Here is a 72089-nt window from a genome sequence, read left to right as displayed (position 1 = left end):
AGGCAATGATACAAGATCCCATGTATCATTCTTTTTCAAAGCTGCCATTTCTTCCTCCATAGCAATCTTCCAGGATTCTGCATCATTCATACCTAATGCCTCTTCTACAGATTTTGGTTCATCCACACTAGTATTCAGAGCAAAAATACATCTCCAATCATCAGGTGAATACCTTTCAGGTGGTTGTCTATGTCTTGTAGACCTTCAAACAAGCTGAGTTGGAGGTTCTTCCTCCTCTTCTGAAGATTCAGAGCTAGACGAGCTCTCCTCAAATTCTTGCCTATCTAGGGGTCTCGATTCAACTTTTTCAGGTGTAGAAGGAAGTTGAATCACATCTTCTTTTTTAGTCTGTTCTGGCTGCAATGTAATAGAAGGAGACTTAATTTCTCTAAAAATAACACTTCTACTATGAATTACCTTTTGTGCAACAGGGTCCCAAAGCTTGTATCCTTTCACACCATAACTATACCCGATGAAGATACATTTCACAGCCTTGTTCTCCAACTTTGTTCGCTTCTCCTTTGGCACATGTGCATATGCCTCACAACCAAAAACTCTAAGATGTCTCAATGAAGGCTTGTGACCTGACCATGCTTCCATAGGCGTTTTATCAACAAGAGCTGATGTAGGAGACCTGTTAATCAGGTAGCAAGTAGTGGCAACAGCTTCAGCCCAAAACTTTTGTTCGAGACCAGCACCACTCAACATACTCCTAGCCTTCTCCATCAATGTCTTGTTCATTCTTTCTGCAACTCCATTCTGCTATGGAGAATACGGAGTTGTCTTCTGCCTGTTAATTCCACAGTCTTTACAGAATCTATCAAAATCATTAGAGAAAAACTCACCACCATTATCAGTTCTCAAACATTTTATTTTCTTTCCAGTCTGCAACTCAACCATTGCTTTAAATTCTTTAAAACGACTAAAAACTTCAGATTTACTCTTTAGAAAATATACCCATGTCCTTCTACTAAAATCATCAATAAATGAAACATAATATGTGGATTTTCCAATCGAAGAGACATCTACTGGACCAAACACATCAGAATGGATAAGATCCAAAACACCACAAGTTTTATGAGAACTCGAGTAAAACTGAACGCGGTTTTGTTTTCCATAAATGCAATGCTCACAGAAATCAAAATCAAGATTACAGTCATTCAAACCTTCAACAAGATTTTTATTTTTCAAGGTCCTTAGACCCTTTTCTCCAATGTGGCCAAGTCTCTGGTGCCATAACATAGTCTTCTCTGCAGGTAACTTTGCTTCAGACGAAAGAGCACCCTTAGGTACCCAAAAACCATTTCCATCTGCTGAAGGTGAAACCTTCAAATCTTCCAATGAAGTATCCGCAGATTTACTTTTTACAGAAGTGCTATTACACTCAACAGTGTATGCATCAAGCTTATACAAAGTGCCAAACCTGACACCTCTAGCAACTACCATAGCACCCTTAATCATCTTACATCCTATTTCAGAAAAGACTACCTGCACACCCGCATCTATCAGTTTGCTCACAGATAACAGGTTTCATTTTAAACCAGGGATATGCAGCACACCATTAATCCTTTTTATTCTACCATCAGAAAACCTGATTCTAACTTTACCTCGACCAACAATGTCTAGAGGTGAATCATCACCCAAGTACACCTTACCTCCATTAAATCCTTCATATTCAGAAAACCAATCGAAGTCATATGAAAAGATGCACCTGAGTCAATTAGCCAGGCATCATTACCTGTATGAGTCGCCAAAGCCGCAATAAATGCATCGCCATCTTCCTTGTCGGACTCAGAATCAGAATCGAACCTTTTCTTTTTCTTCTTCTTCTTTGCAGTCCTTATGGATGTGACCCGGTTTACCACAATTCCAGCAAATGACTTTGGACTTTCCAGGAGATTTTGATCTCCCTTTGGATTTGGACTTGTCGCGCTTCTCATTCTTCTTGCCTTTCTCCTTAGGACTTCCACGAACGGTTAGGGCTTCCTTTGAATTGATGGATACCTTCTTTCACATCTCTTCACCGAGTAGGGCACCCACCACGTCTTCAGATTTCAAAACAATAGAAGTACTACCGATAGCCATAACAAGAGAATCCCACGAATTAGGCAAAGAGCAAAGCAAGATCTGACATTTCTCCTCCTCGTCCATCTTAACACCGACGGATACTAATTGAGCCACCAACATATTGAATGCTTCTAGGTGGTCTGCAATTCATCCACCCTCTTCCATCTTCAAGGAATACAATTTCTTTCTTAAGAAAATTTGATTTAATAAAGATTTCACTTGATACATCTCACCAAGCTTAGTCCATAGCTTCTTTGCAGAGTTCTCTTCATGGACATTGATTAGAACAGAGTCTGCCAGGCACAGTCTGATTAGACCCTTGGCTTTTTGGTCCATAACATCATACTGAGCTGCCGCAGTAGGATCTGAGGGCCTTTGGACATTCGCATCAACAGCATCCCAAAGATCTCGATCTATTAGCAGATCTTCCATCTTCAGCTTCCACATCTAAAAATTACTTCCATTAAATTTCTCCACCTCTATTCTCCCTGACGAACTCGCCATCTGAATATTCCTGCAACAAGATCAAAAAGTGTCTTCTGCACAAGCTCCCACTCAAATCTGGATTAGTTCAAAAAACCCAACTGCCCACAATTGAAACCAAAGGTGATCAGGCTCTGATACAACTTGTAAGGAAGTTAAGTAGCGGAAACAACTTCCTACACTAACCTTGAGAGGAGGGTAATGCAAAACTTTTTCAGATCGTTACAACAGTTACAGAAAAATAGAAATAGATATAATAGCATTCATACCACAACACAGTGATTTACGTGGGGAAAACCCTTTCGGGAGAAAAACCCCACCCTCCAAAAGCAGCTCAATATTTTATTCAGCAATCAAAAATAGATTACAACATACTTGCAGAGAAAGCTCTTCGCAGGAGTACCACTAATCAGAGATTCAGAGGCAACTCAATAGCCATAGGACTCTTACACACAACCTCCATCTCACACACCTCATAAATAGGAGATACAATACAGGAAACCATCAAACGGTATTACAAAACCATGGGCTAAAACCACCCAATAAGGTGTAGCCGACCTTATCTCCCTTCTATGACATGTTAAAGCACACATCAACACGTGTCGCTCCCTTTTACAGCTCATTTATGTATCCGATACAAATTATTTTTTCCTATTTCAGGAGTACAAACTTCCGGAAGCCATAACTTGAGAACCGGGTGTCCGATTGACGAACCGTTTGAAGCACCGGAAAGCTCGCGAAGTGCTCTATCACCTTGTAACCGGCTGCGCCGGTTACAGCCACTTTTCAGGGCATTTCGGAGCCTCTAAAGCCCCCAAAATTAAGTTTAAACATTTTATTGCACCCCTCCAAGACAAAAACTTTAATATCTTCAAAACTAGCTGTGACCTTGCGACGCAACTTTACTGGAATGCTTATCTAGCCAACCAGAAGCTTCAGGGAGAGTTTCACACCATTTTGTGCTCAAATGAAAAATTACTATAAATAGTAACCTCACATAAATGCAAGGTTGAGACACCATTTTTCCCAACATTGGGTAGCTCCACAATTGAGATTGCATTAGGTACAAAGACTAAAGGTAATATCTTTCACTTAAATAGTTCCAGTAAAAGATGTTTGATATGTCAAATTGATGAAACTTGGTTATGGCATAGGAGAATGTGTCATGTGAATTTTTATAACATTGTTAAGATAAGTTCTTTCTCATGTTGTGAGAGATCTTCCTAAGTTGATGAAACCTGCCCACCCTATGTGCAAAGAATGTCGATTACAGAAACAAACCAAAATTTAATTCAAGAGTAAGAAGCATTTTTCAAATGGATTATTGGATATTGTGCATATTGATTTGTGTAGGCCTTCTAAAGTTATAAGCTTGCAAGGAGACAAATATTTCATGTTGTTGATTGATGACTATTCAAGACTGATGTGAGTTAATTTCTTAAGCGAGAAGTCTAAAGCTCTAGAGAAGTTCAAGATTTTCAAAGCTATGGTTGAGACTGAAATAGGTTTGAAGCTAAGTGCCTCAGAGTTGATAGATGTGGCGAATTCACTTTTGATGAGTTTAATGTAATATGTGAAGAACATGGGATTATAAGACAATTGTCTACTCCGATAACCCTTCAGTAAAATGGAGTTATGGAAAAGAAGAAGAAAACCATTCAAGAAGTTTCTAGAACCATGATGTTGGAAGGAAATGTTCCACATGTTTATTGGAGAGAAGCTATGAGTATTTTTGTTTACACTCTTAATCAAGCGCATATCAAAGGTGATACCAGCAAGATTCCTTATGAGTTATGGTTTGGTCATGCTCCTACTATTAAATATTTTAGAAGTTTTGGAAGTAAATGTTATATCAAGTGGGATGAAGATCAAGGAAAGTTTGATGCTAGATGTGATGAAGGAATATTTCTTGGTTATTCTACTAAAACCATGGCCTATTTGTGTTATAGCAAGTGCATGAGGAAGATAGTTGAGAGTGCAAATGTCAGGGTTGATGAAAGAAATGAGAGATAGTAAAGATCTTAGAGATATGATTTGGATGAACAGAATGATAATGCAAACAAATAAAATCAACCTCAATGTCAGAATCAAGTTCAAATAATTCTGGTGAATCTAGTAACTCAAAGAGAAGGAACAATTGGAAGCATAGAAGAAAGAAATCAAGAGCATGAAATTTAAGAAAATCCTAAGACTCACAGGTATGTAAGATTGAACCATTCTCAAAATTATATCATAGGAGATAGAAATAAGGGTGTTCAAACAAGAAGAAGAATTATTGAAGATTAGGTTGAGTATTATTTGATTTCTATGACTGAATCTAAGGATGTAAATGAAGCATGTAAAGATGAACATTGGGAAAAATAAATGGAAGAAGAATTGAGTTAGATAAACAAGAACATTACATGAGTTCTTGTTTCCAGATCTAAAAATAAAAATGTAATTAGAACCAAATGGGTCTTCCGAAATAAATTGAATGAGAAAGGTGAATTTGTTAGGAAAAAAGCTAGACTTGATTGTAAGAGATAATCACAAATGGAAGGATTTGATTTTGAAGAGACTTTTGCTCCAGTCACAAGAATTGAAGTTGTAAGATTGTTTTTGTCTTGTGCTTCTTATAATAGTTTTAAAGTCTATAAGATGGATATCAAGTAACCATTTCTAAATGGTGAATTGGAAGAAGACATGTACATAGAGAAACCAAATGGATTTAAACTGATTGATCAAGGAGATATGGTTTTTCAGTTGAAGAAAGCACCAAGAGAATGGTATGCCAGATTGGATAAGTATTTGCTAAAGCTAGGATTCAACAAAGGTACTTCTGATAGTAATTTGTATTTCAAAATTGATCATGATAACATTCTAATTGTTGAAGTTTTTGTTGACGATATTATCTTTGGAAGGAATGATAGTTTGTGCAAAGAGTTTGCTAATGAAATGCATAATGAATTTGAGATGTCTATAACTGGACAAATGAAATATTTTTTATCTTAGAAAAAAGGAATTTTTATATCTCTGTCGATGTATGTGAAAGAGTTATTTGAAGAAATTTGGTTTGGATGATACAAAGCTAGTTGGAACTCCTATGGTGATCAGATGTAAGTTGACTAAAGATGTTGATTCCCCTAAAGAAAATCAAACAAGATACAGATCTATGATTTATGGATTAGTTTATTTGACTTAGACAAGACCTAATATCATGAATGTCATTTGTCTTGTTGCTATATTCCAAGCTGATCCAAAGGAATCTCATGTTGTAGTTGTTAAAATAATTTTTTAGATATTTGAAGGGAACTGCTGATTTTGGTTTATGGTATCCTAAAGATGATAATTTTACTTTGAGTGCTTTTAGTGATGTTAACTAGGTAGGAGATGTGGATGATAAGAAGAGTACTAGTGGTGGTGCATTTTTATCATGAAAGAGATTGGTTTAATGGTTTAGTAAAAAGAAAAATTATATCTCAATCTACTGCAGAAGAAGAGTGTATTGTTGTTGCTAACAATTGTACTTAGGTGGTATGGATGAAGCAAACTTTGAAAGATGTCAGAGTAGTGTATGATGTACCTATTTCTATCTATTTTGAAAATTCAAGTGTAATTAACATTTCTAAGAACCCAGCGTTGCATTGAAAGACTAAGCATATATCAATCGAGTTTCACTTTTTGAGAGATAAGTTTAATGAGAAGGATGTCATATTAGAGTATGTGCCTACAAAGGAATAGATTGTAGACATTTTAATGAAGCCTTTTCCTAAGGATAGTTTTGAGTATCTCAAAGGAAAGGTAGGGTTGATTGTGTAATGCCCCGCCAGGAAACCCCGAAGGGATTAAGCCATAACTCAAGAATAGAGTGCAATAATTTTTTTTTTTTAAAGTTACACCACATAAGATACAACAAGATAACAAAGATTCAGATTACATAGCGGAAGACATCAACTAACACCTAAAGAGTTTCCCAACGAGATTACTTAAATTTCACAATTCACTTAACTCACACAATTAATCCAATAAGCTGCTAATCTAACAACGAGATAATTCTTAATCAGGATAATTTCTTTCAAAGGATGGAAATGTAAATCACAAGCAAGGATTCATCATTAAGATCCATTCATAATCCTCATTCAAGCTTTTCATTTAAAATTACAAGCCATACATATAATATTCTAACACACTAGGATTTCATCATAAACATAAGAGATCTTTTTCAAGCATACTTAATTTCCTTAACAACGACAGAATATATTCCATTACTCTAAGATACATTCTTTCATATTCCAACTTATTGCATTTCAAAAGACGATTGCATACTAGCAACTACGATAAATCTCATCTAAACCACTTACGCATTCGATCAACATGGCATTCAAGAAGGAACCGCATATAAAAATTTAAAGTTAATTCCATTTATCCACTTAACCATTCTAACATAAGCTAATCATACATGATAAAGCTGAATAAAGGAAACATAAGAGAATACATCACATAACACCATAATGATCTCGGAGTTCACCCCTAAAGGGCTACATCTCCGGGTCTGCTCAACTGCAAGACCCCTCTGATAAATAATAAAGTTAAGAATACAAGAGGTTACACCATTACAATCCAGCCATCAAGGCGAAATACAATCAATATACAAGCGACCGCATCGGTCAATTAATACATAAACGATCCCTGAAAAGAACAGGATCCAGCTGAACTTAATCAAGCTAATACAAAGGTCCAGAAGAGCATCCAAAAAAACTGAGTCATCACCACCCAAGGTCTAGCATGAAACTGACACTCACAAGGGCATAAACAAAAGGACGACCCACAAAGGTACTCTTAACAGGACAAAACGACTACACACTAGCGAACGTAGGGACAAGTGTCATCACACAACCTAGTATGGTTACCATGGCAAGTCTTCATAGGTCCCGGTCCCATACACTGGGTCACCCTGGCAACCCAATCCGAGCTTCCGGCCCATCCAAGCCTCATGTGGACCCACACATCCTCTCGTGATGGCAAGGATGATGGTTTTCCATTTCAGGCCTTCTCACAGCATGTCAAGTCTATGATAGCACTCGTCCCATGTGTGAGGCACAATTATCTTACTTAGAGATTACATTCTAATCTACTGATAGGTTATGACTTATTAGACTCACTTTTGATGGATTACCCAGCAGCCACTTTGGGCGCAGCCCCCAATCGAAAGCCACTTTCCCATACGACACTAGACTAAACTCAGACGAACTCAGAACCAGGGAATAGGCATGGTCAGACGAACAGAGTTCAAGAAGGGAGAAACAAACATATGGTCAGACACGACTCAAAGATGCACACTTACTAACATACTCTAACTAGAGATTTGACCAACAACGGTCAACCACAAATCATCATTCGACTCACACAAAGAGGATATGATCAAAATGACACTACCACAATACAATAGTCAACTCAGAATCGAGGACTGAAACAGGTACCCCAAGTCAATCCATATGACAGGGACCTATCAAACAAAGCACTCTTGCCACTTCATAATTAAAGGCGAATACAACAATTAAACTCGCAAGGCAATAAACAGAAAAGACAATATTCAACAGATGCAATCCTTCCGAATTGATCTAAACCTTAAACGTCGATCAAGTTTTCTACAAGATCTAAATCAGATTACAGTTATCTACCTCAACTAGGGATAAGTTGTTATTGGTTTTCTAACTCTCTAAGGTTCAAAGCATCGAACAGACATATTAAGACATAATGAGTTTTTAAACCAAATTCATATTAGTAAAATTCAGACATCCATTAATCAATCAAATAAGATATTTAATCTCTAGTGAAAACGTCATTGACATATTGGTTCGAAACCAACCTCTACAGTTTCATATTTTTCAAACCCAGATGCCTAGTACGGATCACGGAATATAATTATAAAAAGAGAATCTAATGAAGCTAATCATCTCCAAAAACACATCGTTTAAATTCAAATACCCAACGATAAATATTTCACTACTTCTCAATTACTCAAATGATATGCTCTGGAATAATATTTAACATCATCAATTAGTAATTATAACATATTTCAACAGTTTTCCAATAACATAATATTCTATTTTGTTTTTAAACAATAATACCTCAATTAGCCAAATGTTCTAATCAGCTAGAAGGTAAGATATAAATATATTAATCCAAGATCAATCAGAATGTAATCAATGATATTCAGTTGCGAAATTAACAATTTTAGAACTTAATTAGAAAGGAAACATAAGTCATGAAATGAGATTAAATAATGATTAACCTATAAACTCCATTATAAAATTAATCAATATCAAATTAACGTTTATCATGCTTATGCCCCTTAATCATAATTAAGCAACTAATTAAAGCTTAACATTAAAATAATATTTAAAAATATTATATGCATTTTTTTTTTGAATAATAAAAAAAATACATTAAAAAAAAACTTTTTTAGAAAAAACTAATTTAAAATAGCATTTTAGAAAGGGGCTAGGGAATGGCCCACCTCCCAACGGGGATGGCTGGGCGCCCAAACCCTAGCCGAGGGCGAATATACTTGCGGGCGGCGCCACGACGGATATGCACGGGCGGCGCCACGGTGGTGCCCGCAGGTCCCGCGGCGCCCTGCGGCCACCGCGGTCCCTGCGGCCACCACCGTGAGCCGCAGTCACTGGTGGACGCGAGCAGAGGTAAGGGGGCGAGCGGGGGAGGGGAGGAGGAGTGGGTGGAGCTCCGCTCCCCGCCCTCCAAACCCCAACCCACAGTCTAAAAAAAACATACGCACAGTTTGAAACAATTTAAAAAAACGCCCAGTACGAAATATTGATAACTTCGATTTAAAACGCACAGTTTGATTAATATGCGTTTAACACAGCGCTATTTAATTTAAAACACAGTTCGAAATTCCTCCTATTTTTTTTTTTGAAACAACAACGAAATTTATTTATAAATTTCGGTTTATAATAAAATCCGGTTTCAACGAAATTTGTTTTGGTATCAAGTTTCTGCTGATGGTATTCATCCATTCCAAACACAAAAAGGGGTTTCAAACACCCAAAAACAAATGAGGATTAACAACACCTCAAATACATTTCCAGCCAAACTAACTAATTTACAATATCGGTTCATAACCTTGGCATTCAATGGAGAATCTGAAACCATGATAGCATGAAAACATTCAAACCCCCATTTCCATTTTAAACAACAACTAAAATTGAGAATTAGATCCTACCTGATCTCGCGTTCCTAGCAAGATCTGCTGAAGAGTCCCAACCTCCAGCTACCAAAACCCCCAAATTTCATCTCCAAAATCTTTTCCAACCAAAAATTTTCCAAAAATTATCCATCCCCAAAATTTTCCCAAATTTTAGGTTATATGGAAGAGTTGACCAAAATTCCATTTTTGGAATTAAAATTCTTATTTACAAATAATTCTCAACATTTAATCCTTTTCTAACTATTGCAACAAATTAACTTGCTTTTCAAATCCAAAATCGATTTCCTCATTTAATTAAATTTATCCTTTCAAATTTCAAAAGCCAACAGAATACTATTAACTCTATTGCGATAAAATACATAACTTTCTTTTCAATAGCATATCTAAAATGCATTTAATATTCCAAATCAGTCATTTAATCGAACTTACTCCCAATTTAAAATAAGCAATTCATTAACAACGAAAATCGCATAACGAATTCCCGATTAATTTAGTCCATTAATCTTCAATGCACAACCACATATATAATCGAAATAATTACTAAGGACTAATTAATCAATTTAACCATGCACACCAAGCACGCAAACCGAGAAGGTCAACCAAACAGACAACTCGCAAACCCAAACAAAAAGGGAATACCGACGACGACTGGCGATGCTCACTTGAGCACGACTAAGGTCAACTAGGGTCTTACGACCACCTAATCCAACTCTAAGGATTAAAGAGTACACTCAAACCTGCAAATCCAGGTGAAGACGAACCTCGCACTCATGCGGCATTGTACCTGAAATCTCCTGCAACCAAGAGTCATACATGCATACATATATAAAATTTAATGAAAGCGTTAGCCCAATATTAATACCATGAAATAGGTACAATGAATAACTTGCATACAACTAGTGTGAAAACCACATCAACAGCTATGCTTTAAATCAAACATCTGACTTTAACATTATATTAAGATAAACTAATCAAGATTAAACCAAGATTAGAGATTGATTAGGGTAGGGGTACTACATTCTTCCCCCCTAGGTTCCGACTTACTCCTGGAAGTCGTAAGGCTAGATGGAGAACATGTCGTATGCATCAGCCCTGAAACTCATTCAACAAAGATCAAATTGCACATAGAAATCTTTCCATAAATAAATGAAATATTATTGCAAAATATTTTACCAACGCCGAAATCCATTGGCAAGATACATCTAAACCCATACATTCCTTAGAATATTCTAGAAATTATCCACAATCATAGCAGAGAAACAAGAATTTTCTTCCTTTCATTACACCAAATTAAAACATAACAAGAAGGTAAACAACAATTACCATAATCATCTACCAAAAATGACAAGAAAACATGCCATCAAGATCAATTTCCTTTACCAATCCATCTTTTTCGTAAACTTTATAACATAGAACTAGCTTAAATATCAATTTCTATAGCCAAATTAACTTTCAATAATTAAGAGCAACAAAATATAACTCAATTGTTTACACTTGCCAGGCATAAGAAAACCTTTCCAAAGACTATGTCCCATAACATAGTGACAAGTTAACACAATTTACTCCATGATACAATTAATAACCATCCACATAACTGGAATACATAACAGAAAAGGCCACATGTGAGCATGTCTAATGCTCAGTCAAAGATAACATGCATGATCAGCATCTCTATGCCTGACCTCAGAACAACAATATGATAATAAATATCCAATATCTCACTCAAGGGCTCGATGGTGCTAGGCACACCATAGCGGTGCTACCTTCCATACAAGGCTTTTGTGAATATCCCTTGTTGAGCAAGGTGGTTAGCCTCCAAGAGATAGTCACCACACAAAGGTAGGTAGTGGGTACTAGCTGCATCACAGCCTCACATACCCCCATCCTCACGGTTCCCTACAACAACTTCCTCGCACACACTCTACCAAATCCGTATGATACGTCCTTGGAGAGGAATTTCACATCTCGACACAAGATCAGCATCCGAAAACAATAAGGATAAACCAGTTTAGCCACCAAAGTATAGATGAATAAAGATAATAAATCCTCAATTCCAACAGTAAGGCAAGAAAATAATCCAGAATTGCAACACCAAGTCAAAAGTGCAAAAGATCACAAGATCGTGGCTAAACCTTCAAAGTCAAAATAAAATAAATTGTTGATCCCCAAAGAAATAATAAGAATATCACAACTGCACATAACATCACTATATGACTAACATCTAGCCACCAATGAGGAAGGAAGGAACAACTGAATAGCTATTGCAGTAGCTCATCATGTGGTGCGACATAGTCACACTACCCACATGGCATGGCGGTGTGCACCTCGACATCACCCCGCATCATGTCATCACGCGGCATGGCAATACCCCAAGTGGAGAAAACACACAATGGGCGTATCCCTCATGGTAGTGTACCTTGCAGAACAAGCACGCGCAGGTCACATCCCGCATAGCGACGTATCTAGAAGGATACTCGCCATAAGTCAGAGGTATACATGACTAGGGTCCACCCACATGCCCACCAACACATATTAACTGGCAGCACATGTGAATAAACCTACCTTTCATGAAGACAAGGCAAAGGATCCTCCAAATCACACCATCACTATACACAAGAATCACCATCCAAATGCTCAAATAAGGGAGAGGAATAGGCTAACACACATAAACCTATAGATAGATTCATCAAAAGGGAAAGTATTGAGTACACCTTGATACAGTTTAGTAGTACAACTATATCATTCCTCGAAGTAGAGAAGCTAACGTCGCTTCGCGCTGACATTACTCGTATGCCAATCCATACTATTCAAGGAACGGTTACTTCGAATACTACCCCTTAACATACTGAGTTACCCACAACCCGAGGTTTGGTTCTCAGCAGGGAAACAAATAAGCAACAACACATAAGCAGTATGGTTTCCCATACTCATAAACAACATATCCTCCATGGTTGATTACTTCACCAATCCATGGGCACAATTAATAAGCACTGGTTTCTTACAATACACACAAATACACCAGTACTAGTTTAGTCACATTTACGGGGAGTACTTTTCAGTACGCTAACATCTATCCAAGGAAGATTTCAATTATGCTTTCTATATAAATAACTGAATCAAGTTTACTCTAGATTCAAGTACTGAAATTATTAACAATTCACAATTATATAAGGAAATAACATCATTCCTATATCTTTCTCAAATTTCACTAAGCATTCAAAACCAAATTACTAACTAAGCAAATTCTTTTCCAAAGCTTAAGACTTTCATCTATCACTATGAAGCCAAAAAGCAAACACACAATTTCACATGTTTTATAAACATTCTATTTAAATCAATGCACTCCTTAATATCATTTCTAAAAATCTTATGATTAGGCAAAGAGAAGGGAAAGAGAGTTTGATAACCAAACTATTTCTTACAAAGACACAAGATCAATCAAGATCACTATAAGCCTATCATTTAATTACACGGTTTTCATTTCGCTACCATTAGAAGGATGACAATCAGCCTAACAAAAACATTTCCAATAATTATGGTTGCAACAGGAGGTTCTAGTTTTCCAAACAAAGCAGAGATCAAGAGAGGCAATCTTTTCGGTAATGCAAGACCTCTTAAGAACACTCACATATAATAATACAATATAGACACATGTCATAATTTGCAACCTATTAGAGAAGATCACATTATGATCAAAGATAAGCAAAGAGCTATTACCCAAATAAAACATATTAATGCATGCACATCAAACAAGCTTTTCATTTGCACTTTCTAACCACATTAAGGTAATTACATATACCCAAAAGCGAGTTCAATGGAGCATTTGCTAAAATAAATCTTCAATCAAACTAGTTTAATGAAACACATAAGACAATCTTTCGGAAAACACATAAAACAATCTTTCAGGGAGCACATTAATACTCTCTCGAAGCTACAGTAACATGCTCCTTTTAACACTTCCTCTACAAACCCAGCAGTTTCACATAATTCCACTATTCGCATAGTAATGCACCTTACTAAAATAGAATTTAGTCATGCTACTCCTACAACATACACCTGGAGAATTCTTTAAACGTACACATACAGTTTTCTCCCAATCACCAAAATACATTTTTAAACCCATAGCCCCTTAATAATCTAAAAACATAAGCGTCATAAGGCTCACACAAGGGTTCAAGAAGTCACACCCTTTTCTCTTGCAAACAAGAAACTCAAATCAAAGATGATTACACATATCCAATCATTTTAATTTCCAGAAGGAGGGAGAGGAATGGTGATCATCATTTAATTTTCTACAAAATAAGCATTCAATAATTGCCATACAAGTCCTTCAAGTGGACAACACTAAGCTAGATCAAAATCTTAAACAAACACAATTCGCACTTTCAGATTCAAGACAAGCACGGACCAACCCAAATGGATTAGTCTAAAGAGCACAACACTCAATAAGGAAAGGTACATACGACTCTCTTTCAGAATAAGAGTAATCGTAGACACAGACATCAATAAGCACACAATGCACATATAAACACTCAAACACCAACATCAAGAAGGCAAAAACAAGGTGTGAACACATATACGTTACACACAAGCTAAGGTCTGCTCAATCACTCACATGCAAAAGGAGGACAAGCATACATAAGGTCGATACACCTCACACAAATAGAGGGCACACGCGACACCAGAGATCCCAATGTTTGCAACTTGGGCTCTGATACCAAATGTAATGCCCCGCCAGGAAACCCCGAAGGGATTAAGCCATAACTCAAGAATAGAGTGCAATAATTTTTTTTTTTTAAAGTTACACCACATAAGATACAACAAGATAACAAAGATTCAGATTACATAGCGGAAGACATCAACTACCACCTAAAGAGTTTCCCAACGAGATTACTTAAATTTCACAATTCACTTAACTCACACAATTAATCCAATAAGCTGTTAATCTAACAACGAGATAATTCTTAATCACGATAATTTCTTTCAAAGGACGGAAATGTAAATCACAAGCAACGATTCATCATTAAGATCCATTCATAATCCTCATTCAAGCTTTTCATTTAAAATTACAAGCCATACATCTAATATTCTAACACACTAGGATTTCATCATAAACATAAGAGATCTTTTTCAAGCATACTTAATTTCCTTAACAACGACAGAATATATTCCATTACTCTAAGATACATTCTTTCATATTCCAACTTATTGCATTTCAAAACACGATTGCATACTAGCATCTACGATAAATCTCATCTAAACCACTTACGCATTCGATCAACATGGCATTCAAGAAGGAACCGCATATAAACATTTAAAGTTAATTCCATTTATCCACTTAACCATTCTAAAATAAGCTAATCATACATGATAAAGCTGAATAAAGGAAACATAAGAGAATACATCACATAACACCATAATGATCTCAGAGTTCACCCCTAAAGGGCTACATCTCCGGGTCTGCTCAACTGCAAGACCCCTCTGATAAATAATAAAGTTAAGAATACAAGAGGTTACACCATTACAATCCGGGCATCAAGGCGAAATACAATCAATATACAAGCGACCGCATCGGTCAATTAATACATAAACGATCCCTGAAAAGAACAGGATCCAGCTGAACTTAATCAAGCTAATACAAAGGTCCAGAAGAGCATCCAAAAAAACTAAGTCATCAACACCCAAGGTGTAGCATGAAACTGACACTCACAAGGGCATAAACAAAAGGATGACCCACAAAGGTACTCTTAACAGGACAAAACGACCACACACTAGCGAACGTAGGGACAAGTGTCATCACACAACCTAGTATGGTTACCATGGCAAGTCTTCATAGGTCCCGGTCCCATACACTGGGTCACCCTGGCAACCCAATCCGAGCTTCCGGCCCATCCAAGCCTCATGTGGACCCACACATCCTCTCATGATGGCAAGGATGATGGTTTGCCATTTCAGGCCTTCTCACAGCATGTCGAGTCTATGATAGCACTCGTCCCATGTGTGAGGCACAATTATCTTACTTAGAGATTACATTCTAATCTACTGATAGGTTATCACTTATTAGACTCACTTTCGACAGGTTACCCAGCAGCCACTTTGGGCACGGCCCCCAATCGAAAGCCACTTTCCCATATGACACTAGACTAAACTCAGACGAACTCAGAACCAGGGAATAGGCATGGTCAGACGAATAGAGTTCAAGAAGGGAGAAGCAAACATCTGGTCAGACACGACTCAAAGATGCACACTTACTAACGTACTCTAACTAGAGATCTGACTAACAACGGTCAACCACAAATCATCATTCGACTCACACAAAGAGGATATGATCAAAACGACACTACCACAATACAACAGTCAACTCGGAATCAAGGACTGAAACAGGTACCCCAAGTCAATCCATACGACAGGGACCTATCAAACAAAGCACTCTTGCCACTTCATAATTAAAGGCAAATACAGCAATTAAACTCGCAAGGCAATAAACAGAAAAGACAATATTCAACAGATGCAATCCTTCCGAATTGATCTAAACCTTAAACGTCGATCAAGTTTTCTACAAGATCTAAATCAGATTACAGTTATCTACCTCAACTAGGGATAAGTTGTTCTTGGTTTTCTAACTCTCTAAGGTTCAAAGCATCGAACAGACATATTAAGCCATAATGAGTTTTTAAACCAAATTCATATTAGTAAAATTCAGACATCCATTAATCAATCAAATAAGATATTTAATCTCCAGTGAAAACATCATTGACATACTGGTTCGAAACCAACCTCTACAGTTTCATATTTTTCAAACCCAGATGCGTAGTACGGATCACGGAATATAACTATAAAAAGAGAATCTAATGAAGCTAATCATCTCCAAAAACACATCGTTTAAATTCAAATACCCAACGATAAATATTTCACTACTTCTCAATTACTCAAATGATATGCTCTGGAATAATATTTAACATCATCAATTAGTAATTATAACATATTTCAACAGTTTTCCAATAACATAATATTCTATTTGTTTTTAAACAATAATACCTCAATTAGCCAAATGCTCTAATCAGCTAGAAGGTAAGATATAAACATATTAATCCAAGATCAATCAGAATGTAATCAATGATATTCGGTTGCGAAATTAACAATTTTAGAACTTAATTAGAAAGGAAACATAAGTCATGAAATGAGATTAAATAATGATTAACCTATAAACTCCATTATAAAATTAATCAATATCAAATTAACGTTTATCATGCTTATGCCCCTTAATCATAATTAAGCAACTAATTAAAGCTTGAAATTAAAATAATATTTAAAAATATTATATGCATTTTTTTTTGAATAATAAAAAAAATACATTAAAAAAAAACATTTTTAAAAAAAACTAATTTAAAATAGCATTTTAGAAAGGGGCTAGGGCGGGGCCCACCTCCCAACGGGGATGGCTGGGCACCCAAACCCTAGCCAAGGGTGAATATACTTGCGGGCGGCGCCACGGCGGATATGCATGGGTGGCGCCACGGTGGTGCCCGCAGGTCCCGCGGCGCCCTGCGACCACCGCGGTCCCTGCGGCCACCACCGTGAGCTGCAATCACTGGTGGACGCGAGCAGAGGTAAGGGGGTGAGCGGGGGAGGGGAGGAGGAGTAGGTGGAGCTCCGCTCCCCGCCCTCCAAACCCCAACCCACAGTCTAAAAAAAACATACGCACAGTTTGAAACAATAAAAAAAAACGCCCAGTACGAAATATTGATAACTTTGATTTAAAATGCACAGTTTGATTAATATGCATTTAACACAGCGCTATTTAATTTAAAACACAGTTCGAAATTCCTCCTATTTTTTTTTGAAACAACAACGAAATTTGTTTATAAATTTCGGTTTATAATAAAATCCGGTTTCAACGAAATTTGTTTTGGTATCAAGTTTCTGCTGATGGTATTCATCCATTCCAAACACAAAAAGGGGTTTCAAACACCCAAAAACAAATGAGGATTAACAACACCTCAAATACATTTCCAGCCAAACTAACTAATTTACAATATCGGTTCATAACCTTGGCATTCAATGGAGAATATGAAACCATGATAGCATGAAAACATTCAAACCCCCATTTCCATTTTAAACAACAACTAAAATTGAGAATTAGATCCTACCTGATCTCACATTCCTGGCAAGATCTGCTGAAGAGTCCCAACCTCCAGCTACCAAAACCCCCAAATTTCATCTCCAAAATCTTTTCCAACCAAAAATTTTCCAAAAATTATCCATCCCCAAAATTTTCCCAAATTTTAGGTTATATGGAAGAGTTGACCAAAATTCCATTTTTGGAATTAAAATTCTTATTTACAAATAATTCTCAACATTTAATCCTTTTCTAACTATTGCAACAAATTAACTTGCTTTTCAAATCCAAAATCGATTTCCTCATTTAATTAAATTTAGCCTTTCAAATTTCAAAAGCCAACAGAATACTATTAACTCTATTGCGTTAAAATACATAACTTTCTTTTCAATAGCATATCTAAAATGCATTTAATATTCCAAATCAGTCATTTAATCGAACTTACTCCCAATTTAAAATAAGCAATTCATTAACAACGAAAATCGCATAACGAATTCCCGATTAATTTAGTCCATTGATCTTCAATGCACAACCACATATATAATCGAAATAATTACTAAGGACTTATTAATCAATTTAACCATGCACACCAAGCATGCAAACTGAGAAGGTCAACCAAATAGACAACTCGCAAACCCAAACAAAAAGGGAATACCGACGACGACTGGCGATTCTCACTTGAGCACGACTAAGGTCAACTAGGGTCTTATGACCACCTAATCCAACTCTAAGGATTAAAGAGTACACTCAAACCTACAAATCCAGGTGAAGGCGAACCTCGCACTCATGCGGCGTTGTACCTGAAATCTCCTGCAACCAAGAGTCATACATGCATACATATATAAAATTTAATGAAAGCGTTAGCCCGATATTAATACCACGAAATAGGTACACTGAATAACTTGCATACAACTAGTGTGAAAACCACATCAAAAGCTATGCGTTAAATCAAACATCTGACTTTAACATTATATTAAAATAAACTAATCAAGATTAAACCAAGATTAGAGATTGATTAGGGTAGGGGTACTACAGATTGCCCCTCCTAGTCAGAACTAAGATGCATTGGTATGCATCATTCCAATGCATTTCATAATCATATCTTGTGATCCAGATTGATGAGTGGAGGTTGTCACTTAGGCATAGTAGTCAGTAAGTTAGTTTTTTCATTTGATTGCAAATATGTGGCTTTAGCATTGATGTCAAAGGGGGAGAGATTCATGTGAAAAACTTGTAGAAAAGACTTCAGGGGGAGAGAGTCATAAGAGATTTGGAAGAGAGATTTAATTTTCTTTTTCTATGTCATCGATTATTTTTTACATCATATGTTACCATCAATGCCAAAGGGGGGGATTGTTGGATGTTTGGGGAATTTGTTGGAGATTGTTGGAAGTATGCTGTAAATATGTGCTTGAGATATATCCGAGAGATGTGTTGTCATTGATGTCAACCTATTTATTTGTCTCTAATAGTGATGTAGTTAAGTTCAACAAGTTAGTTTGTTTAGTATGGTGATGATCAAAGTTTGTTGATTAAAGGGATTGTAGAGGGTTGTGTATAGATGATTTAGTGCAATTCTCAGAGGTTCATGTGAATATTTGAGTAAGTTATAGATATATGTGATGTGGTTTGTTTTTCAATTATTTAGTGATGTTAATGTTCAGCATTTTGATCTACATTACTCAACATTATAATATCTTGATCTACCAATTTTGAGAAATGTTTGGAACATTGATGTGTATCTTCAACTCAAGTGGTTCATAGTTTGGAGCTCTTCAAGTTATTTTTCAAGGTGGACAATCATTACAGTTAGCATTTTTTAGGTTTGGTATAATGATGATGTGATTCTAGTAATTTGTGTTTGTGCAGATGTTTTTATGGTAATTCATGGTGCTTATGGATGTTTCTACATCATGTTCCTTTTGTGTTGGTGGTTTGGATTAATCATTGAGCTTGTGATTCATGATCTCTCTCTGTTGCATTAGTGTTATTCATAATTTTGGCTAACAAGATGATTGTAGCATGTTGTGGATGTTCGAAGCATAATTTTTTGAGGTTTAGCATGTTCAAGGTGATAATTTAGGTCCATGTTATGTCTTAGCCAACATTGTTTTGGTTTGCATCTAATAATTTGTATTTGATCAATAGGTATATCATTCTAACTATTTTATGTGTGTTGATCCAACCTTGTTGATATTTCTAAGGTTTATGTCATGTATAAATAAATTTAATATCTTTGTAATTGAGTGTGGTTGCAGATGGGATTGAGTGAATATTGTATTAATCTTTTGGAAAAAAGGAAAAAGTGTGAAGAAGAGAAATTTTTTATGTGCTTAACCAGAACTATAACCACAAATTAACGAGATGCTATTTTCTAGTTCATTACTTCCAGATCTGAGCATAATCTATTTGTAAGGGATTGAATCTTCATTGGGTTGTAGCCCTTATTGTTTTTTAATAGTGAGATCTAGGAAGTGTTCCAGAATGCATATGGATTCTGCATTGTAATACTTCTATACTTCTAACAAATTATAATCATATTGTGGGTAGGTTCCCACCATAGATTTTCCCTTGACTAGGTTTTCCATGTTAAAATTCTTTATGTTATGTGTTTTCTTCTTATGTTGCTGATTCATTTTTTCATGCTAATTATCATATCTAAGATTAAGTTCAAGTTGTGTAGGTTTTTAAGACAACTGATTCACCACCCCTTCTCAATTGTTTTCCCTATTTCAAGATCCATTTCATCATTTCCCATATTAAATTCCTTGATATTATTTTGCTGAAATCAAAAATGTAATTCCATCATTGTCTCCATGTTTTATTCTCAGGAGTTTGATCCATTTATGATCCTTGTTATTATATAATTTCCAAACTAGTTTTTCTCCCATTGCTAGATTCGCTAGAATTCACTGCCTAATAACTATCTCATTAACTACCTTTGGTGTACATATTTTTTTCCAAGCAATAAGTAGAACTTTATTTTTATCCACAGTGCCATTCCCAAAAAAATCATCTCATTGTATTGTTCAATTCTTCCTCAACTATTTCAAAATTCTTAAACATGACATCTATGAATAAATAGGCAATGCTGATAAAAGAGATTTCATCATTAATAAATTACCAACAAATGACAACCATTTCTCTTTCCATGATCCCATCTTGTTTGCATACCTATTTATTAAATTTTCCTAGTATATTTTTTATTTATGCCATCAAAAGGTGGCATACATAAAAATTTCCCAAGAAAAATGGCCACATTTAGATTTAAGATTCTAGCTAAATCTCTTTGAAAACTAGGTTGCATGTTAAGGAACAAAAAATTAGATTTATTCCAATTGATTTTTTGACAGGAAGTAGCAAAGTATCTATTGAGGAGGATTTTTATTGTCCCAGCTTCTCTTCTACATGATTATCCAAAGAAAGTTATATCTCTACAAATTGTGGATACATTATAGGATCCATCCCTACAGATACTTTTCTTCCATTCCATATTCCCACACCTCTTATCTTACTAATAAGTATCCCTAAATTTTCTACCATTATAATAAAAATAAAGGGGGAGAATGGGTCACCTTGCTTGATTCCTCTTCATGTGTTAAATAATCCATGAGTAGATCCATTCATGAGTACAAAAACTTTTGGGGAAGAAATGCAACTATTGATCCACTATATCCAATCTGTATTAAACCCAAATTTCATCAGACCTTCTTTTAAAAAATCTTCGGCCACCAAATCATATGCCTTCAAGATATCTAATTTAAGAATCATATCTATATGTCTCATCTTCCTAGCTAAATGTACTACTTCATAAGCGATTATTATACCTTCCACAACTGATATCCCACCTGGGAAAAATAATGCTATTCTTCCAAAACAATTAAATTTAAGAGTACTTTAAATCTATTTGGAATGATTTTAGAGATGATTTCTTATGTTGTATTACATAGATAAATTAACCTAAAGTTACTCATTGTTTGGACTTCTTTATTTTAGAGAATCAAGGCTAAAAATGTATGATTAATTTCCCCAAGGATGGTCTTCTTCTTTCTTGATTCCTCAGTTGCCTTAAAGATATCATCTCCTACTATTTCCCAAAAAAATTTAAAAAAACCGCCTAAGAATTCATTAGGACCTAGAGCCTTATCAAGCTTCATTTGAAAGATTGATGTCCTAACTTCCTCCTTGGTGATATTTTTGAAGAGCTCTTTGTTCTATTCTTTTATTACAATTCTATGAATCACTCCTAAGAATTCCTCTCTAGCATCCTTGTTCAAAAGAACATCTTTATTTAGAATTTCATCAAAAAATCTAGCTACTTATGAATTTACTTCCTCCAAAGATTGCACTTCTGATCCATCTTCCCTATAGATGTATGTGAATGTACTTCTTTTCTTGTTTTTCATTGAGATTTTATGAAAAAAATTGTATTTTTATCTCCTTCTTGAAGCCATACCTAGTGATATTTTTGTCTCCAATAAAATTCTTCCCTTGAAATAACTTCATATAATTATTCCTTTAGTGACTTTTAGTTTTAATATTCCTTTATTCCCATACCTTTTCCAATGATTATCTTAATAAGTATTTGTAAGCTCCATTTCTATTCTTACTCTTTCTTGAAATATGTTCTTGAACTGAATTTTATTCGTTTCTTTAATTTGACCTTTATATACTTTAATTTCTTATTGAGTTGATACATATGTGTTTGATCTCTTTTTTTTATCTCATTCCACCATTTAACAATCAGATCCTCCAAGATTGAGTCCCTTAACGACATATTTTCAAACTTAAATGGAATATCTACTGTTTGATTATTTTGGTCTGACACTAACTAAATAGGTTAATAATCTGAACTAGTAAAGGGGAGCACAACCAGTTAATAGAATTGCATTTGACTATCCCAACAACCCACACACAAAAAAATATCTAACATTTCTACTATATTGGTAAAACCTTTCCTATGGTTAGTCCACATAAAGATGTCATTCCTCGCTTGTAGATCCTTAAGATTATTATTGTCAATGAAATTTTGGAAGTCTTATTGTACCATATAAATTTTCCTTCGCCCACCGAATTTTTCATGAATTTTCTGAATAGTATTAAAATCATTTTCTATCAGCCTCCTCTCACCTCTAAGATCTTCAATTCTATCAATTAATAATGACCATAACTCCCTTTTTTGCATTGTTTGGGTTGGACCATATACATTTAAAATATAGAAGTTATAATTTGTTTGTAACAACGTGTATTTTCATATAATCTACCATCCATTTTCTTCCAACACAATTCCATCCACCTCAGTGGGATTACAAATAATACCTAAACCTCCTAATGCTCCATCTGAACTATAAAAGTGTTCCCTCCATTGTTTCTTCTTATTAAGTCTCTTCTCACTTTCCTCTTTTTTTTAGCTTGGTTTCTTGAAGGACACATATATCTACATTTTTTTGGTCGATTTGGTGCTTAATCATGTGGCATTTGTTAGAGGCATTAATGCCCCTAACATTCCATGTTATGATCTTCATTAGGACTAGGGAAGGTTGAGTTCCTTCCCAAAGCTTGTAGTTATTTTCCCCTTCTCTCTATGGTTTGCTAAAGAAGCTATATACATTTTAGTGTTGTTTGCACTTTTCCTTCTATTATTTTTCTCCATAACTTTAAGACCCTTAGTCCTTGAATGAATTTGTTCCAAAATTCTTTCTTCTATCCTCACCACTTCTTCACACTATGATTCTTTGATCTCCTCATTTGTATCTTCTATGTAGGAGTCTTCCATAACCATATATTTCCCTTTATTACCATTATCTACTTGCATCATATTTCCATTATATTTAATGATATTCTCTTTTGTCACTTGATTGAATTTTCCATTTTTTTCTCCATCCAAGTCTCTCAAATTTCATTGGCCTTCTAAAGGATCAGTGCCTTGAGAATTTCTAATGATCCTTAAACTCTTTACATCTTGATTTACCACCCAAGATTTCATAACTTATTCTCTTCTCATAATTTTGTTAATCTCCTAGAAGTTTAGGACTACCATACTACTAACACCAGATTTTTATCTAACTTTCTCTAGATGTTGAAAAATAGACTCTCTCAAATCTTTTGTGTCCTTAAGGAGACCCACTAGTTCTAATCCTTTGTCTCTATTTTTTGTAGGAGGGTTTATCGATTCCACTCTTCTTGGTACATTCTCTTTCATCCTACCTTTTGTTGTTGTTATTTAGGAAGCTTGTTTTGTCTTCTTGGAAAGGTTTTCTTTAGGATCCTTTTTGTTCAATATCTCATCCTTAATCCCTATTTCTTTTGAAACTAAGGGAATCAAATTTATTTGTAAATGATTATTGAAAAATTGGCAAGAGTTATCCATCTCCTTTGTTATAGCTATTCGAGGGCCCTCAACAAACTCTAAGGAATTTAAAGATCTTGCTTGCATTTTTTATCTTACTAAATAATGTTATGGATGATTACCTTGTAAGGAACTCATCTTCTTCTTCCATCTACCCCCATTTGAAATATTCTCCAACTCTTTATATACCCCTACATCCATATCAATTTCTACGCATATGTTAGCAACATCCCCAGTTTCACTATTCAGGAAATCATCATCCACTCCTATGAAAGAGCCTATCATAACTCCTATTTTAATAATTGCATCCCCACACCATTAATAATCCACTGATAATCTCACCAAGCTCAAATATTTCACCAATTTATTCATTATTTAGTTCATGGGGTCAAATTTGGGGTCCAGTTTACCTTGCTAAAACAATAACCTTTAAAAGAAAATAAGGAATCCATATAAAATTTCATGTCTACACATTCTAGTAGGAAGAAATTATTCTAAAGAGGACACATACTTACCTTTCCTAGGTACATTTTTCTCCATCAATCCCTAATCATGTTAACATATTCTCCCTGTCCACCCCATTTAACAAATAATGCTAGTTCCTTTAATTTCCTTACTTTCGAGGACATGAGATATAATGGAAAAATAAACAACTTACTACCTAGGTTTTCTTTCTCCAAACTTCCTCCCAATTCCAATTTAAGGCCCTAGAACATGTCATCTAACTCTCTATCTTTCCTCCATTTGTGTAGGTTTCACCTTTGGATCTAATTGTGAAAATATTTGGGCCTCTCCCATATTCTCTTAGGGTTTTCTAACATTCTGTGATGGGTTATTTTCCCCTTTTGGAGATATTTGCTCAGTGACTTTGAGTGCATCTAGAATATCTATTTATTTACCTATACCTTCCCACCTAAGAGAATTTTTTTTATTCCCATTACCAGACAAGGTTTCATTCCATTAGTTTCCCTATCCTGAAATGCATTTTATTGATCTTCATCTTTTTTTATTTCCATCATTTTCTCTATCCATTTCCTACTATAGAAACCCTAATAATGGGTTTGCCTTGATCAGGGTGTCAGCCAATTTCTTCCAAACCATGCTCCTCTATTTTCTCTTGGATTTCCACCATGGGAAAAACCTTCACTTCTTCAATTTTCTTCCCACGTATAGTCTTCTAGGTGTGATATATGGAACCTAGGTAGCCTCCTTCTCCTTTGTTGCCATTTTAGACCATCATTTTCTAACCAAAGGACACTAGATTTCAAGCCATCCTTCCTCTGCATGATGGAAATCCATGAGATTCATGACTATACATGTCTTCTCTTCAATTTATTATAGCAGTTTCATATCCCTGAACTAACTCTCAATTCAAGTGAATTCAACGACTTACATAAAAAAAAATTATTATCTCCTCTCATATTGAAGGCCTCATTAATACACTATTAGCAATGTGTTAAATTATCAATAGTCCAAGGAGTTGAGCTTAATTGGTTAAAACATTGGGTTCTCATTGTAGAAACCCATGTTTAATTCCCTATAGGGATATCTAAAGTGGAATTATTAGTTGTGACCTTTAGTATTCCATAGGAGGCTCTTTCTAAATAAAAGTGGATTTCTATGTAGTGACTCATGGTCTTCCATAGGAGTTTTCTATTTTATTTTCTCTTAAGGAAATTGTATTGGTTTGATGTTGATGGTCATATGAGAAAGATATTTGTAATTATTATTCAATTTTATAAATATTGACATGTCATTACTTAAAATTTTTAGTATGTTAAATTATCAATAGACGAGAACTCAAATTAACACATCAAATGCATCATAGATTAATATTTGCATAAACAAAGTCAAGAAAGCAATTGTAAAAATCATGACACTCAAGACATACATCATTGAAATTACTGTAATAGAATTAATTATTTTCAATCAATATGCTTTTAGTCTAGTTGCATTGATTTTAAATAATTTAATATCTTATATATGAAATTACTCTAATAGCATTAATTGTTTTCAATCAATATGCTTGTAGTCTAGTTGCATTGATTCCTCTACCTAGTAATTTTGATAAAAAGGGGGAGGGAAGTTCCAAAATTTCCAATAATCCTTTTGGATGATGAAATGGAATATTAGGAATACAAGGAGAAAGCAATTCAAAGCCTACATTTTCTTCTGAATTGGAAAAACATTGTTGTCAATCCAACATCAGATTAGATTTTGAAATTCATCTAGATGGGAGGCCTTGAGGAGAAAACTCAAAGAGTCAACATGGAAAGAGAAGCCCTATGGACAATGGAGAAATGGAGTGTGATTTTGAAGTTTTGACATATTTTTCTTACTTAGTTTTAGTAGAATATGTATTCCTGACATGAAGTTTTGATATATGGAAGTGATCTAGAATGGATGCAAAATAATAGATAGGTTTTGAATTTATAGAAATCTAAATGCCTGGAGCTAGGACCTATCAGGGCCTTAGGAAAAAATTGAAATTTATCAAAATGGTTATATGTAGAAGTATACAATTTTTAGATCACTACTCTAAATGACCATAATTAGAACTACCTGTAGTGTAGGAAAATAATGCATTTTCAATTGGAACTCTATGATCATGATGTATATTTTATCTTAATCAGAATGAAGGGGGATGACCCTATCTAGTATTTTAATTATCATATGTATATATATATATATATATAAAACTACAAAATTACTATAAATATAATATAATATAATATAATATTAATTTTCGGACACTAACCCTAACCTTAATTAATAATATTATATTTATATTAGTGTGTATTATATTACAATAGTTTTATTTTTAAATATACTATTCTAGATTATGTTTAAACTAATTAAGAAATTATATCATATTCTATTTGATTATTAAAATTAATTAAATTTGATTATATATATGCTTTTATCATATTTTAATTTACTTTATGGAAATACTAAGTAATTATATTTATAAAATAAAAATATAAAATTATTCTAAGATAAATTATTCAATATTATTTCCATTACATATATATGTGTTTAAAATTATTTTTATTACATTGAGATTAAAAATAAACAAAAGTACATAAATTTTTAAATAAATATAAAAAAACTAATTGTGTTCAATGTAACTAAAAATAAATAATAATATGGGTTATTTTCTAGTGGTGATGGATATATATATATTTATTATATCACTTGATTCTTTAGCATACATCAAATTTTCCCTTTCATTTGTTTGTCTTGTATGTATTTTAAAAAGGATATTTTTCATTTAAAATAAATATATCAAAAAAACCTTAGAAAAAGACATACAATTTGATTAGTGGCACAAATCACGGTAACTCAAAAAATATTTCCATTGTGCTGGCTATGAAAATATTTGCCATGAAATACTATTGTAATGGGTTGTAGCTGTGATGAAATATTGTACGATTGTTTTGTTGATGTTGGCCTTGGTAGTCTTGTTGTCACGTTATCATTATAACTATTTTGTTGATGCTATTACTTTGACCTTTTAATTTGATTCTTAATCAAAAGAAAAAATTATGACAAGTAAATCTGTTTAATAATACTTAAAAGTAGTGAACAATTTTCTATGAGTCACTTTTTCCAAGGTTATTTCATTGTCCACTAAATTTTTACAATAGATATTTAAAATTAAAATAAAAGAATATCAAATATTTGACATGATAATATATCATGTATGAAATATAAGAATTCGGATGGATAGTTTCCCACCATGAATAGCCCATTGAAATGAAAAAGCACCCCAAGTGGTTTAAACAATAAACTTAGTTTACACCCACAACAGACTAAAATTAGTAAACATGACTATTGGATAATCTACATCATGATAGAGACCACTAGCTTGACAATAGAATTTGGACATTTATTAACTTGTGTACTTACCTAACAAGCAAATATATTAAGCCGCAAACAAATGACACTAATTGACATTGGGAATCCGTGGTTATTCTTAAATACAAGTCAAGTTTATATCTTAGACTTGTTTGAATACTCTATGATTCAAATCAACAATATAAATTTCTACATGGCTGTAAATTACAGATTATTGGTGTTGTGCTGGTTTGTTTGGTCATTGGATCCTCATCCCCACAGTAAGTAGATAAAAATAGTGATTTATATTACAATTTTCATTTCTTTTCTTTTCTTTCAAATGGATATCATAGGAAAGCTTATGTCTTGATCATTGGTCAACAAAGCTAGGTTGAAGGGAAAATGGGTTGTAATCTCATACTGAGTGCTAAAAAATGGTCATTGGTGTCCCCTACAAAGAGGAAAACAATTCGTTATAGATTTATTATGTGTTTCTCCCATTGTAAGACAATTATTGAAAATTATAGTAATTTTAGAAAAGTGGCATTATAGATTGCATTATGTATTTCTATGAGGGTAGTTGGATGGACTATCAATCTAAAATTGTTGTGCTACTTAAGCAAGTTTTCCTAGACAATTAGAAAATGGTGGAAGTGGTCATTGATAGGGTTTCATGTTTGGTGAATTTTCTCCATATGCTACAAAATTATCTAAAATCAAGCACCCAAATATCCATTGCCTAGATAGACACTGATGAAAAATGTTTTCTCCCTATAATTATTTATGATAGGATGGGTGATAGGAATTGCACTTCAAATGAAGGTTTTGAGAATGAAAATTTTATAGTTACTAACAGAGATCCAAAATTTGTCCAACCGGAGCTAGGTTCTAGTGATTGTGATGCATCTAACTTTGAATGGGCCACTTCTACTAGAGTTTGCATTACAAATGAGGCTTTTGAGGGTGTGAGAGATAATTTTATCAAGTTAGATGATGATAAGGGGGATTTGGCAGATGTGAGAAACAAGTTTTTGTTTGGTCTTAGAATTCTAGCAACTTTTACACGCATTATCAGAATTTATTGAAACTCGTATCATAGTGTTGTGGGGCAATCCCAATTGCATTATTTTTAGGAGTACATGGATAAGATTACCAGAAAAATGATGTCAATGCAAACGTCTAGTGTACCTGGTATGAAACATTGAGGGATGACATTTGTGGAATAATAAAACATGTTTTGTGTAGCCTATGACCCCAAAGTATGGTGTAGTTTTTTGGTAAGGAAGTCTAACATTTACCTAAAATTAGATTAAGTATGCCTTCTATAGGTGTGATAGTATCATGGATAAGTTGCTCCTCTGATTTATGTAAGGTGAAATTTGCATTAACAACACTAGACACATAAGGTTCTATATGATCTTTAGTAATTGGATTTGAATTTATGGTCACTTTGGTGCCACATCTAGTTCTTAAAAACATATGTGACCAATTAGATGATAGATATCCCCCTAACTTGGCAGTCAAATCCCTAGAAAGGAATAGGGAAAAGTATGGTGGTAATTATATAACATAAACATCCTATGTGATGGAAAAATTTGGACAAGCATATAAGGCAAAACTCAAAGTTTTTGTTATCCTAACTATATTTACAAATGTACTATCTAGTTGTACTACTTCATTTGAGAGAGGCGCATATGATAAATCCAATTTGTATGTTATCTTATTTGGCATCATGAAGTTGCTTGGTCCTTAATTAATCATACAATTATGTACTAAATATTGACCAATGATTAAAGTCACATAGAATAGAGGGGGTTTTATTTCCTTGCTTTACTGTTCATTTTGACCTTCGGGGTTATTTGTAAGTACAACCTTGGGTTAATCCTTAGAGGTTTCACTAGACAAAGACATATTAGATAAAGCATTTTTCAACAAATCTTTTTCTCTGGAAAGAGATAAGGAATCCCACATTGGCATACTAACATTATCCCTTTTCATGTGCTCTATAATATTTAATAGAATTGTACTAACCTTTTGTTGTACTTTTGGAACAATTGCATCTTCTTGTGCTTGTATTGGTTGTAGTTGGACTTTTTGCTAGTATTTTATTACTATAGCCTAACCTCTTGACAAAATCTAAATATTTTAAGTAGGTTGAGGCCCCTTGTTGTCTTCTTAGCTTGTAGAAGCATGATTTTTACCCTTGTTGGATTTTTTTTTCCCTTATCAATTTGCTTTCAAATGTCTATAGCCTCTTATTTGACCTTGTGTTGGTTGATATATGGTCATAGGACTAATTTTGTCCTTGTGGGTGATTAACTCAATAAAATTATTCATCTTGGTAGTTCATCGATGCAAAATCAAGAACAACTTGCTCAGACTGAGTACCTTGCTACTCATTAGTCATGGGTGTCACATCTTGAGAATATATAGAACTATTTTTATCTATAAGAGCCTAATTTAGCATTCCACTTGATCAAGTAATCTTATTATAGGGTTGGTTGCATGGAAAAGACCACTCATAATCTTGTTTCATGTTAGTTTGTATAGGTATAAGCTCTCTTGAAGAGCTAATAGCATTAGGATCGTAAGTCTAAAAAATATTTGCATTGTAGTTCTTTCTTTGATTATAAAGATAAGATTGATAAGGAGGGTTGTTAGGATTATATGAGACTTGTTATGGCCTAACATTTTGGCCTTTTTGATCCTTAAGGTTCACTAACTCATTGTCAAAGGTCTATAATAAGTCATTTATGTCCTAAAGCTCCTGAGATAGGATTAAAAAATATTTCTCTTGGGGAAAAAATGATAGCTTAATGTTGGAACAATAGGGATAACAACTATAATAGGTATTTGAGCTAGTATAGGTGGTTGCACTTTTGGATAAATATGCATTGCAGACCTTGGTGCTTTCTTACCATCTTGAATAGGGCTATTTTATTCTCTAGTGGGAATATTAAAAGCTTGTGGTAAGGTTGTACCACCCATAGATTGAATCATAACTTAGATCATATTGTTTCTAAGAGCTTTGATATAATACATGAAAGTATTATTAACAGAAGAGCTTACCACAACTGGTATTCTATTCCAGCTCTTCTAGAAGCATAAGCTAAAATCTATCATGAGTTTAAGTGGAGCCCTTTTTATTGTGTTGAGATATTCTACCAATCATAGATGGTCTAGAATTTGTCTTCAAAATGTTTGCAAAGGACATAACCTAGCTAATCCCAACTAGAAATATAATCCACCAGTAAGCTTCTGAACCATTGAAGCACTTTTTCATTGAAGGACACTACAAGCAACTTGACAACACAATTATCTTGTGTGATATAGTAAACTCCACAATATGAGGCTTCATATATTATGTGTTCAATAGGTGTGGTTTCACCTTCTCTAGTGAAAAGGGAAAGCTTTTAAGGGATACTATAGGTATATAATCATTTTGAGATAGATTTAGATGTATACCTTGTTTAAATGGTACAAAAGGTTAAATTATTGAAGCACTATGAGATATTGGACTTTTTGGTAATGTGTTTGGTGGTATTGTCTTTGTAGCTTACATTGAAGTTTTATAATTAGGAGGTGTAGATTGTGTCATCCCTTATAAATAAGGATCAAGATCTCTTCTTGCTACTATCCCTTTCCTTTTAAGTGGTGACAACTATAAATGCTTAAGAGGAGTTAAAATTTGTCTCATTTATATCCTTCTCATAAGTTATGCACTATGTCTACCTCAAAACCAAAAGAATAGAGTTGCTAGGTATGAAATTTCTCACCTCAATTTGACTAAAATTTTTACTACTTAGACCAGAAAAATAACAAGTGTTAGGCTTTTATGAGCTAAATTAGCTCACTTGTCCCACTGACCATGCCAAAAGTTGTTATCATGAAGGATTCACCCAAATGCCAAGTTCTAAAAACTAAACAATCATGTGTAACATGGGATCACTCCTAGACCTATGCGTTGCCTAAAATTAGAATGAAACTTTATAATATTGCATATTTCCCTTTAAAAACCTCCTAAAAACTACTAAAACTAATGGAAAAAGGGATTGAAGTATTTCTTAGAATGAAACTCTATTACTAATTGGAGGTGATACACCATTAATGTAGGTCTGAAACTATTGATTTGAGTCGTACAATCTGATGTGCAAAATCTTATATTTGATCACAACTCAATTTGTATCATAAAGTACATGCATGCTTCATATGAAATTTTTCTTTTTCAGCTTTTACTTGATGAAAACAATGTTTAACAATGTCAACTCATTGAGAAAATGGTTGAGCATAACATTCACTCAATCCTACTAATGAAGATTCTTATTTCAATATGTCAAGAATGAGACAATATTAAAGGATTTAAGAGAAAATCATATAATTAAATCAAATCATTGATCAATAACAAGAAAATAAGAAAATTTTTTGCAAGAACCATTTCTTTCATATAATTTGATAGAAGTCTATTTGGTCTTACAAAATGCTTTGAATAAATTTGAGTTACAATGCTTTGGCCTTGTATGCAAGCTAAAAGAAAGAACTAGAAAAGAAAAGAAGGCTTTATAGAATAGAAGCCTCTTTCTTGATTGAAGATGGAATTGGTGATGATATTATTCCCTTGAATTGATGATAACCTTCAACTGATGGTCATTTATCTCTATTTATCCTCCAATTTGCATGATGAACTTCTTGGGTCATACAAGATCAAAATTTATGCCAAAAATTGGGTCAAGATTGTTGGTAACTAGTAGCTTGTGGGAACAAAATTTACCTTAAATGGTTTATTACCCATGTGGGGTCCTTTACTAGCCATAAACTACCCCATTCACCTCTAAAACACTATCTTCTTAGGCCTCAAACTAAATTTTTCATAATGAAATAGTTCAATTAACAGAAATTGCTACCTCTTGCCCTTGAGTTGCTTGATGAGGAATTAATTGCTTGCATTCTCTGATATGAACCAAAGGGGGTTAGATGTAGGATTTTTCATTTAAAAGGACCCTCATAAATATTTCAAAACTGACCTATTTTGGCTCTAAACTACTACTCAAACATGCATCAACCCATAAGGTGTCCTTGACTTATGTTGAAATGCCTTTTGAGACTATTAAACTGCTCTTTATTACTCACTTTATTCCTCTTTTATCTACACCTTTCTTTTCAAATTTGCTCTTTCCTCTTGATCTAAATCTATCACTCTATCATTATAATTCCTAATTGTATATTATTTGAATTGACCTGACTATCTGAGTGAATCATGACTTTTTCACTATCTTATGAACTTTTAAAACCCTATCACAACCTATCGTTGATCATATTTATTTGGTGTTTAATGGGAATGGTTTCAACTATGGTGTTCATTGGTATTTGGTACCTATGCGATCCTCTTGATAGATATCTACCTTCTTGTGTTTATGCATGTTTTTCATGATTATATCATAAACTTCAATCTTCCTTTATCACTCATTTTGACATAAATGATTTTCTTTAGCTAATGTATGATATGATTGATCTATTCTTTGTTTAGGTTCTAGACCCTAACTCTATCTAGTTTTTTATTTATCTGCTTATTATGGTTTGCATATTTGACATAAAGAACTATCATATTGGCTTGTGCTTGATGTTCACTCTTTAATCCTGTTCTCCATAGATCTCATTTTTTTAACTCTTTCCTTATGCTAACTTGAGGAATTGACTAAACATACTGATTTTAACAATAATGACTATCTTTAATGACCTATTGCCTTTATGCTTTGATTTTACTTTTGAGTATTATCAACTTTATATTAACTCTATACTCATGATCTTTCTACTCTTTCATGTGACTATTACTCATTAATCTATTTTTTATTGCAACTTCACTTAAGGAACCCTAGTTTCCATGTAAAGACCAAGACATAAATTAAGGTTTCTTGCAAGACCTGAGAGAAAACCTTAATCTTGCAATGTGAGGTTTAATATTGTAAACTATTATTCACCTCTAAAACTTTCAGAAAGTGTAAAATAGAAACTTCTATCTTTTCTTATTTTTAATTGTTCCTTTTGAATGAATAAAAGGCAAAAAAAGCCTTTTAAACATAACTTTGGATATAATAAAATCATAGAACCATATAGAACATGATAAACAACATGAGGACTTGACCTCCTTTAAAAAAGATTAAAAAATGGTCTTTACATGAAAGGTAAAGACCATAAGAAATTACTAAACTATTACACACACTACTTTCTTCCTTTTAGACCATGCATAAATAAAAAATATTGAAGACTTCTTAATAGTACTAATGAAAGACACAAGGTCTAAAGTAGCTAATAATAACATAATATAGTATTAATATTGCAAACTAACCCTAACCCTAAATAATATTATTAGTATATTATATTATACTAAAGTATATTAATAATATACCTATGTTAATGTGTATGTATGTATGTATGTATGTATGTATGTATGTATGTATGTATGAACTATTTGTGAAATTGTTTTATATTTTATTGTATTGCAAATAAGATTTCATTATTATTATATTATATATTATCTATGATCTATTATTATCATAATTAAATTAAATTTATAAAAATAATTTATGTTCAATGGAATTAAAAATAAACAATAATATAGGTTCTTCTTAGGTAGTGGTGGTGTTATTGTTGTGAGCCTCAACATTGTTATGTTAGGAGGAGATCCCCAATTTGTGACCTCACCAGCTTATAATCCTAATTAATAATTCTTCAATTTTAAAAATTAAATTATTTTAAAATTTTAAAATAATTATTATCTAAAATTAAAATTATAATAGAGTTTAGTAAAGTATTTATAATTATTTAATTATAATAAATAATAAATTATATTTTTTATTTTCTATTTTTCAATGCTAAAATTTTATAGTTATTTAATTAAAATAATCTTATATAATTTTAATTATAATTCTAAATCTCACCCCGATTAAATAAACATATTCTAATTAATTACAACGTGAAACATAATTTAAATTACTTATTATTATTTTAAAAAATTATATATTAATTCTAATTAATCTTATCCTTAGACTTAATTAATTTAAATTGTAGTTAAATCATTTTTAAAAACATAATAAGAATTAAAAAAAGGAAAACCTAAATAATAACATAAGACATAAAACTAAAATTTTAAAAAATTTATAGACTATTTTAAATTTATATTCCTTGATTATTTCGATACATCAAATTTTCTTTTTAATTTTTACATGTTATGTATTTAAAAAGGATATTTTTTTGTATAAAATAAATAATATCAGAAACACCCTAAAGAAACAAACAATCTATTCATTGGCACACATCCGGCTAACTCAAAAAATATTTTCATTGTGCTTGCTTTGAAAGCAACTATGATAAAATAATGTTGTAATGGGCAACAATTGTGCTAAAAAAAATTGTTTTAATGCATGTTGTAATGGACTAGAGCTATGATGAAAACTTGTGTAATGCCTGTTGTAATGTGATACAATTGTTTTGTTGATGTTGGTCTTGGTATTGTTGTTGTCATGATATTGTTACAGTTGTTTGGTTGATGTTATTACTTTCAATTTATAATTTTTTATATATCCAACAAAAATAATTAATTTTATGACAAGCAAATGTGTTTTATTTATACAAAAAAGTACCACACAATTTTCTATGAGTCACTTTTTACAAGATTATTAAATTTTCCATTGAATTTTTAAAATAGAAATTGAAAATTAAAATAAAAGAACATCAAAATCTTTGACATGATAAATATATCATGTATGAGATATAAGAATTCCCGTAGAAATTTCCCACCACGAGTAGCCTATCAAATTAAAAAGAACCCCAAGTAGTTTATAGAAGAAACCAGGTTCACACCTACAAAAGAATAAAAATGGTAAATTTGACCATTGCTTAAAAGTGAGAGCACCAGATGGATGATAAAAGTAGGACATTCATTAACTTTAGTACTTCCTTGGAAAGAAAATGTATTAAATGACCAGGAAAATGACCCCGAGTTACTTGGGTATCCGTGGTTATTTTTAAATATAGGTCAGGCTTATATTTCAGACTTGTTTGAATGCTTTGCAATTTGATTTAATAGTGTAAATTTCTATATGGATGTAAAACACTTAGTACCTTTTTATGCCGGTTTTTTTGGGCATTGGAGCCTCATCCCTGCAGTAAGTAGATATAAATAGCAATTTATATTTCACTTTCCATTTCTTTGCTTTTCTTTAAAATAGATGTTAGGGAAACGTTTTTGTATCAATCATTGATGAGCAAAGCTAAATTGAAGTGAAAATATGTTGTAACCTCATATATGAATGCTAAAAAGTGGTCATTGGTACCCCCTACAAAGAGGGTGAGAATCATCTATGTATTTGTTAAGTCTTGCTCCCACAATAAGGTGATTGTGGAGAATTATAGTAATCTTAGAAAAAGCCACATTTTGGCCTGTGTTATATATATTTGTGAGGGTGGCTAGATAGATTTCTAATCTAAAATTGTTGTGCTCCTCAAGCACATTCCAACATAGTAAGACAATGGTTGAAGTGGCCATTGATGGGGTTTCATACCTAGTGGATTATCTCCATATACTATCGATTCATCTAAAATCTAGCATCAAGAGATCCATTTCCTAGATAGTCGTTGATGGGAAAAAAAATTTCCCCATAATTCTCTACAATGGTATGGGTGATAGGAATTGTTCTTCAAATGAGGCTTTTGAGCATTAAAATTGTAAACTAGTTACTGATAGAGATTGGAAATATGTTCAACTGAAGCTGGGTTCTAGTGATTACAATTCATCTAACTCTAAATGTCCCACTTATACTATGGTTTTCATTGTAAATGAAGATTTTGAGTGCGCAGGGGATAATTTTATTAAGTTGGGTGAAGATGAGAAGGAGTTTGCAAATGTGAGAAACAAGTTTTCTGCCAGACTTATAATGCTAGTGACTTTTACAAGAATGGTGCAGGAGCACATAATAGGTCTTCATGCCTTAATGAGGCCATGATGAAATATCCTAAGGATTTTGAGTTAATTTTATGTAATAATGTCAATAATTATCATTCTTTATGTAATAAGTGTCTTTGAGGTCATTAGATAGGGTTTTGAGTCATAATGAGGTCATATTGACAAGATTGTCAAAAGTTGTCATTATGTTGATAATATGTGTCAATGAGTCATGTAAGGTATTTTATGATGTATAAGGGTATTTTTGTTATATTTGGACCTATTTTAATCACTATGGAGTCATGGAAGTCATAGATTAGGTCTATGTTCATTTTGGAGCAAAATTGTCAAAGTTGATAAAGCAACTTTTTGCATTATGAGGGTAATTAGGAGTGAGTTTGTTAAAAACAAGTTGAAAGGGTGGTTGTAAGCTTTTTAAAATATTGGAGGACATTATAAATTTTTTTCCTCATTCAATGTAAGGTTGGTTGTCATGTATTAAGAAATAATATCAATAAAAGTTGAGATTTCCTGCACTTTCTTCTGTGTTTCAGAAAAAATGGTCTTATATCAATTGTTTTTCTTATTGAAAACTTATTTATTTGCAATGGAAATTTTTTTAGGATGATAGACAGGTGAATCCCCAGTAGTCTAATCTTTGTTTCATTTCTTTCCATCAACTTTTGTGATAGATCTAACAAATTTTGTAAAACACTTTCAAAACCCTACTAGGGTAAATAGTGAGTATAAAATGTTCATCCATTCCAAGTTTATCAAAGGCCAGATCTTGATGGAATCGAGGGAAGTGAGTATAACTTGTCTATGTATATATATACATACATACATACATACATATATATATATATATATACATATATATATATATATATATGTATGTATGTATATAAATATATATGTATATATATATATATATATATATATGTATGTATGTATGTATATAAATACATATATATTTATATACATACATACATATATATATATATATATACATATATATTTATATACATACATACATATATATATATATATACATATACATATATATTTATATACATACATACATATATATATATACATATATATATATATATATATATGTATGTATATCTATGTATGTATATGTATGTATGTATATATATGTATGTATATGTATATATGTATATGTATGTATATATATATATGTATATATATATATATATATATATGTATATATATATATATATATATGTATATATATATATATATATATATATATGTATATATATATATATATATATATATATATGTATATATATATATATATATATATATATATATATATATATATATATTACTTTCATGGATCCATGTTCACTTTTGCACATGCAAAATAATGACAAATTGTTGATTGACAGTACCATAGTCTGGAAATACAATGATTTCAATAGTTTTGAGTGGTGTAAATGAAACAAAGGTGTTTGAATGGTCTTTTAAATTAAAATAGGGATGTGTTATGGATCCCTTGGCATGATCCAAGTGTTAAGTGACCAAGGAAGTCAATCCATTCATAAGGATTTATGATTGTCCAAAAATGTGCTTTGTGATTGTCATAGTTTGATAGTATACAAGAACTTGTTTTGTATGGATGAGTGTGGGTTAGTTTTGTAATTGGATTTTTATGAGTGTTTAAGGAGACCCTAAGAGTCAATAGAAGCCTTTGGATGCATTGATAAGTGGGAAGGAAGCCTAAGTTAATGACTGTCCTAAAACATACTAGGACTGCTACATATAATAGTGTGACAAGATTTGTTGTTGAACAAGAGTTGGATGAAGGTAGGTGTTGAGTTGAGAGTAAGGAAGGAATGAGAATAATTTACCACCTTTGTGATGAGAATTTGGAGTGTTTTTAGTTAGAGAGTAATCCTTGTAGACATGAGTGTCCCTACATGGGGTTTGACTGTCCTAAAGACAGTAAACCTAGAATAAATGTTGTTGAATCCCTTACGGCAGATGTGGCGGTGTAGAAAGGTGATTTGGTCAAGAAATAGGAGTCTTAAAGGGTTCCTTGAAGTAATTGGTTTGGGATGCTTATTGCATATTATGAGTTGGCACTGGTGGAAGATTGGAAGTCCTAATAGGGGATAGTCTAGGTTGAGTGACCATAAAGGGGTTTGAAGATATTTGAATGCTTTAGAGAATGGATGTGGGTTCAAGATAGTTGAATATGTATGGAGGAACATGCCTGAGTGGTTAGATAAGAGTTTGAAGAGGATTGGATGTGCTTGGGCTATTGTAGCCTTGTGAGTGGATTAGGAGCCTAGTGAGGAATTTGTGAAGTTATGGAAGGATTAGACCTATTGAATAGGTAAGTTGGGAGAAAGAAACCTCCCTAATATAGCTTTGGTGTGGATGCTCTATATCAAAGAGGTATCAAAGGTAGCAAGTAGATCAAGTGAAGATTGAGAGGTTGAAGGATTTGATGCCATCATATAGGAGATTTAAGAAATGAGAGATAGGTATGCCAAGTTGAAGGAGATGACTTAGAGACAATCCATATTCAGGACAAATTGGAAATGCCAAGGCAAGATATGTAAGATGATTATTGATAATGGTTCATTTGATACTATAGTTTCAGTGGAAATGGTTGAAAAGTTGAATTTGACAAGAAAACCTCATGAAACACCGCATAGAGCATATTGGGTGAATGATGATCAATAAGATGATGTTAGAGAACAAAAATTTATGGATTTAAATATTGATTCATATCATGATATTGCACTTTGTGATGTTATTCCTTTGAAGGATTTCCATTTGATCTTGGATAAACTTTGGCACTTTGATAGATTTGCATTACATGATGGTAGGAAGAATACATATACCATTAACAAAGGTGGGAAAAAGTTTGTGTTGAATGCAATGTATGATGTTGAGGCATCAATGAAGGTGGAAAGGATACAGTTGATTCGAAGAAGACAGTTCCTAATGCATGAAGAACATGAAGATTAAGATGAGGCAGAGGTAGGATTTTGATCAATGAAGGATGATGGCACTAGTACATTTGGAGCAGGTTTTCCAACAAGAATTTCTGATGAGCTATGGGATTTCTTTTGTTTTGTTAGATTTTTTTTTTTTCAAAAACTACCCCGTGTACGTCATAATTTTGATGTGTTAATATTTCATATCAGAATTCAGATGAAAAGCCGGCCAACATTTCTGACTAGCTATGGGATTTATTTTGCTTTGTTAGATTATTTTTTTATTTTTTTAAAAGTATACCTCATGTTCATCGAAATTCAAAATTGTTGAAATTTCACGTCGGCATCCCAACAAACATCAATTTTACCTGTTGATTGGCATATGTTGGTCTAATTATTTTCATTGCCTCTTGATTTCTTATTACTCATTGGGATAACGTAAGCCGATGACCTCTCTTCTTGCTGATTGGTGAGAGTTATCCCACTAGTCTCATCAGGCATTAGGATAGCTTAAAATGCATTTAGGCGATGGTCATAATTTCCCCAATGTGTTTTCCCTCGGTGTAGCTCCTCCTGATACGTTATGTCTCCTTAGCATAAGATTTGACCCTTTATCATCATAACCTTTTCGTATGCGTTTTACTTTTTCTAGTGTCCAGTGGGATAATTCTTACTGATAGCATCATTGGCTATCGGCAATACAAGATTTCTCCATTGCCACTTGTTTGTGTTCTGCCAATTTATCAGTGTATTCTATCTCAATCACATGCTTCTACTTGTGTGTTACCATCGAGTTGAATTATGCTGATAGTGTAGATTTCATATTTCACATCGAATTCCAATGAACACGTGGTATTTTAAAAATAAAAAGTAATTATGTGCCATCATTATATGCAGGCTCAGGGTGCAAAAATTGGGAGGGAGTGGGTACAATTGATACAGATAGATGCTCTGTAGGAATTGTACAAGAAGTTGGTCCTTTTGTTCTTGTCATCAAGATTTTTTGGCAAGATCCCTTGCGTTCCTTATATTCTCTTGTTCACTTTGTTTAATGGTATTGGCTTTGGCAAAATATGGATCCTCAACCTCCTTAACCTCTCCATTCTATAGCTGCTAGTTATAAAGACAAGCCACTAGACATACCAATCTCCCTAGTTATGATTCACTACATTTCTATCATCAAAATATTTAGGTCTTAAAAATATATAATATCATCTGAGAGTGAACTGTCACAAGGAAATGCATACATCCAATAAATTGTCTTTACTAATCACTCCTCAAATTTGATATAATTTGATCTTGTGTAACGAGAATCCTAAACAAAAGTCCATAGTTGACCATGTTTCTCCTCCGCTAGGTTGTTTCTGACATAAAGCCTCAATTCCTTGGGCAACATACCCCTACCACGGCCATAGAATAAGATTAAATCTATCAATAATGAGTAAAACTTAAAATTAGGGAAATTATTACAGCACAATTGATGCATATAGATGCTTGGCAACAACTATACAAGAGGTAGATCCTTTCATTCTTGTCATAATTTTTTTTTGCAAGTTCCTTTGCTTTCCTTGCATTTTCTTGTTCACTTTGATTAATGGTATCCACTTTGGAAAAATATGTATCCTCAACCTCCTTAACCTCTCCATTCTGCGGCTATGAGTTATAAAGAGAAGTCACTTCATAGCTTCTATAAGGATCAACAATTCTCTATTATTGTAAACCATATCAACCCTCAAAATAGCCCTTTGTATGGAAGCAATTTTTCTAGGTTCAAGGTCATCTACCAATTGTAGAGGAGAAAGCATCCATTCATGTGATGATTCTAGGTTTATGTCAACACCAACTTGGTTGGTTGTTGTAACCATTACCTGTTTGACAACTTCATACTTGTCATGAGGACTAAGGAAATGTTCTAGTGAATGAAGCTTCAATGATAATATCTCTTTGCCAGGACCACATAATGGTGCAACCATGGCCAATGGATTCAGAAGATTCTGACCAAGAGCCACATCACAACTCACAATCCCATAAAAATTTCCCTACACATTGAATTCATCATCATAAAACACATGGTGAAATGAGTCCTAATGGATATTTGTTCTATCATGCAAAATCATTTTGAGTTGGAGGCTTGAAGTATGAATAATTTATCTCATTTTATTTGTTAGTTGCATATTTTGTTATGGGTTGATAGAAATCTGGGTATTGTATATAAATTTAAAAGAAAGTTCTATACAAGAGGTTGGTCCTTTCCTTCTGGTCATCAAGATTTTTTTGCAAGTTCCTTTTATTTCCTTGATTATCTTGTTCATTTTGTTTAATGGTATCCGCTTTGGAAAAATATGGATCCTCAACCTCCTTAACCTCTCCACTCTATGACTGCTAGTTATAAAGACAAGTTGCTTCATAGCTTCTAGAGGGGTCAATAGTTCTCTGTGACTATAAACCCTTCCAACCCTCAAAATAGCCCTTTGTATGGAAGAAAATCTTCTAGGTCCAAGTCCAGCTACAAATTGTAGAGGAGAAAACATTCATTCATGTGATGCTGCTAGGTTTATGTCAACATCAACTTCATTGCTTACTATAACCATTATCTATTTGATAGCTTCATACTTGTCATCTGGACTAAGAAAACTAAGGAAATGTTATAGTGAATCAAGATTCAATGATAATATCTCTTTGCCAGGACAACATAATGTTGCAACCATGGCCAATGGATTTAGAAGATACCGACAAAGACCCACAACATGCCTCACAATCCCATAAATTTTTCCCTACACATTGAATTCATCATCATAAAACACAAGGTGAAACGATTCCTAATGGATATTGGTTCTATAATGCAGAGTCTTTTTGAGTTGGAGACTTCAAATATGAATAATTTATCTCATTTTGTTTATGAGCTGCATATTTTGTTATGGGTTAATAGAAATTTGGGTATTGGATAGAACTTTAAAACAAATTTCTATACAAGAGGTTGGTCCTTGTGTTCTTGTCATCAATATTTTATTGTAAGTTCCTTTGTTTTCCTTGCATTCTCTTGTTCACTTTGTTTAATGGTATCCAGTTTGGAAAAATATAGATCCTCATCCTCCTTAACCTCTCCATTTTGTGGCTGTTAGTTATAAAGACAAGTCGCTTCATAGCTTCTAGAGGGGTTAACAATTATTGGCTACTATAAACCCTTCTAGCCCTCAAAATAGCCCTTTCTCTGGAAGCATTTTTTCTAGGTCTAAGGCTAGCTACAAATTACAGAGGAGAAAACATACATTCATTTGATGATGCTAGGTTTATGTCAACACCAACTTGGTTGTTTAGTGTAACCATTACCTATTCGACAACTTCATACTTTTCATCTGGACTAAGGAAATGTTTCAATCAATGAAGCTTTAATAATAATATCTCTTTGTCAGGACCACATAATGTTGCAACCATGGCCAATGGATTCAAAAAATAGCGACCAAGAGCCATAGTATGCCTCACAATTCTATAAATGTTTCCCTACACATTGAATTCATCATCAAAAAATACAAGGTGAAACGAGTCCTAATGGACATTAGTTCTATCATGTAGAACCATTTTGAGTTGGAGGCTTGAAACATGAATAATTTATCTCATTTTATTTGTTATTTTTGTATTTTTTTATGGGTTAATAGAAATTAGGGTATTGTATAGAACTTTATAAGAAAGTTCTATACAAGAGGTTGGTCATTTCGTTCTTGTCATCAAGATTTTTTTGCAAGATCTTTTGCTTTCCTTGTGTTGTTCACCAAAAGTGATAACCCAAGAACACCTGCAAATCTATCTATGAGATAGCCAATCTCAATCAATGAAACACCTCAGGGCTTGGACAACATAACATAGGATCCTAATGAACCTCCTGCACTTCAGGTTCTGCTAGACCTAGGAGGGGACACCCTTTTGATGCATTGAATACAACAATCACAAACATAAGATTGCATCAACAATGAGCAAACAAACCATTCCACAAGCTCACCAAATTAGGTAATATGTATAGATGGGCTGGATCTTATACAAATAATAGGTGAAATAGAGCTTTGGAAGGATAGAACATTAACCCCTAAACATAAAGGGAAATAGATTTTCTTTTAAAATGTATATCTGATACGATCCCCAAATCTGTCAAAGACCAATGCCTTGTTCATTGGGCAACAGAGTCACACATAGGACTACAAAATGCCAATCACAATTGCAAATTTGTTCTCCTTACAAAATATCCCTGCATTAATACCTTATACTAATGCATTACTCAATCCATTCACAAAATTATCAGATCTGGGACACATTCCATTGTTTATGACTGATTATAGAATTTAAACTCTTAATTAAAAATGCCTACAAACAATCACACAATCTCCTTGAGATGACAAATTATAAGCCTCCTTGAGGATTCAATTCATAACAATGAAATACATACACAGAGACAATATCATGGGAAACTTACACTTGCCTGACACAAGTAAGACCTGCAACTAGAAAACAATTTGTCATCCTACAATGTAGCCTCTATACCCTGAACAGATCCATAGAACTTTACAAGTTTGGGTAAAGAAATTCAGAAAATGGAAGCCATGAAAGCTGGAGCACTTTCTCCAAAATTCTGGAACCCTTACAAAATGAAAAGAATTGGGAATAAGGAGAGGGAAGAAAATCAAATCTGCAACTAAAATTTCCAAGTATCTCCTCTCTAACTGAATTTCACTCCCATGGAAACTTCTCTCAAAATATCCAACATTTTTCAAAATTAACTGCCTAACCAGATTCCTCATTCCGAGAGCTTTTTGGCGATATATAACACTTCATATTTTGAGCAAAAATGAGACCCTGATCGAATTAATCCTCAACATGTGCACATCATTTAAATATTTTGAATTTCAATATAGTTTAAACTATATCATTAATCTGTATTTAATTTTAATTTTTTCTCCCTTTGGTCCTGACGCCTTGCCACATGGCAGGACCTGATTGGTTCGTCTACTGGGCGCCACCTGGGATGACACCTTGTCACTCTGCCACGTGTTCACTTGCTTATCATCCACCTAGGTGCCACCTCTATGCCATATCATCGCCACCTCACTGGGGCCCACCTGTTGGACTACTGACTTGACCTGCCACCTCATCAGGACCCGAACTACAATCTTCCTTTCACCATTTCATGGCCTTTATCCAGCATGCATCTCCACTCCATGAAATCGCACGAGTCCTCGATCTTCATCAAACCTGCATGTTCTTTAACCTCACATTTTCGCCCTGGGCTTTTCACCATTTTGCAAGGCTTAACTTGTGAGCAACTTTCCTTCGCAAAACAGTGTGGACCGTCTGATCTCCCAAAACATGCACGATCTTTACCTCTTTTCGCTGTTTCACAGGGTGTAAATCACGTGCTTCTTTGGCCCGCAAAATCAAGCGCTTCGTCGGATCCTCTGCAACCTGCTCACTGGTTAAGCTAACCCTTCTTAGCAAAATTCTCCTATTTGCCTCAAGAAGTGTGTCTACGTGGGGTCCACCTGGTTGCCGCTCAGTCACCTCCTCTATCCCCTCGGGATCCATGCCCGCACATGGGCCCACCTTGGGTGCCCATAGGCACCATCCGCCAAAAGCCCAGATGGCTTTGACATATTAGATGTGTGTGTTCTTTGTTATAAACACCAAAATAAACCATTTCCCAGTGAGTGTGGGATAATGTGTTTGCCTAGGAATGCACTTTTTTGAAGCAATCGCTGAGACTTTAATGGTGATTTTAGACATTTGCATGAAGTTTGATTGACTTAACCTTCCCTTTTAATGCCACGCAGGAAGAATTGGGCAAAGGTTGTGGATTTAATACTTTACACCTGCCATTTGCATTTGCTATAAGTGTTTTCCATGCCTTTACAATTCCACATTGCTCACACCACAACCATGCTCCATGTTACACAGAGGAAGGGGAGTGCTACCAATCTCCATTTGATTTCAATGCTACTCTCTACAAAATACCGACAAATGCATTTGTAGAAACACCTTAGCTATACCATGCACACCATCTACCATGTGACCATTGGAAGCTTCTTGCAGTTCCTTATACAATCTCCACACCTTCTCTAATACCATGTTGCAGCAGGGAAAGAGGATATGGCATTAATTTGTAGTTGCTCGATGTTTATGAAATAAAATGCCCACTCCACATTCCAAACACCATGCCTGTTGCCTGCCAAAAACCACGCAAAGGGTAGAATGGATGCTGGTGGTCATTTTTCTGCCTATATGCATTTGCTTGAATGTTTTGATTCCTTAAAGAAACCACGTAGAGGAGGAGGATGGACTGGTTTTTAATCACACTGCTAGAGCTCCTAACACCATGCTACACTTGCATTTTGCATTTGATTTCAAAATTCCCCCTTTCACCAGTCACGTGGGGATTACTGAAGTCTTCTACAACTTCATTTCAACCACCACATGGGATATGGGGGCACATTAGGGAGGAATCCACTGTAGTTACCTTGCTTTGCAAACTTTCTGCAGCCTTTGCCAAAGCCACGATGGGGAATTTTGACTGGCATTTGTTTATTAAAACTGCTAATGCCTTCCTACCAACACCACGTGAAGCTTGTGCCCATTGCATTGTTCCATGTTTCACTTGCTTTTGCCCATATTCTATTTCCATAAATTTGAAAACTTCAACATGATCTTGTTTGCATTTGCTGAAAGGTTCTACAACCCCCTGAACCACGTGACTTTGCTTTGAAAGTTTTAAAAATTGCCTGAACTCTACTCCACATAGCAGGGAGGAAGCAAATGATTTGTCGACACTTTGGATTTACATTAGCCAATTTGTAGCCTTGATATACTGGTTATACACTTCACAAAGCATTTTACTGGTTAGCATTGTCCCAATTAAAAGGTATACTTGAACTTTCATTCACAGCAGAAATTGACATTGACTAAGAATTGTCCAATGAATCTTCCAATCACTCAGGCACCTTAGACTTCAACTGCATCTTGATCCATTCAGTACCCTCTCTTCTGATATATTTAGCTACATTGTGTGGCCAACAATGTTCACAAGATGATCAATCAATAAATTTGATAATTTCCCTTTGTTCATTGCTAGTATTGCTATTTTAGTGAGCTTTTGTTTGGCAAGTGCAAGCAATCGTCTTTTTGCTCCTGTTGATGACCAATCTTTCTCTTGAATGTTTATCATAGTTGGGTACAATTCTACAACACTCTTTTCCAACTCTTAGATATCACTATCATTCTAGAATTGCTCAAAGGGCTAAGTCGTCAGTAAAATTCTTGCACAGGCATTTATCCAGGTCCGGCCCCAAAGTGGGTCCGACTAAAAAAGAATTTGTTTTCATGCAACTAAGCTCTGAAATGCTTTACAGACCTTACACATACCTCTAGAAATGATCGGCATCATTTTCGGATCATCGGACTGAATTTTGCAACTTTCAGGCAATTACGCCACATTTTCGCATTTAATCGTGAAGACGTAATTTTCAATGTGGTCAAAACACCTTTCTGGATCTCGCCATCTAATAGGTGTGTACTCTGATATGCAAGAATGAAATCTACCAAACGGTTTCTCAAGACGAGTACCAAGAAAAGAGATATTAATTTTTGAAAATGCCCAACTGGCTTTGTTGACACTGCGGACCTGATGAAGTCAATGTCTCGCAACACATGATGCCTTTCTCAAAAATACCAAACGACCTCAGTAGACCCTCAAATTTGAAAAATAGGTACCTTGAAGTACATATTAAATCTTTGGATTCTTAGTTTGACCAAAATTCTAACAGGATGCAAATGGTGCGCTCATGAAAATGGCTACGTTAACTAATATAACACTGAAAATGCAAAAGACTGAAAATGATAGCTAAATGAACCCTTCTGAAAATTGATCAAACAGATTGACTAAGGCTTGAAAATTGAAACATAGCTCATCACTTATACCAGCATTAACCTGGAAGAAACATTTTGGCATGATGCTCACTGAGGCAACTTTTACACTTATGTGAAATAGGGCTCCGACTAGCTGTCGAAACAGGGACTAGTCAAACCACACAAACTGCAAACGGATTGATCTTCAAAAACTAAGAAAATGGATTTGTTAAGGCTTGAAATTTTGCAGACTGACTCACATTTATGCATAGAATGGAATCCATTTCAAAATTCTCCATGACGATCAACAGGGCAAAAGATGTAATCGCTCAAAGTAGGCTACTCAATAAAATCTGCATTTGTGCCTAAAATGCACTTTCAGCTCACCCCTCAAAATGGGTGCCTCATAAACTTCTCCAAACTGAATTCTGAAAGTTGCACATCACTGAATAGGCCAAATGAAAGGTGTAGGACATGAATCCCGAGCCTTACCCTCTGAAAATCAACTGGCTCCATTTTACCCCCTTGCTAACTAGGCCATTCAAACTAACTTATTTGGAAATGCAAAGTAAAATTTTGAAATGGGCCTCTAAACTTGACTCAATTTTAATTAGTCCCAACACCTTGCATTCTCTTGTTCACTTTTTTTAATGGTATCCACTTTGGCAAAATATGTATCCTCAACCTCCTTAACCTCTACATTCTACGACTGATAGTTATAAAGACAAGTCACTTCATAGCTTCTAGAGGAGTCAACAATTCTCAGCGATTGTAAACCCTTCCAGCCCTCAAAATAGCCCTTTGTATGGAAGAAACTTTCCTAGGTCCAAGGCCAGCTACAAATCATAGAGGAGAAAACAACCATTCAAGTGATGCTTCTAGGTTTACATGAATACTAACTTGGTTGTTTATTGTAATGATTACCAATTTGACAGCTTCATACTTGTCATATGGACTAAGGAAATGTTCCAGTGAATGAAGCTTCAATGATAATATCTCTTTGTCTGGACCACAGAAAGTTGGAACCCTGGCCAATGGATTCAGAAGATACCAACCAAGAGCCACAACACACTTGACAATCCCATAAATTTTTCCCTACACATTAAATTCATCAAAATAAAACATCAGGTGAAATGAGTCCTAATAGATAATGGTTCTATCATGCATAACCATTTTGAGTTGGAGGCTTCAAATATGAATAATTTGTCTCATTTTATTTGTTAGTTGCATATTTTTTTATGGGTTAATAGAAATATGGGTATTATATAGAACTTTAAAATAAAGTAGAATCTAATACAACACTATATTTCATTTGATGTTATCAAGAATTTTGACTAGTTTTCTCCATAATGTGTATCTTGTATAATTTATCTTAATATTATATTTCTTGTATCCTATAGCAGTTTCAAAGAATTATCATATTTCATTTGAACCATTGGATCTTCCTATAAATTGGAGGATAAGTCTGTAACAATGATATCAGGAAACTGACTAGGGTGATTGGCTTCATTAAAGGTAAGGGCAGCCTTTGTCATGTTTGTCTTCCTCAAATTATGGTTGGTGTCTATCAAGTTGTTGTCTTTTAAGGATTTTTTTAAGATTGAGAAGAGACTTTTGATGGGTATTAATCCCATTGTTGTCAAGTATGCCTGATTGGAATTGAATGTTTCCAAGGTTTATGTGCATTAGAGGGAAAATTATTCCTGAGATTGTCACTTCAATTAAATAATTACTAAAAACTTTGAATTTATTTCTTTTAAATGATTGTTTTAAATAAAAGGTTACTTTATTATAAGTATGATTTCTTAATTGACATTACTCTGAAAACACCTGACTAAATTATCTTCAAACAATAGTAGACCAATTCCTTCACCCCTGACATAATGTTCCAATTAGTCTTACTGAATTTAACTTTTCTCTAAAAGACCAATATGACTGAATGAAGCTTGACATCCAATCCTTCAAACTGATAATCAAACTGAAACTTAACCCAAACTATAATAACATAGGATAGCACATTGATGCAATCTAAATGAATAGATTTATCATAGGAAACTAATCAAACAATCAAAAAGATAAATACCATCAGAGATGAAAAAAACTTGATCTTTGCATTGAAATAAACATAAGATAATCAACTAATTACATATAGCACAATATCTTTTCACCAGTTTGGAATTTCCAGAATATAACCATGGAGACAGTCTTATTAAAATTTCTCTTTAAAACAAGACCATCACTTCAAAGGCATCTACATGAATTATTCAAACTGAAACCTAATTAAAATTATAATAACATGAGATAGCACATTGAAACAATCTAACTGAATAGATTTATCATAGGGAACTAATCAAACAATTGAAAAGATAGATACCATCAGATATGTAGAACATGTGATCTTTATATTGAAATAAGAATAAGATAATCAACTAGCTTCAGTATAGCATAATGTTTTTTGCCAGTTTTGACATATATGGAAAACAAACTTCAAAAGGACTTGCATAAAATACATCTTGAACAAAATGATCATGAATGTCATCTCATCAAAAGGATCCCCTATAAATAGATAAGGATTCAGTTCCAAAATGAAAGGGCATACCCCTTCTTTTGGAATTAAAATAACTAAGACTTAAAATCCTAACTAAAAACTAACTGACTAAAACAAACTTAACTACTAGACATATTACATAAAATAATTGAACATAACATTTTGAAATTTTGAAAACAATTTCAATCCCCAAGTATCTTGCCACATTTCTGAATATGCTCTTAGTACTTTTCTAATTTGTAGGTGCCTGCAACATGGATCAGGTCCCTAACAACGATCTCCCATGTGACACATTGTTCCATATGTGTAATTGATTCCTTCAAATCAATTCCATCTGATCAGGCAGCATTAGGGGCAGCATCGAGTACATTTTGGAACTCTAAAATCCACTTGTCTTTATCCTTGATTTCTCCCCTCTGATCAGTTAGCACTAGGATACCATGCTGGACTATGTCTTTACATTCATCATATTCATTTTGTAACTCTGCATCAAATTTCTCATGTTTTGCAAGCAAAATTTTGATCTTCTCCCAAACCTTTAGTTCCAACTAAGTCTCATACGGACCCTACCAACCTTTCACGAAGACAAGGTGGTTGGTTTGCCATTCCAGGCCTTCTCACTATATTATGAGCCTCAATACAAGCACTCACCTATGTGCAAGGTACAATATCTTTATGAATGTTTGAGAACTACCCACATAATCAATGAATTACATTATCACTTATTATCTAACTTTTGCTAGGTCGTAATGCCTACCACTTTGGGTGCAACCCCCAAGAAAAAGCCACTCTCTCAAAGGACGCTAAACAAACATGGTCACTCCCCGAGGACCGTATGGCGAAACAAATAGCCATAACACTACTTTTAAAAACAAGTGGTCAAACAAGGACATACTCACTCTTGGTTAACCATAAGGCAAAACCACTACATGGTTAAGACAACAAAGTCATCATATATCACTTGGTCAAAGGTACCAAATATGTCACCACAAGACTACTAAACCACAAACCAAACATAACACAATATAACTCTTACAAGGATAACTAATTTCACTAAGTCCATACTTAGACAATCTTTGAAAAAATCAGCATAATAAGCACTTGCAACATCATTGATTGAAAATTAAATAAAACACTCTTTTACAATTCACATCCCTTCAATTTCCAAATCAATATTCCATCAAGGATAAAATTCACATCAAATATGCAACCGAATAAAAACATGAATTCCCAACAACAATTTAATTCATTTCCAAAATATATCTAGATTAACCAATTTGCATTACCAATTCATGCATTTATTTCCATTGATAAATTTATTGAACTACATAATAAAAATCACATGAAAAATCACCATTTCATTTAACACTAAAATCACTTTAAAATATATTCCATTTTATAACAATTAACTTCATTGTTTATAGGAATTTGTATTGCTAAGGGTACAAGGCTACGTAGGGGTCGAGACAAACCTGTGGCAATGTCATTCTTGAGGCCATAGGCACTACTTGTCGGTAGTATTGTTGCCGACCAGTAGAGGGCCTACCAATCGGTAACGCTGCTGTCAACCGGTAGCAGATGCTACCGTCTAGTAGCACTACTACCAACCGGTAGCAGTCCTACCGACCGGTAGTACTGCTACCGAATGGTAACAGTCCTATCGACCAGTAGTAGTACTACCAACCGGTAGTACTACTACCTGCGGCCAGCAAACACTACCGACCCACGTGGTGGGACTAGTCAGCCACGGGGTAATGTAGAGTCCACGATAAGAGAATAAAACGCCAGCCTCCTAAAGCAATAAAATCAATACTCCACCAAATCATTTAAATATGAAAACGATTCATTCCTGGATCATTTCATGGGCACAAACATACACAGTGCCAAACTCAAATTTCAAATGGATATTTACCAATAAGGAAAATGGTGAAATAAAACCCCACAAGAACCCCAAATCTCGGGCAACAAGATACTAAAAAGCACACAACAAGCTAAATCTAGTTCATTCTTTCCAAATAGAAGAGGTATTTCTAGAAGTTGATCTCCATGAACAAATAAAAAACAACAAATAAAGAAATGAACCATTTCTTTCCTAAATGCAGACATATGATATAATTTCACAAAACCAACAATAATAGACACTCTTTCTTCCATTCCAAACATTCAACAAGAATATACAAGAAGATTTGCATAATTTCAACACACAGGAAGCAAATTGAAAAATTCAAATTAAATTTAAACCAAGAAGAGATTATCCAACCTTGAAGCAAACTAACAAGCAAAATGATGGAAGAATCCCAATCCTTGCAACACAAATCCAATTCCAGCTCCTCCTTCTAGAATGATTTACCAAATTTCTCTCCAGAAATTCTTGCCCTCTCTTCTCGCGAATCTCCAGGTATATATGGAAAAAGAAAAAAATTCTAACCTAAACTTTCTAGGTTGAAACTTATTCCATCCAATTAGATTTAAATAGTTTAAAAGTAAAAAGCAATCAGAATTACTTTTTTCCAAAAACAATTCTTTTCCAAAAATTAAAATGAAAAAGGTAAATGGAAAGGTAAAAGGAAAAGCTTTTTATTTTATTTCCTATTTCCAAAAATACTTTCTTTCAACATAATAATTTATCATTTAAATGGCTAGGCAATTATTTATTTCCTTTGACAATATCTATTAATGCACTATACACAATGAAATAAACCATTTAACCATTTAATCTAGAAAATCAATAATCTCGAAGCATAATAATTAACTAATTATGCCAACATAAGATAGCATCATCCATTCAATTAAATAACCATATAGATGAACAAAAACACGCAAAACAAAGAATGATCAAATGACGACTCACAGATGACCAAACCAAAGCACTATGACTCGCATACCAGCCAAATAGGAAAGACAACCGACGGACAACACTCACATGAGTGTAACTACGAGTTAGGGTAGGGTCCAACAACTATCTCCTCCACTCCCATCAAGCATATAAGACATTCTCAGACCTATGAAACCAGGTGGAGTTGATACCTTGTACCTACTTGGTACTTGTACCCACAATGTCCCGCACCAAACAACCACACATGCATATAGACAAATATATATATACACACACGCCACGCACACTGATGAAGGAGAGGCATGACATTCCTTGTCTCACCGGAGTGAGTGAAGGAAAATCATCCCCTTGCATCCCATACACATGCTAACATGAAACATATAAAGAACACATCACACATGTAAGTTAAAAGTGTCAGTCCATGATAATGATCCATAAAATAACATTAACCATAAGCATTGAGATACTACATAAAATCATACACCACAAATCCAAATAAAGCATGAAATAACATCACATATCATCTGAATCAATATACAATAATGTTCCACTGAACTACATAAAAAATATACAAAAAGAGTTTGAACAAGGAGGGGTAATACATCCTCCCCCCAAGCCTAGGCTTACTCCTGGAAGCCTAAAATAGATAAGAATAAAGCTCTCTCATCTTCACTACATGTTCCCATGTCACTGAGATCTCATCACTTGGATCCCATAGGACCCTTACCTACTCGATGGTATGACCCCAGAGGGTAAAATTCTGATGCTAAAGAATGCGCATGGGTTCCATGGAAAGTTGCCCATCCTTGACCTACAAAGCATTCCAATCAATAACATGGGTCACATCAAGATGATAAGTTCGAAGAATAGAAACATGAAAGACATCATGGATGTGGGATAGACTTAGCGGCAAGGCAAGACGGTAGGCAACAAGTCCTATCCTCTCAAGGATCTCAAAAGGGCCTACAAAATGTGGTGCCAACCTAGAACCCTTTCCATAACAGATCAGACTCTTTCACGGATGCACTCTCAAAAGAACATGGTCACCAATTGGAAACTAGCGATCGACTCTATGAGCATCGACATACTTATTCTGCCTATCCTGAGTAGAAACCAAATTCCCATGAATTTGCTCAATCTGTTGCTCCATCTCATGAAGCAAATCTGGGCCTGAACACACCCTATCCTCCAACTGATCCCAACTCAAAGGAGTACGGCAAGGATGACCATAAAAATCCTGGAAGGGAGATATGCCTATAGAGTTGTCATATCTGTTGTTATAAGAAAACTTCACAAGGCAAAGATATTCTTCCGAGTGCAACTATTGGTCCATAACATACATGTGAAGCATGTCCTCTAAAACTTGATTCACACGCTCAGTCTGAGCGTCGGTCTCTAGGTGATATGTTGAACTAAAGTTCAACAGGGTTCCCAAAGCATGCTGAAGTGAGGTCCACAAGGCTGAAGCAAATATTGGCTCTCTATTAGAAATGATCTGCCTTGGGATCCCATGCAACCTCAACACATCTTCCAACAAGAGTCGTTCCACCACTATTGCTATATAAGAAGAGCAAATACTAACCAAATGAGCAACTTTGGTCAATCTATCAACAATGACCATGATGGCATCATGATGATGTGAAGAAACAAGAAACCCCATAATGAAATCCATGGAAATGATATCCCATTTCCAATCCGGTATCAAATTAGGCTGTAAAATCCCTATAGGGTGTTGATTCTCTGCCTTCACTCACTGACATTCTAAGAACTTTGACACAAAATTAGAAACATCACATTTTATACCAGCCCAATGATATATCTGTCTAAGATCTACGTGCATCTTCTTATACCAGGGTGTGCCAAATAAGGTGCACGATGGGCCTCAGTCATGATCAAAACACGAAGACCCTCCAAAGAAGGTACATAGATCCATCCAAGATGTCAAAGAAGACCACCTGACTCAAGAGTATATCTAGAATATCTACCCTCTAATGGTCTTCCAGACTCCACCACGGTTCTAACATCCTAATACCAGGTGTCTTGAGGAAGAACTCCAAGAATTCTCTCACTCATGTCCACACCAAGGGACAATACTGCAACCTCATGCTGCTTACGACTCAAAGCATTTACTACTACATTCTCTTTCCCCTAAATATAATGAAGCTCAAAATCATACTCACAGAGGAATTCCATCCATCTTTGCTATCGAGCATTCAAGTTTGTCTACGTGAAAATATATTGAAAACTGCGGTGATCACTATGCAGCTCAAACCAACACCGCAATAGGAAATGTCTCCATCTAACCAATGGATGCACTACAACTACCAACTCCAGGTCATGAATTGGATAGTTCAACTCCTAATCCTTGAGTTTGTGAGACTCGTAGGCAACCACACACCCATCCTGCATAAGCACTACACCTATACCTTCCAAAGAGGCATCTGTGCATACCATGAAATCTCTGGATGGGTTAGGGACTGCCAAAATTGGATCACTAACAAGGAGTTCCTTGAAGGTACGAAAAGAAATTTTGCATTTCTCTGACCAAATGAACTTCTTCCCTTTCCTCTAAAGAGAAGTAATTAGGTGGCCTATCCAAGAAAATCTCTACACAAAGTGAGGGTAATATCCAACCAAACCCATGAAACTCCGAACCTCAAAAACATTGGTTGGCACTGGCCAATCAACAATGGCTTGGATCTTAGAAGGATCCATGGATACACCTTCTCCCGAAACTATATGACCAAGATAGCTCACTTCTGACTGGAAGAAATCACACTTCGTTAAATTCACAAATAGTTGATTCTCCCTCAAGAACTATAGTACCTAATGCAAGTGGCCCTCATTCTCTTCCATGGATCTAGAATAAATCAATATGTCATCCAAGAACACAAGGATAAAGTGGTCAAGGTAGGTGCAAAAAACCCATTCATAAGACTCATGAATACTGATGGCGCATTCGTCAACTCAAATGGCACCATTGTGAACTCATAGTGACCATAATGAGTACGAAATACCATCCTATGAATGTCTGCATCATGAATGTACAACTGATGATACCCAGGTTTCAGATCTATCTTAGAGAACACCTTAGCTCCCTTTACGTGATCAAAAATATCATCAATCCAAGGCAATGGATATCAATTCCAGATGATTACCTTATTCAAATATCGATAATCAATGCATAACCAAAGAGAACCATCCTTCTTCTTAATGAAGATAACAAGCGCACCCCAAGGAGAAACACTAGGATGAATGAACCCATTGGCCAACAACTCCTCAACTTGCAACTTCAACTCACTCAACTCTTGAGTAGTCATCCGATATGGTGCTCTCAAAATAGGTTCCACACCAAGAACCAAGTCAATGCAAACATCTATGTCTCACTTAAGAGACATACCGGGAATATCCAAAGGAAACACATCAGCATACTCTCAAAGAATAGGGTGACCATCAAGAGAGATTTCTTGACTCTCTTCTTCATCCACATCCTCAAGAGAAACTGCAAAAAGCTGATAGCCTTGATGCATGCACTTCCTAAGTTGCATAGCGGAAATCATACGTAAGGATATCAATCACTGAACTCCAACGATACCCACTCTCCTGCCATGGTCATCTAAACACTCTACTATCTTCAGATGATAGTCTACACAAGCACTGTGAGATGATAACCAATCCATCCCCAACACAACTCCATAGGACCCCAAAGGAATGACTCAATGGTCAGCTGCAGTGACAAAGGGTATTAGGTCGAACTCACAACTGGAAATGAGGGCATCTACAAACACTCGCACACTGGTAGCCAACTCTACTTGCCACCTATCTGCATGCTTAGTAGACACGAGACCACACCGCTCCATAAGGGATGAAGAAATAAAAGAATCTAAAGCACCAAAATCAATAAGTATAGAGATAGGAATACCACACAACACACCTGTGGTCTCAATCACGGTACTCTGATGCTCAGCCTGGCAGTCATCCACTACAGCAAATACTCTGTGGGATCTACCTACATCCCCCACTATTGGCTTTGATGCGGTTGGCCTCTGGTTACTCATCTGGTGAGGATACTTAGGTAACTGAGTGACTTTGTGGCTAAACTTACCACAAGAGAAGGAAAATCCTCTAACATGTCCTCTACTACCAAACGACCCACTAGACTAGTGAAAGCTCTCCCCACTAGGGGCCTGAGATGCACCATAAGAGGACTACCTTGGAAAAGTCTGCCTGCTCTCTGGCCAGTTCCTGCTCTTCCAAAATTGAGAGTTGCCACCCTACTGGCCCTAGGACTACTTTGGTCTCGATGGCTACTGCTGCTGCTAACCACCCTTAGCAGGTGCTTGAGGACCCCTAAAAGGTGTAGTAGTTTGAGACTGATTCCCTCTCCCTCTAGACCCACTAAAAGGATCACTCCCAATCTGAACTCCAGATTGGTCACCATGAGCATGGCTAAGGTTTTTCTCCACTAGCCTAGCTTTTTCCATGGCTACCTCTGCTGAAGAAGGCTCATAAACTCTCACTCCTCCATAGATGTGGTCATTAAGACCCCTCAAGAAGTGTTGAACAAGAATAGCCTCATCATTGCCGATCTTGGAATACTATTTGAGCTCATAGAACCTATGCTCAAACTGATCTACTAACAACCTAAACTGGCATAGAGCATAGAACTCATCTACGCGTGACTACCTCCACTGGGGTGAGAGAAATCGTGCCTTGAATCTCTCTAGAAAGATCTCCCATGACATGGTGTTAATGCACACACCAATCCTCTCCTTCTCTAACCTCCACCAGATAGAAGCAAAAATCTTGAGATGCATGATAGTGCATCTCTCCTTGGTGTTGTGACCATATGGATACATGGCAAAACACCAATCTAAACTGATAAGCTAGGTCTCTACCTCAAGACCAGTACCTTTAATGTCAAAGAAAGGAGGATTGGACCTCATCAAGTCCCTCATGTGCCCCATGTTAGCTGGATCCTAGTCCAGTAGGATGTCTCTCCCTCTAGGAGATCTCTCTCTCTCTCTCTCTCTAGAATATGTTGATGGGACTCCACTACCTAGGCATGGATGGGATGATCCACCTAAAGTGTGGGGCCTAGTCTAGCTAGCACCTCTTTAAACATCTATTGTAGCTCTTCCCTTTCAGGAATCTACTCTTTTGAATGTGGTCCCTCCTAATGAACTGACTGATCTCTATCCACACTCTCATGAGTGGGTGGTGGTGAAGGACTATGGCAGTCAGAACCATGACCCCGTCCTCCTCCTCTGCCTCTAGTGCGGCCACCAACATGGCCACCTCCCTTGGCTTTCCTAGCCATGACCTAACACTACACAAGAGAGAATTTTGGATCAAAGGCAAGGAAAGAAACAAGGAAGTCACATGACAAGACCTACACAAAAGCTAAAGGCAAATGGGCTCACTACAAACTGAGAGTACCTAGTGTTGAAACATGGGCTATAATACCAAATGTAATGCCTCGCAAGGAACCCCAAAGGAAAACCCAAAACAAAGGTGAGACAATTTTATTTTTTTGAAGTATAAACATAATAAGTGCATAAACACAACATGCATGATAACACAAGAGGAATACTTACACCATGATTCCTTAAGGGTTTCCAACGAAGAATTAAAAACCAGAACATAAATTCCATAATTAAGGTTAATCCAATAATCCATCATTAACTCAATGATCTCAAGAAGCCATATGCAATAAAAAATTACACCATTGAAAGAATGAAAGCATACAATATAAATTCTCTTCAATAAGCATGCACACATGACATAAAGGAAACTGATAAATAACATCCCAATCATAGGATTACATTGTTCTTCCAATACATAGCTTCTCAATATACACATAAAGATACAACTTAACCAATTACACAGTTACAAAAGATCATGATACAATGACCACATAGGTCTGCAAATACCAATAAACTCCAAACCATGAGATAAGCATGAGCCACAAACCACAGAAAACACCTATGAAGCCAATCCTCACATGAGAGTACAAATAAGAACATCTAATGGGAAGTGGCACTACCACATGACCATGTAATTCCCAAAATGGAATCACCCCACCGTGCTGGGAGATAGTTGAGGACCCTCAAGCAAGAAAAAGCATGACATGTTCGACAAAACAATATGACACCATGATAGCACAAAAAGACTCCACATTAATCCAGGTGACTCAACATCACAAATACACAAGTGACTCAATAACACAAACATGAGTGAACTGACATCACACACACAAGTGAGCCTAAAGAGAGAGTGTCATCGCATAGCTTAAGATGGATACCATGGTACAACCTCTATAGGTTCCAGCTCACTATCCTGGTAACCTCTCCTGAACCTCTGATTCCAACTAAGCCTCATGCAGACCCTACCAGCCTTTCGCGAAGACAAGGTGGTAAGTTTTCCATTCCAAGCCTTCTCACTACATTATGAGCCTCAATACAAGCACTCACCTATGCACGAGGTATAATATCTTTATTAATGTTTGATAACTACCCACCTAATCAATTAATTCGATTATCACTTATTATCTGACTTTCGCTGGGTCGTAATGCCTACCACTTTGGGTGTAACCCCCAAGCGAAAGCCACTCTCTCAAAGGACACTGAACAAACATGGTCACTCCCCAAGGGCCCTATGGTGAAGAAGACAGCCATTACACCACTTTCAGAAACAAGTGGTCAAACAAGGACATACTGACTCTTGGTTAACCATAAGGCAAAGACACTACATGGTTAAGACAACAAAGTCATCATATATAACTTGGTCAAAGGTACCAAATACACTACCATAGGATGATTGAACCATAGACCAAACATAACACAATATAACTCCTGCAAGGAAAACTAATTTCACTAAGTCCATACTAAGACAATCTTTGAGAAAATCAGCATCATAAGCACTTGCAACATCATTGATTGAAAATTAAATAAAAAACTATTTTACCATTCGCATCCCTTCAATTTCCAAATTAATATTACTCCAAGGATAAAATTCACGTCAAATACTCAACCGAATAAAAACATGAATTCCCAACAGCCATTTAATTCATTTCCAGAATATATCCAAATTAAGCAATTTGCATTACCAATTCATGCCTTGATTTCCATTTATAAATTTATTAAACTACATAATAAAAATCACATAAAAAATCACCATTTCATTTAACACTAAAGCCACTTTAAAATATATTCCATTTGATAAAAATTTACATCATTGTTTATAGGAATTTGTACCACTAAGGGTACAAGGTTACACGGGGGTCGAGACCAACCCGTAGCAATGCCGCTGCCGAGGCCACATGGACTACTTGCCGGTAGTACTATTGTCGACCGGTAGTAGCCTACTGACTAGTAGCAGAACCACACCAAAGAACCACACATGCATATAGACAAATATATATATACAGAAACGATATGCACACCAATGGAGAGTCGTGACGTTCCCTGTCTCACTAGAGTGAGTGAAGGAAAATCATCCCCTTGCATCCCATACACATGCAAACATGCAACATATAGATAACACGTGACACATATAAGGTAAAAGTGTCAGTCCATGATAATGATCCATAAAATAACATTAACCATAAGCACTGAGATATTGGATATAATCATACATTATAAATCTAGATAAAGCATGAAATAACATCGCATATCATCTGAATCAATATACAATAATGTTCCACTGAAGTCAATAAAAAATATACAAAAAGTCTAAACAAGGAGGGGTACTACATATCATTAGCACAGATTGTCCACTTCTTCTTATGGTTTCCTCATACAATCCTTTGGATTGATCTCTTTCCCTTTCTGTTCTAATTATTTATCCACATCAATAATTTTAGGCCTTTTATTCAGAGGATACAATGCCCATAGCAGTTAGGCTTCCTCATCTTGGGCAAACCTGGATCCAATAAACACATCATTTACTCCTTGAATGTCCAATTTGAAATCCTTATTGTCAGAGTGTAATAGATTGCCAAAAATAAAAGATGCACTTAAATCCCATCCTGGAAACAAAATTACTTTGACTTCTACAAGTAATTGCCTCCCTTTTTGGGGATTCATTGTAACCAACTATGCTTCTATATCCTCATTTAACCTTTTAAACAACTCTACCTCATTTTTTGGTGCTATATGTGGGATAGATTCCCTCAACCTTTTGCCTTTGAAATTATAGAGAAAATATTTAAATTCTTTAAATTTCACAAATAAATCATCTCTACAAAAGCATAATGTTCTTCTAACCTTGAATCTGCATTAATCTCCATCTTAGTCACAATTTTCTCTTTTTCATTTGGTTCTTCTTCTTGTTCCTTTGTCCAATATCTAGAAACAACTTCATGGTCATCTAGTTCACTTTCTGACATATCTTCTTTTGTCTCCATTTCCATCAACCTTTGTTTCTTTTCTTCCAACTCTCTTTTCAAATTATCAATTACCTCTTGTGCTTCTGCATCTTCCATATTTTTGAAAATGTCTTCTGATTCCAAACTCAAGTAGAAATAGCCTCCTAGATTTTATATTTTCTTATAGGAGTGGACACACCCATCTAGATCATAGTTTTTTCTTGCAATATGTTCAAAAAAATTATACTCCTTCATTACCTTTCTGTCAATTTTTTCATATGCCTTTTTAGAAACAATAGTGAAATCTCCAAAACTAAGAGTTCCAGGCAAGAAAGCCTGCTTATGTTGTTCTCCAAAGTGTTTAGCATTTGAGACACTTAATTGTCTTACAATCTCCAAATATGCTATTCTATCAGGAACACATTTTGGTAACATGTATGGGCTTCCTTAAAATCCATAGATCCTAAAACAAGTAAAGTTGTGGTGCACATACCAATCTCCCCAGTTATGATTCACAATTTGCCTATCATCAATATCTTTAGACCTAAAAAATACCTTAATCTCATTTGAAATTGATCCATCACAAGGAACTCTATACATCTTTATAATGGTTTCACTGTCCACTCTTCAAATTTTATGTAGTTTGATCTCACATAATGAGAGTCCCAAATAGAAGTCCATAATTGAACCAATTGTTCCTCCCATTCCCTTTTTTTGGTATTAAGCACTAACTCCTCCATCCACATACCCTTGAAACGTCCATAAAACAATACTAAATGCATCAATAATGAATAAAACTTGAAATTAGGGCTTTTTTTATCACTAAGGTTCAATAAATCATCATGTAATTTTTCTACCAAAAAAGAGGCATAACCAAATGGTCTGCTCTCATACATTTGGATATTTGAGGCTAATATTAATGACCCAGTACTCATTAGATCAAGAAATTCAAATCCTCCTAACTACCCACAAGACATATAAGTATATTGTAGGTAATGTCTGAATAACACAATGTTGAATGGTGGCCCGTCCTATTTTGTCAGTATACGTGCCTCCTTCTTATGGATAGCTAACTTCCACCTAGTATATGTTGTATCCATTCCGAGGGATTCTTCTTCCAATTCTCCAAAAGACAAGGGTTTATCAGGGTTGAGATCTAGGTTAAATACTTCATTCAAGGTACCAACAAAAATCCTAATAAAGGCATCTCCATTGGGGGCCTGAATATACCTCCCCATAAAATTATAGTTTTTCACTAGGGTTTCTAGCAATTTCACACTTACAAACACATTTGGGACAATCAACTTACCCAAATTGATCTTCCATGGGTTGCACAGTGGCATTTCCTTATCTCTTCTAAGGTAGTGAAACAAGAACAATTCGTATCCTCTCACTTTGGTCCACACATCTCTGATATTTTTGTATTTTTCTTCCAATTGGTCCCTCCCAGACAAATGTTCTTTCGATCTTCTAGACTTAGGGCCTGGTGCTTACATTTGTTATATCTTATCTTGGTTTAGTCTAAAAATTGAGGCTTCCTCTTCTTTATTAGATTTCTTAGTCCTAGATTCAGTGTTTTTTGTCGCTCTTTTCTTTCCCATGGAACTCAAAGACTCCATTTTTGCAATCACAATTTTTTTCTCTAACTCTCAGGAATTCAATTCTCTATTCTATCATTTCATTTTCTGTGTAAAATTTGTGTTAAGAAATCTTGATTATATGCCTAATACATCCACATACAACTTTATAATGATGATACTCTCATAAATCTACCTTGTGTGAACCATAAATCTACCTAATGCAAGCATTTAATAAATGCTCACTATTTAAGTTTTAAATTTTGATACAACAATAACTCATAGGCGTATGTGTCTCTGATGAAACTTCATCTTTGGTGCCATTAGCAAAATCCCTTTTCCTTTTAGAAACTTTATCTTTCCTGTCAAGGTAACATAAGCTGATGACACTCCCGCTTTATCTGTATATCTCAACCCAATACTATCATCAGGCATCGAGGTAACTTTAAATATGTCATGGTGATATGCATAGTTTTCCCAACAACCTTTTCCTTTGGCATAACTTTTCCCAATACATCATATTCCATTGGCATAATCTTTCCCAATGATCTTCTGACCAATCACTTCATTGGGTAGCAGGGAGACTCAAAATGAGACATCTTGACTCCTTTGGATACGTCAGTGATCTTTCTTCATTATAACCTTCATTGATACACTTTATCCTTGGTTGTGTTCATCAGGATAAGTCTTACAAATAGCCTCATCGGCTATCGACAAGACAATATTTTTCCTTTGCTGCCAGTGTATGTTATTTCGATGACCATAATTGGTATATGTTTCCCCGATCTACCTAACTTCCTTGGCTCCTTGGCAATGATTGATACGACTTCCATCGATGCATCCAACTTCGGCTTATCATTCTTATACATCGGTATATGATATCTCGACCATGCGCTACTCATTTTGTCTAAGTGTTTTCATTAGGATAAATTTGGCCAATAGTACAAGTTTTAATTATTTGCAACTTTTACTTCATCTTATGGATACAAATATTTATAATCTTCTTAATGGATTCAATATAAACTGAACAAAAGCTCTAACACACATAGGAGCTTTTCTATTTCTTGCCATGATCTCTAAGCTTGTTTTTGAAATATACACTTGGGTAAAACATACATATCATGTAATGCTTATGATGCTCAATTGTTGGTGTTGATTATATGTATATATTTTATCTGATTTTGTAATCCTTGGTGGAAATAGGTAATTGACTATAGACATCGTCAACCCTTTTTGTGAGGACCCTACACTTTCTAGATAAATGAAAGGTAAGGAAAAAAATATACAATGATTATGATGTTTGCATATTTTTCATATTGTCTACTATGTAATTTTTAGCATACGTATCATGTAATTTTTTGCTAACATAATATAAATGAATTACATATGAAGGAACCTGAACCCCTTTGATGAGGATCCTACACAGTGTCATGGAATGACATGTATAAAGTCAATACACCCTATAGAAACCATTTTTTAATTGCTTTCTTTCTCTTTAATAATAAGCCAGATTTTAGCAACAATATTTTGTAAAAACTGATTTTTTTTTCTCATCGAAACCACATGTTATAGTTCATTCCACTTTCTCAGCCCTCCTATATGCAACAAATCTAATACAATTATCAACACTTGAGGCCCCAGTTCGGTTTATTCAAATTTTAATCTCAACATCAACTTTAGGGTCAACTTCTTCATTTAATGGAGTGCAGGTACCACCAAATAGGTATTTGTCAAATCTATCTTCCTCGAGCGAGGGAAATTTAGGAAGAGGAGATGAAAGAGAGACATGTAGTGCATCTAAAAGAGGGAGATCAAGTAGAGGTAAAAAGATTAGGAGAAAATTCAATAAATGCATGCAATTTTTTATTGCTTAGGGGTGTCATGTTCTTATGATGATTAGCATAGGAGACATCGAGGTGCCTTTGAGGTACAAACATCTACAGAAACAATGGGTACCCAAGGAAATTCCTCAAATAAATGCCAATTTTTGTGTTAATGAGAGGATATATCACATAGCACCATCATCATTACATGGTTTGGGCCTATTTTTCATGGAAGACATAAAGGTTCGTTGCAACAAAGTTGTTGAATTGATGGAGTATGTTGGATATTGTTACAATTATAAGAATTGGATGCATATTGTTCGATATAAAAAAAATATGCGTAGGTATGCACTCTCAGCAAATTATATACAACACAAAGATAATGATCAAAGTAAAAGAGTGGCTATGTACATTGATAGAAGGCCAAAAGTAACAGGGAATATTGTAGGTTTTATAAATAGTACTTGACTTGGGTCAACTAATAAGCAACCCAATTGCATATTTGAGGCGCGTGAGGGAAATCATGTATTTGTATGTGCGATAAAATCAATAAGTGCAGTGGATGAGCTGCTAATCGATTATAATTTGAATCACATAGATACAAACAAAGTTACTATCATGGGGGTGGTACATACTATATACCATTTAAACCAACTTTCAATTAATGACTCCAATATACCATTTTATTATTAAGTTTTTTTTCTAAGTCTATTGGTTTCATTTTGCTAATGTTTTTTTTTATATTTAATCTTTGTCACAAGGTGACATTCATCTGACACATAGAATAGACCCAGCCCTTCTACCCAACAAGTAAACCTCATTGTAATTGTACAAATTAGATAGAAGCAAAATGTTATATTATTATGTTCTTTTCTTAAGGGTTTTCGAGTAATTTTGATAATGTTATTAATATTCTTGTCACAAATGGATGTTTGGGGAAAGGCACCTACATTACCTAATGACAATACAGTGGTGGACTCACTATTATGTGATGATGACATCACATATTCCACGGACCCTGTCGCAATGATGAGAAAGATCCAAAAAAAGTTAATAGAGAAAATGTTGCTTTACCATACCAAGTCCCTCAAACTGATGTAATAAAAGAGAGGTTGCAACAATTGATGCAAAGAGCACAAAACTTGCAAGTAATCAGTAATGAAATCTTTAATTATAACATAAGTTCAAAAATGGTTTATATTTTATACTCTTTTATGTCAAGAACTAAAATATGTACGTGTTGTTTCTATAGGAAATATTGCATCCTCATCAAGCTAGTGGCCATGATCAGGGTACTCTAGGTAGTTTAGGTGATGACCATGTTCCATAAATTATAACTAGTTTGATGCTCTGATATATCCTTTATGTGTTCACAGGCTCCTTGTTGTTATCAAACATGTGACTTCCCTGCACATTTTATAATTGTTGTAAAGCATCTACACTATAACTCATCAAGTAGGGACAACCTTCCACTCAAGGTCATCTGACTCGCACACCATTTGAATCTATTTTTTATGCCTCCATACATGGCACAATACATTCATACATCCTTCAGGGTTTCACAACACCCACATTGCCAAGTCACAATTCATTGACTCAAACATACCAATTAGGACAATCATTATCTAAGACTCCATACCCTCACTTTGGAACTCTCAATCACTCCCAATAGCATTCAACATTACTCCTAGGGTTTACTCAGACTCCCATATACCGACGATTACTTAGTTTTACATTAGAGATAATATTCTCATTATTTTTATTAGTTGATAGTCTATGTAAAGTTTAGGACAACGATAAAGGAATTAGGCAATCACTTGTCATAAACACCCAATATTGACTCAAGACACTCAACCCTCCTTCCAAACATACACCACACACTGAGGTTTCCATCCACACTATCTCCCAAGACTATTTTTCATTCAACCCTCATATATCAAAATCTTTTTATCACTTTTTTAAGTTTGTTGTCATGAGGTAATACAAGAGGATAGTCATGTCATATATTTGGTTCAAGGTCTTTTAAGGCTTCAAAAATCCTTTCAAATCTCTGAGATGACTCCCCACACAACTTATTCAACCCCCCAAAACATACCAACACTCATTCATATGTACTTTTGCACCAAACCCTCACAAGTCTACCTTTTCACTGTCTTTCTTTGATTGAGGCACCCAAAATAGTCCCAAAATTCTTCAAATCACATGCCAAACTTTGAGTGAAAACCCTGCACACTTGATGAAATGAAAGTACACAATATAATGCAAAGTTGTACCCATTTGTGGGCTTATTTGGTAAAGAAAATAAAATATATTACATTTTGAGTTCTTGCTTCCAGCCCTAGGTAGGGTTTGAACAGTTTTCACCAAAATGGCTATAATTTTTCAAAAATAGATCCAAAATTAATGAAACTAAAAGAAAATGAAAGTACACTCATGTAACTTCAATCTCTGACTAGTTTCCAAAGCCAATAAATGAATTTGATGGTGGAAAACATGTGGATAAGAGACTGCAATATTCAGAAAACTGAGAAAGAGTGCAGCAAATTCAAAAAACATTATTATTCAAAGGCTCTAAAATTGACTGTATTTCTTTAAAAAATTGGTCCTATTTCCTCATTGTTGTCTTGGTGCTCCTGCACCACTATTTTATTGCTCATATATTTAATGTTTTGTATATTTAATGTATTATTCTTCAGGTGATGTCTATGTTCCAGTGCAAACACTGCCTCATCAGATCCCAACATCCCCACCTATATTGCCAACTATAATTTCGGCAACACGCAACAAACATCCAGTAGTGCACATCATACTTACCTTGGAGTTGGTAGATCCCTCTTTCTCTCTCTCTTTTGTTATGTGTTTATTTCCCTTGGAGTGTTCTTTCTTGGGGGCATTTCATAGTGGATTCATTTTCTATAGCAAGACATGTACATGAGGATGGAGTGGCCACTAGTGGTAGGATTGAAGCTATAAGATAATTTCTTACCTATGCTACTTATAAAAACTACAAGGTTTATCAGATGGATGTTAAATGTGCATTCTTGAATCGGGATCTTGATCAGGAAGTTTATATTGAGCAACCTGATGGTTTTTCACTATCAGATGATACAAATATGGTTTGTAGGTTAAGGAAAGCTTTATATGGATTGAAACAACTACCTAGAGCTTGGTATGCAAGGTTGGATAAATATCATTTGAAGCGTGGTTTTTCTTAGGATAGTGCTGACAATAATTTATATTATAAAATCATTGATGATGATATACTGATTGTTGAAGTATTTGTTGATGATATTATTTTTGGAGGTGAAGATAAGTTGTGCATAGAATTTTCTAAAAATATGGAGAAAGAATTTGAGATGTCTATGATTGGTGAATTGAAATTTTCCTTAGGTTTGCAGATTACTTAGACTGACAAATGTATTTTCATCTATCAAACTAAATATACTAAGGAATTTTTGAAGAAATTTGGTATGGGAGATTCCAAACTGGTAAGTGATCCTATAGTTACAAGTGAGAAATTGACAAGAAAAGATGTTTCTGCACTCACAAATACTACAAGTTACAAACCTATGATTTGAGATCTGCTCTATTTGACTCAGATTAGGTCTAACATTATGAATGTTGTTTGTATTGTTTCAAGATTTCAGAGTGATCCTAGAGAAAATCATGAGATGGCAGTGAAAATGATTTTTAAATACTTGCAAGGCACATCAAAATATAGCTTATGGTACCCTAAGGATGATAACTTTACCTTATGTGCATATACAGATGTAGTTTGGGCTAGAGATGTTGATGATTGGAAAAGTACTTCTGGTGGAGCTTTCTTTCTTGGAAAAAAGTTGGTTTCATGGATCAGCAAGAAACAGTCATGCACTTATTTATCTACTGTTGAAGTTGAGTATGTTGTTGCTGCTACTAGTTGTACACAAGTTTTATGCATAAATCAAATGTTGAAGGATATAAAGGTGGATTGTGATGCACTGGTAGTTATTCACTGTGATAACTCTATTGCTATTGATATATCAAAGAATTCAGTATTTCATTCTAAAAAAAAATACATATCTATCAAGTATATCTATTTGAAGGAGAAGGTGGAATCAAATGAAGTTAGACTAGTTTATGTGAACACTAAAGAGTAGATTGCAGATATTTTCACTAAACCTCTATCCAAGGAATCATTTTAGTATGTTAGAGATAGATTGGGATTTTTTTCCCCTCTGGTAAAGAGTTGATTGATGTGGCTTGGCATCAATCTGACATGCACTATCATAGATACTATTCATTGTAGTACTGATGTGGGATGCTATTTCTCTAGGGGAGTAGTCAGTTTTGTGATTCAAAGGCTTATGTTTTTGCTTTGATATTTTTGTCAGATTTGTGGCATTGATGTCAAAGGGGGAGTGATATGTTGGTATTTTGGTATGGTTTTGTCATTGATGTCAACACCTACTAAAACACTAGCACTCTGGAGATCCAACAACATTCACCAGCAAGCAAGTAACTATTGCACAGTTATTGGTATATGGTTCACTGACAGGATATAATGATCACCGACACTTGGAATGATATGGAAGGCACTTGGTAATTTCGAAGACATTGTGTGGACACTTTGTTTTGAAGAATTAATCATTGGTATATTCATATTCACATATTTTCTTTTACCAGCAAATAGGTCCAGGGTTACCTAGGGTTACACCGGCAGGTTTATCTTTTCCAGATTAGCATGGAATGCTATGGAGATGATTTATTATTGTTGTAAATGCATTAAGCCAACATGTTTAATCGATTATTGCATCGGATATCATATTGTTTGTAAAATTTTTTATTGTAATATCTTGTAGAGCCAACCTACTAAAATTGGTCTTAGGTTATGCTATAAATGTAAGATCTTATTTGTAAGATTGAATGTGGAATGCGAAAAAGAATTGTGAGAAGGTATATGCGAGATTAAGCAGAGCTATACATGAAGACATCATTTGAAGGTGAAGCTAGGTTTTTGTGGAAGCATATCAGCATTACACTGATACTGAATCCAGCATATGAAGATGCTATTTTGTGCAGTACATTCTTATTGGATTTAACCATCCACATGTAGTCAGTGTCACTCCCATTTTGTGATTGAGCAGTGAGCTCTAGGCTATTGGCCTTTCTGCATGTGCAGACCCCATTTATGTACACTTACTGTCTGTAATAGTATCATCTGATTGTGGGTAAGGTTTCCCACTGTGGTTTTTCCCCTTATAGGGTTTCCACGTACAAATATTGGTGTTATGTGTTGTGGATGACTTTGTGTTTATGTTTCATGCATTAATCTTTACCGGTATAGCAATTAACTGTTAACACTATCTACCAACATACTTAATTGGTTTACCGGTATTAAGTATTAATTTGGTTAAGTTATTTTTGGTTTGAATTTATTTGACAACTGATTCAGCCCCCCCTCTCAGTTGTCTCTGGGACCTAACAATTGGTATCAAAGCTCAGTCCTCTTTTGCAGAAGTTTATTAACTTGAGGAGATCCAATGAGTACTAATTGTTTTAGGAAGGATAGTCCTAAACTTGATGGAACCAACTATGGGATATGGAAGATCAAGATGGAGACACATCTAAATTGCATTGGTAAAGACATTTGGGAAGTTACAAAGAATAAGCCATTGAACATTAGTTTTCTAATAAAACTTTTCATTTGAAAAAGAGTTTAGAAAGAAAAAAAATTATTAGCTATTAGTGAAACAAACTTAAAATCCTTATTCACACAAATTTCAAAATAGCTAGCATATTAAGGTTGGTAATTAAAAATTTTCATGAAATCAAAGATACAAAAATTTTGAAAAAATAACTGTTAAATTAACACAAACAATTTGGAGTGAATCTTCATTATGTGCCACAAAAAAATGGGGCACCAATAGCTAACATAAAATTGCCTCTTTGGCAGATCCAATTTGATTATTGTTGTTGTTGTTGTTCTGCGGGAAAAGAAAACAAACCAACCTACTCCATTCTTTTATTCATAACCTTTGTTTGCTTCCTTTAGAAAATAAAATTTACACCACGTGATTATAAGATATAGAAGGGCTAAATATTTCCATTATAATGAGCTTATCTAAATATTTTGACAAGGCAACTAATATAATGTTAGAGTTATTTTATTTAAAATAGCTCATATAAATATTCAAACATGGACTTGCAATGTTGAAAAGATAAAGCCTGTAATTCTCAGTAGATCTATAAATGTCATGTCTACCTCTACATGCATAATATAAAAAATAGAATTTATGAAAGTTATATTCAATTTAAATCCCACAACCAATTATCATTTTAAAAACAAATATATATTACCAATTCTTAAAAACCCTTTTAATCAAACATACCAAGTATAAAAATATTTTCAAATTTTCATACCACAACCCTTTTAACTCTTTCAAAGAAAAACATGTATTAGTTAAAAGTAAAATACCACTACCATTCCATAAAATTAAATATTCCTCTGTTCACTTATAAATTATAAAAAAGATCTTAAATTTATTCAAGATCTCATGAATAATAAACTATTCAATTATGAATTTAGATTTTAACTTTTATGATCTACTATTAATAATTGAAAATGGAAAGCTTAGAATGTTTTTTTTAGCTATTTCATTTGGTGTTTGTCAATTGTTTTTCTTATTTTAAAAAATATATTATCTTATGCAATTAAATTATATACAATACTACATGATATTTATATGGTAGAGATCAGTTGCCATTTTTTAAATGCTTTTAACAACTCATGCTTATGGTTTAGCCCTTTTAATATCGAAAAAGCCCTTTAGTATTAATTAATCAACTAAGACTTCACATTAGAATCATTATATAATCCACTTAAACCAGAATGAAAGAGTGGTTCTAGTCAAACTACAATTAATAAAGCCAAAATTTTATTGTTCTATGATCATATTTTGTCATGTTCTCATTAGATAAAATGTGAGAGGCCATGTTATCTATAAAATGTAATTTTAGTTTTTAGAAGATTATATCACTTGAAAGGGGAGATTTTAGGTAGGTCATAATTTTATTTTCATAATTACTCTCACAT

The sequence above is a fragment of the Cryptomeria japonica genome, chromosome 4, assembly GCF_030272615.1.
Source record: "Cryptomeria japonica chromosome 4, Sugi_1.0, whole genome shotgun sequence".
Classification (NCBI taxonomy): Eukaryota; Viridiplantae; Streptophyta; class Pinopsida; order Cupressales; family Cupressaceae; genus Cryptomeria; species Cryptomeria japonica.
Note: the sequence above shows the minus strand (reverse complement) of the source record.